Consider the following 72,089-nt stretch of genomic DNA (forward strand, 5'->3'; position numbering starts at 1 on the left):
CCAAACCAACATTACAGTGATTCCATCAATTGAAAGCCATCAACTTTTTAAAAAATTATTACGCTTAAAAAAAATATATAACAGCTTTTAAATTAAGTGAACTTCAAACAATCCCCACATAAACCCATAATAAAAAACATATTTACCTGTGCCCTTCCTGTCTTAACAGGTACAGAAATTGAATAAAGTTATCAAACAGTCTGCGCTGCCTGAATCATAAATTATATATATAATAATCCTTATTAAAGCTACAAAAGTTCTTTACTCAAGATCAGTGAGTAATTTTCTAATTTCCCTTTGTTCTTTTAACTTTACTGAAAGAACGCTTTATTCGCTGCTGGCCCTTTAAGAGCACCCGTTGCCGAGACGCGGATCTCACACGCGCCTCATAGCACAACTCTTTTCATCCATAGACTTTTCTTATGTTATGAAGATACTAGACAAAATCACATTTTGGCATAATTGTGTGTGCTATTGTTCGTTCAAGCTCGAAAGAGAACTGTTTATTCTGGGCTGGCACACGGTCAGTGCATGCGCATTATGCGAGTCTCATCTATTCTAATCTAGGGCACTCACAGGCAGCTTTTCACTTCTTGTCGTGCAAAATGCGAAAAGGCATTTGAACCAATAAGAGGGGGATCTTGTAACACTAGTCAAAGGATGACAAAAAAGAAGAGATGCTGCGCTAATAGCCCTACTTTGTTTATTTCATATAAAATCGCGGCATTTTGCGTTATATAATTGCATAGGTTTGAGATCGCTATTACGACTGCGATATAATTAATCGTGCAGCACTAATGCTTAGTGTATTCTAAAGGGCAATAAACTCCACTCCAGCAAGATAGTCATTTTATGCAAATCATAGACCTTTATGCCTTATCTACAAATAAAGTATAATATTGGAAACATTGATCTTGAAGAGAGTGTCGTCGTGTTACTGTCGCAACCGAACGCGACGCGCTAATGCTGATGCATGGAGAATGTCGGACGTCACTTATAGGCTAAACTGTTTTTATAGATAAAACTATTTACATTCGGCAGTCATGAAAACAAATCTCAGATAACGGTTGACTAGGTAACAATGTGATATTTTGCGCCGGAGTTCTCCTTTAACTTACATTAGCTAGCTAACTACGAACGAGCTAACCAGATAACATTAACAAATTGACAAGCACTTACTGGGCAGAATATGGCTCTTCAAATGACGGACGAAATTGGAGGTTGTCATCTGACTGTCCGCGATCTTAACGTTGCATGTCTTGCAAAGCGCTGTTCTTTTGCCATCTTGTTGTAAGAAATTCTTGAATCCAAAAGCGACGACGACCCTCGTTATCCCTCCGGCTGACATGTTGATGTGATCTGATGTAAGTGGGCGTGGTGTGCGCGTAAGGTATGAGAGGGCATGACTGAAGATCTCTGATCCAGTCATGACAGCGCTATTCTCAGCCTGCGCTCCAGCTGGATCAACTTTATTTTTTTTTACATAATTTATATATTTTATATTCAAACTGAAAACATGATGTGATTAACACTCAAGTCATATTATTACATGCAAGTGTGTTTGATTTATGGACCAAATTTTCAGATCAAGTTTATGGACCAAGTTAATTTAATTAATAAACTAATTATATAAAACTATTAATGCACTACAATTAAACTGGTTATATGCCTTTACTTATAAAAAATAAAAAACTTATTTAAAAAAATACCAGGCTTAAGGCATTTATTTTTTATGCAGGCCATACACACAGGAGTGAAATGGTTAAGACCCCTCCCCCTACAAACACACACACATACACAGACAGGCAAAGACAGAGATGTAGGCTCAGATTAAGCAAGACCACATTCAAACAAACATATCTGACTTTCTGTGGGTCCTAGCTAATGAGTGTCAATTAGAAAGTTGTCCGGCTCGAGGAGTACAATATACATACCGATTTTTGTAACTGTAGATAAAACTAACAACCCTACTTTTGTCAAAAGGTGGCGCTACTGAGCCCTCACCACGCCCGTTTCTGAAACATTGCACGTGTCTACTGGCTAATAAATGTGATGTGTCTGTCGAGTTTCATGCATTTTGAAGCATGCTAAGGGTCTCAAAAGCATCCTAAAAGCATCCTAAAAGAAGGGTAAAGTTTGATGCGTCGCCACGGCAACAGTTTCAAAGATATCAAGAATCCATTCACAGGTCTACATCTGCCGTATGTTTACATTATACATATGAAGTTTGAAGCAAATCGGGTAAAAATAAAAGGGTGATATCAAAGCATTTTGAAAGTGACACACTTCCTGCTGCCAGTTGGTGGCGCTATAACTTTGACTCACAATAGTCACATCCATGTGATCGTCCTCTTACAGCGAACATACTGCTGAAGTTTCATCAAGATCAGTTAATGTATGCTGAAGTTATAACAAACTTCCTGTTTCACGTTTCTCGCCATGATTTCGTTTCCTCGCCACGGCCAAACCGTTCGAGATATCAAAAATCCCCACACAAGCTTTCATCCTCAATGTCTTCACTTTACGCTGACCGAGTATCGTCGAATTTGGATCAAAGCTCTAGGAGGAGTATTTCAAATAACATTGCGAGCGTTTTACAAACAAACCTCAATAGCCGACTTCCTGTTGGGCTGGGGTAAAAAGTAAAAGCGCGAGGTATAGATGAAACGATGAGATCAACATGCGTACCGAGTTTCATATTATTACATGCAAGCGTGTTTGAGTTATGGACCAAGTGTTCGGACCCCATTCCAGGGGGCGCTGACGAGCCCCCCTGCCACGCCCGGGTACCATCTTCAGCCCGGCTCTGATGGCCGCGGGTTCTGACCCGTGTGCAAAGTTTCAAGAGTTTTCGAGCATGTTAAGGGCCCCAAAAGTGCCCGAATAGTCGTAAGAAAAATAATAATAATAATAATAGAAAAGAATAATCCTAAGGAAAACAATAGGGCCTTCGCCCTTTCAGGGCTTGGGCCCTAATAATAATAATAATCCTAAGGAAAACAATAGGGCCTTCGCCCTTTCAGGGCTTGGGCCCTAATAATAAAATATAGCTGCGAGCAGCGATGAAGGGCCCAAGCCGGTGGCACCGCAACCCCGGTTCCTTAGTTACCTAAAAGCACCAGGTTGGCCATGCCACTGGCTTTGGCCCTTCATCGCGGATTACAGCTATATATATATATATATATATATATATATATACTGTATATATACATATATATATGAAGCTGGTGGCACCGCCACCCTGGTGCCTTTAGGTTTACTGTGCACGACATGCAAAATGTAACCCTGCTTTGACTGATGCAAGCTCTACAGCACAATTTATAGTAAGAAAGAATATAGTAAGAAAGAAAAGTAAGCTGTTACTCTGAGATGGTTTGGGAAACAAACATTCATCATGTCGCATTGGTTTTAGTTACTTGTCCTCAAACAGAGCCCTAATCTGTTTATATTTCAGTTACACATTCTACATTGATTAAAAAAGAAAAATCAAATGTGTTTTTAATTCATACAGAAATAAAATATTTATAATTCAGCTGAGAATAAAGTTAGTTCAAATTTTAAGAAAAACAAATATATGATCTGAAATATAGCACATTCATTTTTAAATTCATTCAGGTTCAATTACCAAAAATACAATCTTAAATTAATTTAAAGCAAATAATAAATCTAAAATATATGGGTTATATGCATATTTTGTAAAAAAAAAAGAAAAAAGAAAGAAAGAAAGATATATATCCAAAAACACAAGGCCTTAAACTTTAACAAGGGTGCAACTCTTATCACTACAACAAACATAGTCACACACACAAGTCAAGTCACTAACATTTTAGATGCAATATTGACTTTTTAGATGCAATATTGACTTTTTTCTGTTTCAGCAGAGAAAATAGTTAAACAAAGATCACAGCGACCCATCGCGCATCTCAAAGCAATGTGTTTTCTCATTACTGAATGATTCAGCATTTTGAATCCATGACTCGTTCATTAAGACGGTCATCTGGCGACACCTTATGGTGATTTAGGGTTATGTTTAAAAGTATCGTTCTTTACAGCGATTTTTAATTGACTCCTGTTAAACCAATCTCGTAACATTATTGTGTAACCGATTTAATTTGATCAGCCTTACCTAGGGTAACAGCCCTATAGTGTCTTATTATTCTAAATTATTGAATTTATTGATCAAATTTACTAATGAAAAATGAAGCATACATTTATTAAGACTAGGCTGCCCTGCAGATATTAGGCTACAATATGCAGATTTAAATATAGCCTACCATTTATCAAATAATCTGTTTATTTTTAGGTTACACATTACATTGTTTAAAAAATAAAAATCAAATGTGACCCGCTCTGGCGAAATGAGTCGGAAGTTGCAACCTTCCATTTTAAGATATGAGCCGATTATGTGGAAAAACCATGAAATAACAAAAAAAAAAAAAAAAAAAAATATATATATATATATATATATATATATTTGCTAATTTCAAAGAACAGACATTCAAAAATAATCTCACAGGGTTTCGTAGTCGAGATAATTGAGTAAAGGTATTTAAATAACGATTAAAGTTGTCAAAGCTTTAAATTCGCTGAAATAAACATTGCTCTTCTCAACTCCCCTCGTCACCTCTGAGCATTTCCCGGGTATCCCCTGAAACGTTGAACTCACTGGAGGCTTCTAACCTAAACTGCGTGAGTATATTTATCTGCAAGAAGAATATAGCCTATGTAAGGCTGTAACGATCGCGACACTCAGATCCACGAACCTGTGTCGCGGTGTGAGAAGACAGAATCACGACACCGACACGTCCCTTCAACTCCCGAAGTTATCCTTCACGTCCAGACCCAATGCTAGCTACAAAATCTTTAAATTACTATTAGTATTATTTGAAGTTAACATTATAAAATACGTAGACTTACACCACAAAACTTAAATTATTACTAATTTTTTTTTAAAATTGGGCAATTTCAGCATTATGGAGGAGATCCAATTCCCAGATAATTAAATATTTTAATAAATTGGCCTATGTGAACCACACTGCACAAACCAAAAGTAATACTCACCGGATGAAGAAGGGTTGACTCTCTCCAGAACATAAAATCTTTATTTTATTTTCCGTGTTCGCATTTATGAGGAAAAACAATCCGAACGTGACCGTTCTCTGGAAGCAGCACTAAAACTTTCACATAGCTTAAACATGCAAGCACAAAGCCTTTCTTTAAAGTAAATTTCGTTTTAAAATAATTATCTTAATTTAAATCAATGTTTCATCAACCAATTACTAGGATTTAATAATAAGAAATAAATTGCAGACAATAGGCTAGGCCTAATCACGACGCGGAGACGCGCGGCACGTGAACTGAAGCTTGTCTCATGAACCGAAAGTCAGCGTATAAGGTATCCTCACAGACATATATATTGAAATGTCTACTTTTAAAGACAACCATTCAAAATGAAAGAAAACAGACTGCTCTCTGCTTATGTGGGCTAATCCGTATGAAAACTGAATTTCTCTCTGACTCCTCTTCAATCTTTCTGATTTTAGAACATTTTTGTAAAAGTGACTTTTTAATTATTTATTTCAAAAAAATTAAAAATAAGTTGAGTTTCAGCCTCGTTAAATTGCATTTATATATGTTAATCTATTTGGTCAAATTAAGCTATATAAAATAAATAGTTTATCCCTTAAAATGCTATGGATTTTGAAAGATATCAAAAAAAAAAAAAAAAAAAAAAAACGGGCAAAAAAACTTTAAAAGCGATTTTCTTAGGTTTTCAATTGGAAAAAAAAAGGGCAGACGACCACAATTCAAATCTGTATATCTTTACAACCATTCAAGGTATGACCAAGGTATCATTTGAAAGCTTACAGTGTCCTCTTTCCATTAATATCAAAATCTCAATTTTTAAATTTGGGTCACTGTGACTAATTTTGCTGGATCAGGTCGGTCACAAATGTGTTTTTTATTGTAGTATTATTTTATACAGAAATACATTATAATTATATATAATATACAAAATATAACCGTGGGCGCGATTAAACAGTGTTACAATAAAACTCAACATTGTGTTTTTTAAAAATAAATTCAAATAATACAAATCCCGAAATTGCGCTAATTTTAAAATTAAACTAAAACTCATGGCTGCACAAGCATTCATAACTGTGCGCGCCAAGCCGCCAACAGCGAGGAACCAGCAGAACAGAGTGAACGTTCATTCTGTTTAGTTCAATCCTACTTAATGGGAATTTATTTAAAATGCTTGCTCTACTCCACAACATTAATGTCTTGTGCGGATATCTGTATTTTGACTTTCGGTTTTAAGTAAGCGATTTAAAAGTTCCCGAGTCCCAGCGGAGTCACACGTTGATTAACCGGTGGGAATATACACAATAGGCCTAACTGATATTGAACACAAGAGGGCAGTATAGCACTACGTATGACTCAGATTATTTTTTCTTCTTCTGAATTTTACAACCATTATGGCTGTTTTTGAACGTAAACATAATTCTTAAATGAAAAAAGGGAAAAACTGGTTTAATTATAATATTTGTATAATTTAATTTAGAAACAAATGATGTATAATTACATTTTTAGAAGATATGAGGCTTTTAGTGTTTACTGTTTACTTTTTTGACATTACTTTAATCTTTTGCCAAAGTTGCACATGCCTACTGGCTAATAAATGTGATGTATCTGTCGAGCTATCTGTATCTATCTGTTTCAAGCAATTTCAAGCATGCTAAGAGTCCCAAAAGTATCAAAAAAGAATGTTAAAGTTTGATTTGTTGCCACAGCAACAGTATCAAAGATATCAAGAATCCATTCACAGGTCTACATCTGCTGTATTTTTACATTATACAGATGAAGTTTGAAGCAAATCGGTTAAAAATAAGAGGGTGATATCAAAGCATTTTGAAAGTAACACACTTCCTGCTGCCAGTTGGTGGCGCTATAACTTTGACTCACAATAGTCACATCCATGTAATCAGCCTCTTACAGTGAACACACTGCTGAAGTTTCATCAAGATCAGTTAATGTATGCTGAAGTTCTGACACACTACCTGTTTCACGTTTCTCGCCATAATTTTGTTTCCTTGCCACGGCCAAACCGTTCGAGATATTAAAAATCCCCTCGCAAACTTTCATCCTCAATGCCTTGACTTCATGCTGACCGAGTTTCGTGCCGTGTGTTTGAATTCTCTAGGAGGAGTATTGCACATTCCATTGCGAGCGTTTTACAAACAAACCTCAATAGCCGACTTCCTGTTGGGCTGGGGTAAAAAGTAAGAGCGTGAGGTATAGATGAAACGATGAGATCAACATGTGTACCGAGTTTCATATTATTACATGCAAGCGTGTTTGATTTATGGACCAAGTGTTCGGACCCCGTTCCAGGGGGCGCTGTCTAGCCCCCCTGCCACACCCAGGTACCATCTTCAGCCCGGCTCTGATGGCAGTGGGATCTGACCTGTGTGCAAAGTTTCAAGAGTTTTCAAACCCATTAAGGGCCCCAAAAGCCGCTAAGAGTCTCAAAATCATAAAAAAAAAAGAATTTTAAAGTTTGATGCGTTGCCACGGCAACAGTATCAAAGATATCAAGAATCCATTCACAGGTCTTCATCTGCTATGTATTTACATTATACAGATTAAGTTTGAAGCACATCGGGTAAAAATAAAAGGGTGAGTTCAAAGCATTTTGAAAGTGACACACTTCCTGCTACCAGTTGGTGGCGCTATAACTTTGACTCACAATAGTCACATCCATGTGATCGTCCTCTTACAGCGAACACACTGCTGAAGTTTCATCAAGATCAGTTAATGTATGCTGAAGTTATAACACACTTCCTGTTTCACGTTTCTCGCCATAATTTCGTTTCCTCGCCACGGCCAAACCGTTCGAGATATCAAAAATCCCCTCGCAAACTTTCATCGTCAATGCCTTGACTTCATGCTGACCGAGTTCCGTGCCGTGTGTTTGAATTCTCTAGGAGTAGTACTTCAAATTCCATTGCGAGTGTTTTATGAACAACCCTAAATAACCGACTTCCTGTTGGGCTGGGGTAAAAAGTAATAGTATGAGGTATATATGAACGATGAGATCAACATGTGTACCAAGTTTCATATTATTACATACAAGCGTGTTTGATTTATGGACCAAGTTTTCGGACCCCGTTCCAGGGGGCGCTGTCTAGTCCCCCTGCCACGCCCGGGTACCATCTTCAGCCCGGCCCTGATGGCCGCGGGTTCTGACCCGTGTGCTAAGTTTCAAGAGTTTTTGAGCATGTTAAGGGCCCCAAAAGTGCCCGAATAGTCGTATAAATAATAATAATAATAATAAATATAGCTGCGAGCAGCGATGGCGGGCCCAAGCCGGAGGCACCGCAACCCCGGTTCCTTTAGTTACCTAAAGGCACCCGGGTGGCGGTGCCGAAGGCTTTGGCCCTTTCATGATTAAATGTTAAAACGGCTTGCCATACTCTGTCATTTCGACTAGTCACAATTATGTTACAGATATCTTAAATGATAATACAAACTATCCAAAGTGTAACGACTAGACAGAAAGACTTTGTTGATATCTACAATGTTAATTCCGGACAGGCAAACTTAGCTTTTAAATGTTAAAAGGGCTTGCCATACAGGGACGTAGGCTCAGAGAGAGGCTCACCATATTCAGACCAAAATATCTGACTTCCTCTTGGTCCGAGCTAATGACTATGTATTAGAAAGTTGTACGGCTTGAGGAGTACAATGTATATAGCGATTTTTGTAACTGTAGATAAAACTAACAACCCCACTTTTAAGTATATATATGGTGCCTTTAGTGTTATTCTGCACGACGTGCAAAAACTTAACCCCCGCTTTTTTAAGTATATATATATATATATATATATATATATATATATATATATATAAAGAGGGTTATTCTGCACGACGTGCAAAAACTTAACCTCCGCATTGACTGTCGAAGAGAAGTGTGCAGAAGAGCTTGCATCAGTGAGGGCTTTGCAAAATATATATACATACAAACACACACACACACACACATATAAATGAGGTTAGTGTTTTACAATATTAAGGAAAGCAAATGTATTGAAATATAGCACATTAATTTTAAATTCATTCAGCTTCAATTACCAATTTGTAGTTTACCAATTTATCTTACTTTTATTTAAAGCAAACTATACATTTAAAAGGGGGGGGGGGGGGGGCAAGTCAAGTCAAGTCACAGGCTATGTCAAGTCAAGTCAAGTCTTGTAGTAGGTTAAGTCAAGTGCAAGTCAAGTCACCTTATTATTTTAATTTTACATGCAGAATCTGATCTTAATAAAATGAAAAGACAAGATAAGTATTTGCCAGTAAATTACAATAATTTGCATTGTAAATACTCATGTTCAGTAAAATACACCATGGAATCAAACAAAATTGTAACTTCATAAAATTATTTATTTTTCACTTCTGCCAACAGTGTGTTTGAAATGTTTTAAATTTTCAACATTGAGTCCATAAAACAAATAACAGCTTAACATCCTACAGACTCTCTGAACACCTTCCTCTCTCTCAAACACAGTTTACAAACAATATTAAACTTTGTTACATTTCTCCTCTCTCTCTCTCTCTCTCTCTCTCTCTCTCTCTCTCTCTCTCTCTCTCTCTCTCTCTCTCTCTCTCTCTCTCTCTCACACACACACACACAGTGGCGGTTCTAGACCATTTCAACTGGGGGGGCCAAGCTGGGGCCAGTTGTACTGTTAGAGGGGCCAGTTACATTTAGACCTTATCATTTTCTGCACTGCACTGAATGCATAAATAAGCAAAATACCATGTTTATAATTATCCAACAATTTGCATTTGCATTATATTTTTACATTTGCATTACATATATCAGTCTGTATTTGAATTTCCATTTTATTTTTTTACATTGAATATACAGTATGTATATATATATATATATATATATATATATATATATATATATATAATTTTTACAAATTAATCTACGATTTTTGTGGGTTTTTTTTTTTTTTTTGCAAAAAGATCAGCAAATTATCCTCTAAACTGGCCTTTTTAGGGGGCTTTCCTCTCAGGGTGAATGAGCTTTTTTATAATTGTTTTTTTCCTGACATCTTTGAAAGACAGAAGCAATAATTAATGCATCCTTGGCCAGGATATAATTATAAAATATGACATGATTTTAAAAGTGACCTATAATATCGACTATGCAATACACTTTAATTTATCTAGTGCTAATAAAATTATTAAGCCTATTTGGAGAGAGAGATGTTTATAATGTGACAATATGTCAGTCATCGTGATTCGTGTAATAAGATGACTAGGCCTAGACTACTTGTTCTGAGCAGGTGTTGTCAGTGAACAGGCTGTAAAACTGTTGTCTAAGTTACAGACTGATACTAATTAAATGGGAAACGAATCGATTACCTAACGTAACCTCGGTTCTCTCTAGATGAGGGAACGAGCATTGCGTAAGCTAGCTTACGCTACGGGAAAGATTCATCTTACATCAGTCAAGTTGTCATAGTTTTTGTCAAACAAGTTGTGAATTTGTTGTAACATTAAAACAGGAGATCATGACTTACTCCGTGCTCCAAGTGATGTTCGGAGCTCCAGTGATTAGTTTCATCTGTGGGACGGGTGAAGAAACTTTCGGAAGATGTTGTAACAGAATCATATGAACAATTCCAGGATATGCTTTTTTTCATTGGTTGTTGCGTTAAATTTTACCCAGATACAATAGTGCCCTTTTCTGATTGGCTATTAAGTAGCACTTCTCTTTTTTTGATTGGCTGATGCGTAGCAGGGTCGACTGCTGAACTCCAGGCGAGACGCGCTTGATTCTCACGTGAGAGCGGCGCGGCCAGAGAAATTGCGTATATTAAATATATTATTAATAGTTTTTCCGCATGAGAAATACAATGTGTGACGGGAGTGTGAGACAAAAGACTGAAACGAGTGACTGTCATGCTCAATGCGTGACACACTATAAAAAAAATATTTCACACTGACTCCACATTTAGGGGGGCCACAAGGGGGTCCAAGCTTGTTGTCGCAGGGGCACTGGCCCCCCCAGGCCCCCGCCTAGAACCGCCACTGCTCACACACACGCACACACACACTTTCTCTCTCTCTCAAGAAGCAAAAACATGACTGCTAAAGGTTGTATCAGCGATGGCGGGGTAACATCACTTAACATCACGAGTGATATTCCCTTAGGCCACGCCCCCTTGTCTCCCCAAAGTATTATAAGCAATCATGCGCATCCCGTGTGCAGAATGATGCACTTGAAGCAACACCAAGTCACAGCACGCAACGCTTCACATTGAAAAGAACATAGCGAAGGGATGGTATCTATAATCTATGCTTAGTAGGGCTGCACGATTTGGGAAAATGTTATATTGCCATTATTGAGCCAATATTGCAATTGCGATTTGCGACTCCGATATAATAAAATGGTTTCATGAGTCCAACTTGCTTGGTTCTAAAGTAAAATGCACACACAGATTAATGTTTATTTCTCAACTCAAACTAAAAACAACAACAACAACAATAAATGATTGATAACACCTATAATGATCAATAAACCATCAACCAAACCAACATTACAGTGATTCCATCAATTGAAAGCCATCAACTTTTTAAAAAATTATTAGGCTTAAAAAAAATATATAACAGCTTTTAAATTAAGTGAACTTCAAACAATCCCCACATAAACCCATAATAAAAAACATATTTACCTGTGCCCTTCCTGTCTTAACAGGTACAGAAATTGAATAAAGTTATCAAACAGTCTGCGCTGCCTGAATCATAAATTATATATATAATAATCCTTATTAAAGCTACAAAAGTTCTTTACTCAAGATCAGTGAGTAATTTTCTAATTTCCCTTTGTTCTTTTAACTTTACTGAAAGAACGCTTTATTCGCTGCTGGCCCTTTAAGAGCACCCGTTGCCGAGACGCGGATCTCACACGCGCCTCATAGCACAACTCACAACTCTCACATTTTGGCATAATTGTGTGTGCTATTGTTCGTTCAAGCTCGAAAGAGAACTGTTTATTCTGGGCTGGCACACGGTCAGTGCATGCGCATTATGCGAGTCTCATCTATTCTAATCTAGGGCACTCACAGGCAGCTTTTCACTTCTTGTCGTGCAAAATGCGAAAAGGCATTTGAACCAATAAGAGGGGGATCTTGTAACACTAGTCAAAGGATGACAAAAAAGAAGAGATGCTGCGCTAATAGCCCTACTTTGTTTATTTCATTTAAAATCGCGGCATTTTGCGTTATATAATTGCATAGGTTTGAGATCGCTATTACGACTGCGATATAATTAATCGTGCAGCACTAATGCTTAGTGTATTCTAAAGGGCAATAAACTCCACTCCAGCAAGATAGTCATTTTATGCAAATCATAGACCTTTATGCCTTATCTACAAATAAAGTATAATATTGGGAACATTGATCTTGAAGAGAGTGTCGTCGTGTTACTGTCGCAACCGAACGCGACGCGCTAATGCTGATGCATGGAGAATGACTGAGGCGAGATGACTTTCCGTTAACTTTAACTTAGAGACTAAAATATTAATTTTACCACACATTAAGCTATTGAATGACTTTAGAAGTCTTGGAATATAGTGTGAAAACTTGATTGTGCTTTACAGTTTTTTATGCCTTTAGTGGGGCTTAACAAAATAACACAATATGCAGAATGTCGGACGTCACTTATAGGCTAAACTGTTTTTATAGATAAAACTAGGCTATTTACATTCGGCAGTCATGAAAACAAATCTCAGATAACGGTTGACTAGGTAACAATGTGTAATTTTGCGCCGGAGTTCTCCTTTAACTTACATTAGCTAGCTAACTACGAACGAGCTAACCAGATAACATTAACAAATTGACAAGCACTTACTGGGCAGAATATGGCTCTTCAAATGACGAACGAAATTGGAGGTTGTCATCTGACTGTCCGCGATCTTAACGTTGCATGTCTTGCAAAGCGCTGTTCTTTTGCCATCTTGTTGTAAGAAATTCTTGAATCCAAAAGCGACGACGACCCTCGTTATCCCTCCGGCTGACATGTTGATGTGATCTGATGTAAGTGGGCGTGGTGTGCGCGTAAGGTATGAGAAGGCATGACTGATGATCTCTGATCCAGTCATGACAGCGCTATTCTCAGCCTGCGCTCCAGCTGGATCAACTTTATTTTTTTTTACATAATTTATATATTTTATATTCAAACTGAAAACATGATGTGATTAACACTCAAGTCATATTATTACATGCAAGTGTGTTTGATTTATGGACCAAATTTTTAGATCAAGTTTATGGACCAAGTTAATTTAATTAATAAACTAATTATATAAAACTATTAATGCACTACAATTAAACTGGTTATATGCCTTTACTTATAAAAAAATAAAAAACTTATTTAAAAAAATACCAGGCTTAAGGCATTTATTTTTTATGCAGGCCATACACACAGGAGTGAAATGGTTAATACCCCTCCCCCTACAAACACACACACATTCACAGACAGGCAAAGACAGCAGGCTCAGATTGAGCAAGACCACATTCAAACAAACATATCTGACTTTCTGTGGGTCCTAGCTAATGAGTGTCAATTAGAAAGTTGTCCGGCTCGAGGAGTACAATATACATACCGATTTTTGTAACTGTAGATAAAACTAACAACCCCACTTTTGTCAAAAGGTGGCGCTACTGAGCCCTCACCACGCCCGTTTCTGAAACTTTGCACGTGTCTACTGGCTAATAAATGTGATGTGTCTGTCGAGTTTCATGCAATTTCAAGCATGCTAAGGGTCTCAAAAGCATCCTAAAAGAATGGTAACGTTTGATGCGTCGCCACGGCAACAGTTTCAAAGATATCAAGAATCCATTCACAGGTCTACATCTGCCGTATGTTTACATTATACAGATGACGTTTGAAGCAAATCGGGTAAAAATAAAAGGGTGATATCAAAGCATTTTGAAAGTGACACACTTCCTGCTGCCAGTTGGTGGCGCTATAACTTTGACTCACAATAGTCACATCCATGTGATCGTCCTCTTACAGCGAACACACTGCTGAAGTTTCATCAAGATCAGTTAATGTATGCTGAAGTTATAACACACTTCCTGGTTCACGTTTCTCGCCATGATTTCGTTTCCTCGCCACGGCCAAACCGTTCGAGATATCAAAAATCCCCTCGCAAACTTTCATCCTCAATGTCTTGACTTCATGCTGACCGAGTTTTGTCGAATTTGGATCAAAGCTCTAGGAGGAGTATTTAACATTCCATTGCGAGCGTTTTACAAACAAACCTCAATAGCCGACTTCCTGTTGGGCTGGGGTAAAAAGTAAAAGCGCGAGGTATAGATGAAACTATGAGATCAACATGTGCACAGAGTTTCATATTATTACATACAAACGTGTTTGAGTTATGGACCAAGTGTTCGTACCCCGTTCCAGGGGGCGCTGACGAGCCGCCCTGCCACGCCCGGGTACAAGCTTCAGGCCGGCTCTGATGGCCGCGGGTTCTGACCCATGTGCAAAGTTTCAAGAGTTTTCGAGCACGTTAAGGGCCCCAAAAATGCCCAAAAGGTTACAAAATAATAATAATAAATAATCCTTAGGAAAACAATAGGGCCTTCGCCCTTTCAGGGCTTGGGCCCTAATAATAATAATAATAAATATAGCTGCAAGCAGCCATTACCGGGGCCAAGCGCAAAAAGGGGCAACATATGCCAAAATGGCAAGGAGTGGCAGACCAACTGCAGCAAGGAGCAATTAAGGGCATTTTGAGAAAACTTTGGGCAAATGGCTAAGAAAATCACATAAACATTAACTTATAAGACGATTTAATGGGTTATCACTTTCTAACAATAGGTGGCGCAGTTCCGAAATAGATGTGATGTGGTCAGAGTGAGGTGACAATGACGCATGCAAAGTTTGGTGTCAAAATGTGAAGGCATTGCAGAGATAAAGCCTAAATAGTAATTTTGGCAGCATGCCTAAACTTTGATGCTGTGGTATACGAAAACGGTTTTGTCTATCATCGTGCAATTCATAACTTTTAGTCGGCACGGTCTGGAGATGATACGATTCAATTTTCGTGAAAATCGGACAAACGGTCTAGGAGGAGTTCGAAAAAGAAGGTTTTTCAAAGAAATAAAGATGGCGGACAGGAAGTTTGTCTGATTATGGAAAACCTGATATCTATGTTTTCGGCATAACCCAACGAATCTATTAAGATCAGTTTCATTGCAATAGGCACATTTATTCAAACGTTATTAGCGTTTTCAGAAATTAATTATAACTTTTGACCAACAGGTGGTGCTGTCTCAAAATCTTTTGAGTACCTTCAGGGCATGCTGCTTGTGGCACACACTGAGTTTTGTAATGTTAGACCAAAGCATTTATTTAGTATAGTATTGTATTTCACAAAACTGTATTGAAGTCAATGGGAATTTCACGTTTTGTTCTATTATAGCGCCACCAAGAGGATCAGTCCCCCAAATTTTTTTTATGTGTCCTCAGAGTGACCCCATACATATGTGTGTCAATTTTGGTGTAAATATCTCAATATACTTCCGAGTTATAAACATTTATATGAAAAAACACGTAAAAAATGACTGACACATGACTTTGTTTGAATTTTACTACCCCTTACTATCAATATTTTCGCATTTGGGCATTTGCGTATGGTTAACGAGCTATGTTTCCGTTTTTCTGACGGTGGTTTCGTCTTGATCGGAGCAGTGGTTTCGAAGATATTGCCACATGTTTTTTTCCTACTAAATCACTACGCTACACAAATTGTAAGACGAAACCCGACATATTTGATATCGTTGGACTCGGCAACGATTCAGGAACTCAAAAGGATGACTCCAGTGAAAATAAGTGTACCACACCAAAAGTTATAAGCGTTTGGAAAAAAAAATCACCACTAGGTGGCGCTGTTCCGAAAGTTCTCAGGGTCCTTCAGGGCATCGTACTGATGACCCATACTGAGTTTTGTCACAATTCGTTCATGTGTTCAAAAATACAGCATTTTAGCACATAATTCAAAATGGCTGACAGCCAAAATGGCCGAGCTGGTAAAATTGGATATCGGTCAACTCGGCATGACGCCTTGAATCTAACGAGACCAAGTTTATGATATTTGGAGAAACTGTTCAGAAGTTATGAGCAAAAATAGCCATTTTTCATATCTTCGGACCAGTAGGTGGCGCAGCGCCGCAACGCTGCATGTAGGCTCAGGTCATGCTTATGATGACATGTCGACATGTTATGATTTGTTGTGTAACATTTGTCTCGTGGGTGTGTAAGTTAAAAGTTAACCTGAGAATGTGAATTTAGAGAAGTTTTTAAATAATTGCAAGAGGTTAAAAATGAAACTGTTAGTTAGGTGTGTTAATGTGGCATGTTTTGTACTAGTTTTAAGGAAATGTTCATTTTGTCATGTTTTGTTTATTTGAGTCGTGATGTTTTATGTGTATTTATTTTAACACTAGGGGAGCTGTTCTAAGGTAGCAGCATTGTAGTTGTAGTCTATTTTGTATAAAGCAACGGTAAGAAACAGTTATTTTTGTTGTCCAAAGAATTCGAATAATATTGTTTACCAATTATGTGTTTGTCACTTTTGATTATCAAATTTGTAATAGTATTGGGGTTGGTCGTGTGATTAGCTTATAGATTATTGGGGTTTATGTATTTATTGTGATGTTATTGTAAGTATGATGTGCTGATGGCAAATGCATGCATTGAAATTAAAAGGTAAGACTGAAATGTAACTCTGGGGATAAGGTGAAGTATGCTATTGGTGGTTTGGTGAATAATGTAATTTTGGCTAAGAATTAAAGTAATGTTAACATATGCATTTTTTGAAATGTGGTCGGGGAAAATGCTTTAGACTATTTTTGTGTGTTTGAGACGTTTGATAACTTGTTTATCAAATTGAGTAACATGCATTGTGTGATTTGAGATACTGATATTGTGATGTGCAGGGAGCGATGTGTAGCTAGGTAGATGTAAAATTTGTTTTTTGCACAGGAGGTGCCAGTGTATTTATGGTTTTCTTCATTCTTTATTTGCAGATGTCTTTCAGTTTTATTCATGATTGTCATAAGTGAGGTATTATGGTGGATTTTTTATGCAGTGCTTGGTTTAGTTATGAGTAGTTATATTATTAAATAAGGCATAAAAAAATAGTTTGGTTCCGGTTTCCGACCGACCCTGTCTAATTATGTGCGACTGAAATTTATTTTATGGGCTTGGGGAAGAAATAATAAAAAATGAAATTAATACACGAATAAAACAATTGTGGCGAACTATTTCACACATTGTTGGTCAAACTGAACTATAATGTACAAGTCTTTGTTTTTTTTTTTTTTTTTTTTTTCATTTTAGGACACTTTTATTCATACACATACAAATGCATGCATTAGGCAAGCACACACCACATGATACGTTAAAGTGTAACTTTCATTTGCCTCCCAAGTTTCATTAAAAATCATCCCAAATCCTAATCACCTCTTCTACTGTCTACCAGTTCATTTGCCATGTATTTGTTCGTTTCTTTTATTATTTTATGCAATCCAAAACACTCTAACCTGCGCTTTGTATCTCCAGAGCCTGGTACGCTTGTCCGGGACGAATTTTGAAAGGCAAATAAAAGAGAATTTTACTTGCCCGAAAGGACAAGTAGCCTGATTAGAACATCCATATCAATAATCACTAATCCGAGAGAATGATTCTGATTTTATTAAATTTATTGTAAGTTGCGATTGATTATTAGCCTACTGATGGTTGCGCTGTTGACGCTTGTGCAGTCTCTCGAGGAGATCTACATACAGGTGCGCAGCACAGACACACACACACACACAGACACACACACACAAACTCAGTTAACAACATAGTGCCTATAAAACATCTAAATGTTATATTTTATATTGCTATATTTTAACATATGTATTAAGCAGGCTCAATTGTTTTCCTGAATACGATCACGATTGAAAATGTGACATTGATTTTCTACAACAGTTCAATAAACAATAACATTTTAGTCACTTACATGATTTTAGATGCAATATAGGCTGTTTTTGTTCTGTTTCAGCAGCGAAAATAGCTCCAAACAAAAATCACAGTAGAACCACGGTGAATCTCACAGGAACACCCATTCGTTTTCATTACTGAATAATTCAGCATTTTGAACGAATCGGTTGAGTCAAAGATTCAATGACTCCTTCATTAACATTTGTCTCATTCTTGAATGAATCAACCGTTTAAACGAATCGTTTGAATTTATGAATTACTGACTCACTCATTAATATGGCCGCCTGCCACCACCTATTGGCGGTTTAGTGTTATGTTTATAATAGCCTATCTTTCCAATGTTTCTTACTGCCACTGAGAAAAGAAAAAAAAAAGAAAAAAAATCTCCTACTGACCCATGACCTAAACTGACAAACAATTGGAACCAAACTTTTTTTTATGCCTAATATATGTTTTGTTGTTTCACATTTGTCTTGTGGGTGTGTAAGTTAAAACTTTTGCTGACAGTTAAAGCTTTTGCTGTCAGCTTAACCCTAACCCTGACAGTAACTTTAGAGAAGTTTTTGAATATTTGCGAGAGGTAAAAATTTAACCCTTAGTTTGGTGTGTTAATGTGGCCTCTTTTGTACTAGTTATAAGGAAATTTTCATATTGTCATGTTTAAAGGGATAGTTCTTTGAAATTCATTTTTGATATGTTTTAGCTTATCTTAAGGGCATCGAAGATAGGTGTGTTTGTTTCCACAGTATTTTCAATTTTGATAATTTTCTGTCAAAGTGTTGTTGTTGGTCAGTCATATAATTACTGAATGTTTTCACCCTCGGTTCGAAAAACCTCAAAGAGCATGCACAGAGAAGTCTAAATTAAACATGATTCAATGACTCGTAAATGTAGCCTAAGTACACATTGATGGACTAAGACACGAAACAAGCGTTTTTTTGTGAGAAAATTAACAGTATTTATAGTTTTTTCCTTGTATAATCAGTGACATGTGCAACCTGAAGGTATGCTTCAGTTTGCGCATGTGCCGGAAGTGATTGCTTGAGCGTGTATGTCACTTATTGTTTACAGAGATTTCGGAAGTTTTACCTTTCACTGTGAAGATCTAAACATATTTAGATGTACAGGAAATTGCAATGGAATGGAATCTAAATATGTTTAGTGAAAGGTAAAACTTCTGAAATCTCTGTTTAAACAATGAGTGATGTACACGCGCAAGCGATCACTTCCGGCGCATGCGCTGAACGAAGCGCCCGTGTCTTCAGATCAGTTGGACATGACTGTGGTATAAATACTGTTGTTTTCTCACAAAAATTGTTCCTTTTGGTCTTAGGCCATCAATGTGTAGCTACTTACATTTACGAGTCATTAAATCATGTTTAATTTGGACTTCTCTGTGCATGCTCTTTGAGGTGAACCCAGCGTGACCTCTTAAACCTGCATTATGGCTGAGTGACGACAACGGTTTGACCAAAAAAACATCAAAATTGAAAATACTGTGGAAACAAAGACACCTATCTTGTATGCCCTTGAGGTAAGCTAAAACTTATCAAAAATTAATTTCAAAATGAACTATCCCTTTAATTTATTTGAGTCCTGATGTTTTATGTATTTATTTTACCACTAGGGGAGCTGTTCTTTAGCAGCAGCTATCGTGGTCGTACGCCATTTTGTATAAAGCAACGGTAAGTAACAGTTCTTTGTGTTGTCCAAAGAATCCGAATAATATAGTTTACCAATTAAGCATTTGACAGTTTTGATTACTGTATCAAATTTCTAATAGTATTATGGTCGTGTGAATACATTATTGGATTCATATATTTTATGTTGTTCAGAGTGCGATGTTTTGATGGCAAATGTACGTAAGTAGATGAGGTAGGCTATGACTTATCTCTGGGGATACGGTGAATAAGCTAAAGTTTCAAAAAGTCGGTGTGTTTATTTAAAAACGTCGAATATTCGATGGTTGTGGGACAAAACCAGACATACGATTATGTGTTAAAGTTTTATTATTTAATCTGAGGGATAGGCCTATGTGTCCACGTGCTAAACATGAGATTTGAAGTATGTTTTGGGACAAGAAGTTTATGATGTGGATAATGGTTGGCAAAATGCAAACTAGGTGTTTTTGTTTAACTAAAGTTTGACTGAATGTCAAATTTACTTTTGAAAATAGTTTATCTTAACCGTTGCCAGAGCGTCGGCGCAGTGAAGCGTTTTTTTAGGCCTAGTTTACAGTTACTATATCATAATTATTTAATATTATCTCCACAATTTTTACATCGTTAAAAAGATGACTCAAGTTTCAGTATTTGTCCACTATTGTATTCTGAGAAACTTGTAGTAACTGTTTAATCTTATTTTGTGTGAGGAGTTATGTAATTAAAAAAATAAGCTGGTATGAATTATGACCGTCAGACCCTCCCATTCAGGAAAAAAAAAAAACTCCTGTGGTGTCGTCATGACAGCGCTTGAGAAAACGACGTCCGTCTGGGCTTTTAGCTCAACAATGTGCAGATTTTGGGGAATATTGATAGATTCGCATAGGTTTACCTCATATTTCTATAGACAAGAATAATATTTATTGAATTTATACCCAAATGCGTCGATGTAATCTTTATGAGCGCTTGCTGTTCTTAAGTACTGTGTTTTCAATACATACTGGCCGCCTGAAGGCGCTCTCTGCACAGAAATTTCTTTATATAGGCCACACGAAGAATAATCATAACCATGTGAAATTCCAGGTAGGTCTTGACAGAAACAGAGAAGTTTGTCGTAACATGTAGATAAAGATGTTTGAAGATAATAAACATGATTGCAATGTTATTTGATTTACCTGTCTTTTTCGAGCTTTGTGAGGTATTTTCATAATAATAGCTATAATATTCATAAACGAATGCTAATCGAGACTATCATTGTGCAGAATGGGCTATATGCACGCATAAGTTCCGCATTTGACGTAAGGATGCTCGTCCATTTCCGGTTGTGTAGATTAAAGCGGAGGAAAACCGGAGAAAACGGGATTATGGCAGAGTCTTCAATATTTACTCTCCTCCCGTCTTTGAAACGAAACGTACATACGTTTAGATGTAATTTTATATATAGTTATGTTTATTTAATATAATTTTAAAAAGAAGCATAAACACAACGAGGGGTGTCTGTTTTATCTGTTTTTGTGACTAACGTTTCATTAGTATAACCATGGAGTATAAAATTCAATATAAATTCTCGGTATTGCATTGGACTCTATGATCGGCGGAAGTTATCGAGCATCCCTAATGCTTCACCGGAAATAACGCCGTGCATAGAGCCCATACTATAAAACGATATATATTCTGGTTTTTTTATTTATTTTTTTTTTTACTTGAAGCCAAATTAGATCACAAAAGATTATTTAAAACACTCAAGTCTCGTTATAAAGTAAATTTGGAGCAGAAACATGGTTTTAATCTAGTAAATTGTCGTGGATTGATGGTGTTCTAAGTTAACAAGCTAGCTTGCGCACCGCTAACCATCTGTAATTTTTATCATTTTTTCTAAATATAAATGCTTACTAAAATGTTTCTTTTTTCAAAAAGGACAGTTGATACGGTTTTAAATGTGAAGTGAGACTGATTGATACAATGCCATTTTTTCATTTAGACGTTTAATAAAAATACATTTCTAATAAGTTAATTAAACTTTGAAGCCATTTATAATTATGGTTTTTTTTTTCAATATGACTAATTTAATGTACATTTACAATAAACTGAGAGGTGTCGGCTTTCAAATGAGATCATGCTAGTGCTTTTAGTACAAAGGATTCATGAACTGTATCTGTTTTAGTTTGGGTATGCTATTTCTTTGGATTTTTCAAAATTGGGGTTTAACAGGTGGGGCCACAGCCCTACAGAGTTTAGTTCCAACCCTGGGCAACACACACATACTTACAGTTTTCAAATGAGCCTGAAGGACTTGAATAGTTGATCAGATGTGCTTAATTAGGGTTCAAGCTAATTTCTGCATGGTTGTGGCCCTCCATGAACTGAGGTTGACACCCCTGGGTTAATGCAATGTCACAGGAGGAGATTAAAGATAAAAATGTCCTAAAGGTTGATTCATATTATGTCAACAAAATGTTGATGGATGTAAAATTTCAAAAGTTTCCTTTTAGTAAACTTAAAGACAAATTATGTTCTCAATGCTTGATTACATGTGTAGAGTTCCTGATGATAGTCTGAGCAAAGTTTCATGTTGTGTGGAGCTTTAGTGTTTTAAAAGTGGCTATTTTTTTATGCCATCGTAGTCGTGCTCCTAGCTGTCATGTTCAAAAGTCTTTGACTGAATAAAATTAGGTAAAAAAATTAAATGTGGGGTTTCCATTCTGCTTTTAAAGAAAAGTTTGCCAAGGGTAGATTATCAAAAACTTTGTAGGTTGCATTTTGGTGACAGTTCTGCTTACTAAGAGAAAAATAGAGGATGTGTAGATTATGTTACAATGACAAATCATATTATGTCTTTGTTTTCACAGGATTAAGTTAATATTATTGCAAGACAATTGGTGTACCACTTTTTTGAAAGTGTGTGAAAGAAGGTAAGGATTTGTTTATGGAAAATTCAGGTTGAAAGTGTTTTATTGCTGAAAACAATTATGTGCCAGTGGTGTTAGTTGTAATCACCATTAGATGTAGTTCAGTCTTAAATGAAAAATATTCCTTTATTTACTGATGCCCTTAAAGGGATAATTCACTTTGAAATTAATTTTTGATGTTTTAGGTCAATGTCAAGTAGGGCTCTCAATCTTACTCTATAATACTATTTGAATTCCATTCCATATTTATGTAATATTCGAATATTAAATGCTCAAATTCATCCTATTATTAATATTTACAACATTACTAGGGCTGGGTAATAAATATCGATTTCTCGATATTAATCGATTTTCATTTTTACGAACTGAACGATTATTGAATTGATTAGTCATCCTGTTTCATTTGAATGAATGGATCATTGTATCGCGTTGTGCGCATCCAAAGAATCGCAATAATCTTTGTCCTTTGTTACTATTGATATGAAACAAAGTCTCAATTTTCAAATTATGTCCATTTTGTTTAGAAATTCAAAAAACATAAATAACGCTTTGGCACTGTGGCGTGAGATTGCTCTGGCGCAGCTCAAGAGAAGCAGCAGTGCTGATTTTTCTTCTGGCTTAATAATACCAGTCACAGCACGAAATAAACATGAATGAGCATCTGAAAGTGTCTTAAAAGATGGAGTACAACTTATCCAAATCTGTATCATGTCACATTGATTTGCTCAATTAGCGTTTCAACTGTGGATAGACGTCAGTTAAGCAGCTTGTAATCAATGTCATGTATTGTCATATTTACCTCAGAAAATCTACATAAACTGGTTAGTCAGCTAAAAAAAAAATAACTCTTGAGAGGAGCAATTTGCTAAATATATACACCATATTACATATGCATTATAATCTTAATGTTCTTGAATATTTAATGCAAATTTGAATAAATCCGGGAAGTTTTTATGACAGCCACCATTTTAATGTTTATATATATATATATATATATATATATATATATATATATATAATGAAGCCTAGTAGGCTACAACTAGACTCTCATAGTTTACAGCATTAGTTAAGAGACTTGATTTCCTTGAGAAAATTTGCCATTTATTGTAACTGATATCCAAAATAATCAATATTGAATTGAATGGAAATCGAATTGCAAGCTTGTGAATCGAAATTGAATCGAATTGTGAAACTTGTGTCAATACCCAGCCCTAGACATTACACATTCTTATGGATCGCCAATGTCACCATAGCCTGTGGTTGTTGTTGCAGGTTATGTCCACTAGAGGGACATTTAATATTACTAATACACATTTAGATTGCATCCATAAACCAACTATACAGCGTGGTAACCTTGAAAATCCACCAGTATTCTAATAATAACTTAGCTCACCTTATTAGATAGGGTCCTTACATGCTGGCTAATAACTTTTTTTAAAGCTGGTTCTCAGACATTGACAGCGCTGTGTTGGACTGATTTGTGCAGCGGTGTTCCAAAGGGCAACATGACATTATGACTTTTGCGTCAACATACACGCCACTTTCAATTCAAGTGGTGTGTTATTTATACGTATTTTTGAGCCATTTCATGAGATCAGTCTGTAAAGGGAGAGAGTGTGCGTGGTACTGGCTAGCTTTCGCACGGCATTCGCAAGGTCTCTCTCTTGCTCTCTCCCTCTCTGCCGTTGTGCGCAATGTATGTTATGCGCGCAGTATGTTCTATCTTGCTCTAGATTCGAGGAGATTTTAACTAATTTGTGGACATTAGGGAGACGCTATCAACATGCGGGAGACTCCCGCAATTTCCGGGAGGCTTAGGATGTCTGTATGGGAAACCCATAGGGGAAACCCAGATGATAGCCTACAGCTTGGATAACTTGTAAGTACACATTGATGGGCTAAGATAAAAACGAGCGGTTTGTATTAAAAAACGAACAGTATTTATATTGTTTTTACCTCATGTAACCACAGGCACAAAGTGCTTGCACCCTCAGATCACTTGGATGTGACTGATTACAAGAGGTAAAATCTATAAATATTGTTCGTTTTTTCACATAAATTGCTGGTTTTGTGTCTTAGGCCATCAATGTGTACTAACATTTACAAGTCATTAAATCATGTTTAATTTGGACTTCGTTGTGCATGCCTTGAGGGGAACCCCATAGACCTCCATTATATGACTAACGGACACAAATGATTTGACCTAAAAATATCAAAATTTAAAATACTGTGGAAACAAAGACACCTACATCTTGGATGCCTTGAGGTAAGCTAAAACTTATCACAAATTAATTTCAAAGTGAACTATCACTTCAAGTCATCTTATGGGCGTGTATTTTTTGGCTGCTCCAGGAAATTGATGAAAATTGATTATCAAAATAGTTTGCAATTAATTTCTTTGAGTTGTTGAGTTGGGCTATTATTACGCCAGTCAATAAAAAGTAGAGATGTTTGAGTACAAGTAAAAAAAAAAAGGTTTGTTGAGTGGGGAGTGAAGTAGATCTATGGGGCACTGAATTGGACAAAAGTGAAGCAAACTTTGTGCGAAAAGTGATATGTATAAAGTTATGCCTTTTTTCATTTGTCTATAAAAATAATAATTGTTGTCATATGTTGTTTAATTGGTAGAAAAATGTCCACATTGTCACATACATGTTCAAGTTGTTGCTGTTGTTTTTTTGTCTCGCCCCCCAGAAATTCAAAATGGAGAACAAACGAACAAAACATGAAGTTGAAGGATATCTTCATGACGTTTCAGATATTACAGAGGGGGCAAATCGCCGTAAATATTTTACTGCCGTTTTGCAGGAGGCAGGAAGAAACAGCCGGGTAGTTGTTTTTGATGTACAGAGGCATCATGTTTTTGTAAATGCCCAGAAAGACAGGTAATTGTAAATAGTGTGATATGTTAAAGTAGAATGTGAGTAATTATTAGTTGTATATTTGTTAGAGATGCACTGATTACTGTTTTCTAGGTTTATCACGATTTTTCCTTGAGGTTGACCTATTTATACCAATTTTAGATTAATTTTTTCAAATTGCTTTACAGCATACACAAATGTGTTTTCTATCTTCTCTTTAATAGAATAGTTTACATAGAACATTTTGAACAGGTAATTACTATAAAAAAGAACTATATAAATTACTGTGGGAAATTCACCCATCTAAGTGCAGTGTTATTTTCACATCCAATATCCAACAATTTTTTTATATATATATTTAGCATTTAAAGTAAAGTATAAAAGCATTTTATTTAAAATTAACTTAGCCTTGCAGTATATAGATATTTCTCACACACCAGCCTATTGTAATTACTTCTGCATCAATGGCAAGTTATTTCTCAAATAGTTCTTCTGTCATCTGACACCTCTGCAGCTAGGCTAAACAGGATAAGTGGAGCATGTGCAGGGAAACTATTGGAAAATAATAAAAACAGGTTTAAATGAGTACATTTTCTATAAAAATGTTTAATCTCCATTTTCTTTTTGTCATAGCCTAGCCTACTTCAGTTCTTGTTAAATCAAATTACACATGCACATTTTTGGATGAAATCATATTTATTTTGTCCATCAAAAGTGTGCTTTCACTTTAATTGAGCGCAGCAAAAATAGACTGGGTGTTGAAAGTAGCGCTTCACTGCTGCTCACGCACCACTCCTGCTCATGGTGTCAATGCACTGACTGGTTAACATGCACGCCAAAGAAAAATAAAATATGTGCTTGTGGTGTGAAATGGTTTTAATGTTAGAGATTTACTACATGTGCGTTCCGTGTGCAGTCTCTGCACGTGTGATACTGATGCGCGACGTTAATTAAGCGGCACTTGAGTACATTTGACGGGCATAAAATCGTCATATGTCAGACTGATTGGCCGGTTGCCGATCATGGCCGATCATGTGAAAATTGGCCGATTTTGATCACCAGGTGATCAATTGGTGCATCTCTAATATTTGTCTATTTAGGATTATATTAATGACAGTGTTTCTTATTTTTGTAGGAGTCCAGTAAGGCTGTGTGAGGTGGCATTGTCTCCATCACGACAAAAAAAAGGAGAGGTTGACATCATTGTGAACAACTCATCTTTGTTGACTTGTGTGCGCAGGCTGGAGTTTGCCTTTGATAATTCTACAGGTGATGTTGTTGAAGACTGGACATGTCAACAAATACTTGAAAATCCTAGAGAATATCAAAGGGTAGGTTGATGTTAGTGTAATGTACACATGAATGCTACATATCAAATTTCATGTGGGTTTTTACAGTAGTGTTTGATTAATATGTTTGTTGTGTGTGTATGTAACTTGGAAAAAGTTTACCTGTAGTACCTGAGATGTAGTATAGACCCATTGTTTTGTTTGACTTTTTGGTGTGTGGTGTAACTTATGGCTTGTTTCCACTGAGTGGTACGCAATGGTACAGTTTGGTATGCAATTATTTGTGTTTGCACTGTCAAAAGTTATGAATGGTACCGAACTGCTGAACTGTACTGTACCACTTTTTGGTATCCTTCTGTTGGGGTATGTAGCACAGTGGTGAGGTACTAAAATGAAGAGCTAGATGTACTAGAACTGTAGAACTTTGTTTGGTTGACAGTAGGGATGGGCGTGATTAATAGATGATCGATTATTGATCATTAAGAATTTTGTTCATCACGTTAATTTGTTATTGATTATCATTAAACTAATGCTGCTGCGTTGCGTAGTGTGAGTGGAAAGTGAACGTGTTCTCCGGGCTGGTCATGTTAGTGCGGAGGTACCTGTGCATCCCGGTAACGTCAGTCCCCCTCATCAGAGCAGTATTTTCAGCGGCTGGACTGAAGCATTTGTTTACACTCGGTGCGTCCGCACGAGTGTGAAGAAGGTGCACGCAGGAAAAATTATGTCTTTGCGGTATTCGGTGTTTCACAATCAGGCGAGTGCGTGAAGTATAAACACCTCGTCCGTTTAGGGAGGTGAGTGGCACGCGCAGTGTTCAGAGACTCGCGCTGATCGAGCCAGGTGAAAGTGTAAACATAAGGCTTGACGGTCAACATGCAGGTTGCGGTCGCGACTGACCCCAGATCATGTCATCAACATGCTTATCTTTCTCAACAAAATCAGTAGAGTGGAGCAGAAGTTGTATGTGAGTTATTTTTTATGAGGCTTTAAGTAGCCTAGCCTAATTTATTGTTAGGTAGGATAATCTCTCTCACCCTATTCAACTTTGTGCCTTGGATAGTTGAGTTAACGTGACATTTTGACAACCGATATAAATATTATTATGTTTTTGGTTTAAGTTATTTATTTATTATTTTGGAACAAACGAGTGTCTCATGAGGGCCAACTTGCAGCTGCAGGTTCAGTTGCGTTAGAGAACCGTCGCGCATATCTTCAAATTTAGCCTAATTGAACGCCCAGTTTAATTCAGACAGGTTTAACTGATAGTTAACTGCCACAAGTTTATTATCTTGTAAAAAAGATGTAATCGAGGAAAAACACGCTGTATTTTTGTGTTTTCATTGCATTTTATATTTATAAAAAGTTAAATAAATAATAAATTTGAATATAAAAATATTAATGATCAATCAATAGTCGATAGTTAATTCTTCTGATGATCAACTAAGAAAATTTAATCGAATGCTACTAGTTCAGTTCATTGGTCATACTTCAAAAAATAAACTAGTTCATTTATAGTTATTTTTTTCCATATGTTGCGAGCTTTTTGTATTATTATTATTGCCACAGCCCATATACAACCACAGACAACAATTATTTTATCGATAGGCCAAGTTTTCACAGAAATGTAAGATTTTTTTCTATTGTCATCCACCTTGTCATAAAATTTGTTTAAATGATCATACGATGCCTCATTGTTCTGATTTGTCTACAGTTGCCACGGTGGTGGTTGGTGTTGCCAAATTGGGTGTTTTTTTGCTACATATTATATTAGGGTACTGTTGGTGGTGGAAATGGAAGTTAGATAATGGTTTATCAATTTGACACGTACTGTACTGTACCTTTCCAAATTGTACCGCTTAGTGGAAATGAGTTATTAATGTTTTTGTTGCCAAGAAAAGAGACTGTTTGTTAGTGTAATCATTTTTTATATTTTTGTTGTTCTAGGTGAACGTTACAATTAAAGTAGTCCAGTTGACTGAGGAGACCCAGTCAATGACTCGTAGCAACCAAAGATTGCTAAGAAGATCGTATGATGTGGCAGATCAAAGCAGTGCTTTATTGTTGACTGTCTGGGGAGGAGATACCCTTGTGCCCGGGAAGTGGTACAAAATAAAAAATGTGTCAATTCGTCAATTTGATGGTTGCACTTGTTTATCAACCACGAAGCAGTCTGTTGTGACAGTTGTGCCTGATGTATCAAGTGATGTTGCACAAGTAGTTGACCAATTTAAGGTCCAAGATGGAGAGGTTGTGACGGCAGAAGTTCAAGCTGAGTATCAGTGTCCAAGGTTGCATCCTTTGCCTGCAGTCAATTTCCAGACCCTGATGACGAGGTGTCCAAAATGTGCCGCATACTGCAAAACATCCAAAGTAACGTCAGTACTTCGTGCAACTGTTACTATACAGGACAAGTGTGATCAAATGAACACTTTTGAAATGGATAATGTTGTGCTTCGTGAGTTGTTGGATGTTCCAACACACAGTCAGGTGGAACCAGATGACTTGGCAGCGAAGTTGCTAAATGATGATGAGGTCAATTTGCACATAAAATACAGAGGAAAACGTGTTGTCTCTGCATCATTCATCTCCAAGGCAGCAAATCAGTCTTCTGAATCACAAAGCAGAGACGTTGCGGTTACATCAAGAATGCAAGAATCTGAAGGACTGTCTGAAGATTTCATGCTGGAAGAAATGTTTATGGAAGAAACAGCTGAATGTTCAGAAGTTGTTGTAAGTAGTGAAAGCATATAACAATTTGCAAAATTACTGTCTGTAAAATTTAATGTTTAACACTTGTTTACACATGAAACTTCTGAATGTTCATAGAGCCAGGGTTTGATGGAGAAGGGTAAAGAAGGTGTTTCTGAGACTGCAAAACAGTGTTTTGAAACTCGCAAGAAAGATGCTGTAAGTAGTGTAAACATAGAATAAGTTACAGAAGTATTGTGTGACTGCAATGTTTAACATGTTTACGCATGAAATTTCTGAATGTTCATAGAGCCAGGGTTTGATGGAGAAGGGTAAAGAAGGTGTTTCTGAGTCTGCAAAACAGTGTTTTGAAACTCGCAAGAAAGATGGCGTAAGTAGTGTAAACATAGAATAAGTTACAGAAGTATTGTGTGACTGCAATGTTTAACATGTGTTTACTAATGAAATTTCTGAATTTTCACAGAGCCATGGTTTGATGGAGAAGGGTAAAGAAGGTGTTTCTGAGTCTGCAAAACAGTGTTTTGAAACTCACAAGAAAGATGTTGTAAGTAGTGTAAACATAGAATAAGTTACAGAAGTATCGTGTGACTGCAATGTTTAACATGTGTTTACGCATGAAATTTCTGAATGTTCATAGAGCCAGGGTTTGATGGAGAAGGGTAAAGAAGGTGTTTCTGAGACTGCAAAACAGTGTTTTGAAACTGACGGGAAAGATGTGGTAAGTACTGCAAACAGAACAATTTACAGAAGTATTGTCTGAAAATGTGATGCTTAAACAGATGCTTAAACAGTTGCTGATGTCAAATAGAATAAACACAATGTTTTTTTTGTACATCTTAATGCAGTCTTAGCAAATTTCACACAAGGATCCTCACTAGCCCCCTTTCCACCAAAGCATTTTGAAAGCCGGTTCGGAGCGGGTGCCTGCGCACGAACCAGTTCTTTGTGTTTTAACAGCCAAAGAACCGTTTCTCGGCCGGGAAAACTGGTTCCAAAGTGGCACCAACTCGTTGCTGGACTAGAACTGTTCTTTTACCCTATCATGCTTACGTTGGTTGCTGGGGTGGGTTTAGATGTGTTATAAACATCTTTTCTGACCATAATATAGGATCGCAAAGCCAAGAGAAACATTTGCAGAAATACGATGGAGTCCGCCTTTGTAATTGTTTTGCTTGAAGTTGCCGCAAGCATTCGTATTTTTTTTTTTTATTGAAAACATTATAAGCAAAGAAGAAAATAGTCACAATATACAAATATATGGAAAGAAAAAGGACAGGACAGGGGTACAAAACTAATCAGAAAAGATTACATATCAAACGAAAAGGTTAAAAGACTTACATATTTCAATTGCTTTTAAAGTAATGTTGTACTTGCAAGTGTTTCTATCTAAGATGTATGGTGATGTACAGTGACGTAATGACGTCATTCCCTGGGCGCTATAGTCAGTGGAAAAACAAACAGGTTCTGAACGGGTTTGCAAGTTTAACCAACTTGGAACCAACTTTGAACCAGCACCAGTTCCGAATCAGTTCTTTTTTGGTGGAAAAGGGGTAAATGTCAAATTTTTAGACATTTAGACATAAATGTAGTGCTCATGTGCTTATTTTCAACACATTGTATTGTACTTGCACTGTAACTGTATAAAAGCCTTTTGTTTAATAATGAACATTTGTATAGTGGAAATAACATGTTAACAGTTTAGACGTTGAACTTGTGATTTATTTTAGGGTCTGGCTTTGCAGGAAAAGGACCTGTTTGACAACAGCAAGGCTGGAGTTTGTTTTGAAGGTGCATGTAAAGCCACTGTTAAATCAAGTGGAAAAGGTTCTAAGAAATGCCACAAAAAGTAAAGAAGTTCAGTTCAATACTTTGAACTAGTTTTTTCTCTTTTTCTTTTGCACAAAATAAAGTGAATTTTTGTTTTATATTATAGTGTTACAATACATGATCACATGTAAAGCCACTGTTAAATCAAGTGGAAAAGGTTTTAAGAGAGGCCACAAAAAGTAAAGGTGTTCAGTTCAATAGTTTGAACTAATTTTTTCTCTCTTTCTTTTGCACAAAATAAAGTGAATTTTTGTTTTACATTATAGTGTTACAATACATGATCACATGTAAAGCCACTGTTAAATCAAGTGGAAAAGGTGTTAAGAGAGGCCACAAAAAGTAAAGATGTTCAGTTCAATACTTTGAACAAATTTTTTCTCTCTTTTGCACAAAATAAAGTGAATTTTTGTTTTATATTGTAGTGTTACAATACATCATCACATGTAAAGCCCCTGTTAAATCAAGTGGAAAAGGTTTTAAGAGAGGCCACAAAAAGTAAAGATGTTCAATACTTTGAACTAATTTTTTCTCTCTTTCTTTTGCATAAAGTAAAGTGAAATTTTGTATCATTTTATAGTGTTACATCACGTAAAAGAGATGTAAATGTAAGCATTTTTCATGTTTAATTATTGCGGAAACTGTTTGTTCACATTTTGGACAAGTTTTTACTTATTTATAATGTCCATATGTTATTGTTATTTGTGTATTTTTTGTGTTTTTATACATTTTGAATGTAAGAAAGCAGTAAAAAATTGACGCATGTTAAAGTTTTGAAAGGTTAGTTCACCCAAAAATTGAATTATCATCATTACTTATACTCATGTTGTTTTACACCTGTAAGACCTTTGTTCATCTTTGTAAAACAATTTAAGGTTATCTTTCATGAAATCCAAAGGCATGTAAGATACATATAGATAGCAACATCATTGTATTGTTTGAAATTCAGAAAGGTTGCCAAATCATGCTTTAAGTAGTCAACCTTACTATAACTTTAATATTATGGCGATTTTTGTGTATAAAAAATAGACTTTAATAATTTGATTCTTTGTCATTATAGTTTATCGTGAATTTTGTGCAGTTTTTCTTGTTTACATCAAAACTTCAAACATTTCCGTCCTTTCTGGATTTCAAGAGGTAAAATTATGTAACTGTAATGTTTGGGTTTAGATGATAATTGAAAATATCTTTTTCATTGTTTTATGGTAAATATCTTAATTTGTTTTACAAAGATGAAGAAATGTCTTTAAGGTGTGGAAAAACATGATGTTGAGTAATTAATGATAAAAATTGTATATTTGGGTGAAATTGTTTTAAGTAGAGGTGAATGTGAAGTGATGCATATTAAAAGTAGGTTTGCAAGGTTCGTTTTGTTTTCATAAGCAAAAAAATGTGTTTATATTGAGGATTGTTTAATAAAGTTTTTTTTTTTTTGCTAAAAGTAAGTGTAGTTTTTAATTTTATATTGTGTTTTGGCGTTTCCTGGTTGTGTTTGTGCAATTCACATGAACATATTTACAACAATAGTGGAAAATAAAATGGCAGGTTAACGTGGCTGAAGTGTTTCTGTAGAACCTAAAAATTGTTTAAGTGGGTTATTTTAAAAAGTCTTTAAAAACGTAGATATTAAAATTTGATTAATTGTTGCTTATATGTAGGATTTATGTTTGAAAACTTTCGAAAACAATTGATTGTCTTGTTTATAAATTGAGTACAATAATGTGCATGACATTTTTTTGTTTTACCTTTTAATAATTAAAAAAATCTACATTATGTATATTTAAATTTAAAAAAAGTTTTTTTTCCTATTATAACACCTTTTTACACAATGTTTTGTATTGTAGTTTTTAGTTATTGTTAAAAGAAAATGAAAAAATAAATTGTGTAATGATGACAATATGGCAACCAAGATTGTATCAAATATATTAACTGATTAATTAAACCATTTTAGTTGTAATTATTATCCACAATATTTTTTAGACAATGCAGATGTAACATTTGAAATTTTTTAAATAGGGAGAAACACAAGGTAATGCCATATTAACTTAATATGGTAATTGCATTATATTATATATTTCAACAATTTAGAGGTAAACATTTTCAGCTTGTTACATTTTTTCAAAATTAAAAAGTAAGCATATGTTTTAATGCAGTATTTCTTTTGTAGTATGTAAAACAGCTTTAATCTATACAATAGTTTGATTGCAATTAATAGCAGTGTCTGCTAAACGACTAAATGCAATGAGCTACGTTTTGATTGGCTTTCAATTGAAAAATAAAAATTGTTAGAAATGTTTGAGAAAAAAATGCATCTTGTGTGTTATGTAGAAATGATTTTTACTTTAAAAAGTATAGCCTGTATTTTTTATTAATTTAGAGTAGTAAAATTGACAATATGTATACATTTGTTGTTGCAAAAATAGTGTATATCTAGTGTCCTTAATAAATTATGAGTTATGATAATGTTATATAATAGTAATGCTGAATGTGAAAGGCAAGGTAAATATTTATAAATTCCCAACCACTAGGGGAGATGAGAATGTTGTCAGATAACATATTTCCTTTCTGGTAGACAGGAAGCCTTTTTATGCTCATCTCTGAAACGGTAAAATGTGCTATACAGACAGAGACAGGTTGATGCTGGGAGGATGGTGGGCTGGAAAAGGTTGGAAAAGAGTTTAATAACTTGTCTGAGAAGGTGAATCGTCATACAGGTCTAAACTTTTTATTTTATAAAATAGATAAGCACCCAACTGGGAAATGTACTTATTGTAATGAACCAGAAACAGTGGAACATGTTCTTTTTTAGTGTAGAAAATACAATATTAAAAGGAAGCACCTCTTTTAGTCACTACGGAACGCAAAATATCATGAGGTGTTATTGTCAGGTCTCTTGGGGAAAACAGCAGGACAGATATATTGTTATATAATTAGGTTTCTTAAAGAAACTGAATTAATTAAAAGAATCTAATAGGTATTATATATATATATATATATATATATATATATATATATATATATATATATATATATATATATATATATATATATAATACCTATTAGATTCTTTTAATTAATTCAGTATATATATATATATATATATATATAATTCTTTTTTTTTTCTTTTTTCTTTTTTTTTCTGCTTAATCTTTCGTTTCACAATCCAGTCCAGTTGGTGGCGGTAATGCACCGTTAAATGGTTTGCCAACCGCCATTAAACCCAAGAAGAAGAAGAAGAAGAAGAAGAAGGTAAAATGTGCTTTTTTTTGCTTTCACTTTATAATCGTATTAATTTGTAATTAGATACTGCTCATCCATAATATTTTTAATATAGTTCAAGTATTTTTATGTTACTTGATATGGTTTGTGTATTTGTGAAAAATACGCGATAGATGGTGTTTTAATTGAGTGAGGCCTGTTCACCGTGGCGTCGATCGTTGTAAAGTATTTTATTTAAGTAACTTATAATATATATATATATATATATATATATATATTAGTTGTTGTTATGAATGTATATGATACGTTTTGTGAAAAATATTTTATGATTTATCGAAATTATGATCAAATGTTGGAATCCTGTGCTAAAATAAGTTTGAAAATCACCAAACTTGCAACATTTTGAGATTAGGATTTATATAAATAAAACAAGAAATATGACAGACTGAAGTGCATATTTTTCTGTGAGGTAAAAATATTCCAGTTGTCATTTGTCGTGTTATGCTGTTTGATCACATACGCTCTGCGTTTATCTAAATTACATTCAGATTCGTCAATTAGAATGCATTCATGTCGATTGCGACATAAATTGCATGTTAGCTGCAGAGTTGTAGTGGTAATTAAGTTTGAGTGTAGTGTGTACAGGTACTGAAAGGTGAATGTGTGTAGCTACTGGAATGGATTGTGTAATAATTCACCTAGCTGTATGTAATACATGTTTAACTTATATTTGTATTGTATTGCGTGTGGTAGACTTAATAGACATTTTGCCATTATGATTATGCACGGCAATAAAATGTTTTAATGTTGGTTCAATTACAAGATTTTTTTTTATTGTGGAACAGTAAAATGTCTGCACAATCAACTTTTGAAAATATTGTAATATTGTGCTATAGCAAACACTTTATCAGTTAAGTTTGCGTCTTTATCTCAACATGTTGTACAATGTGACGTATATTTATATCAAATGTTAAAGCAGAGGTATAGTTTCAGTCATGAGACACTAAAATTAACTTAAATTCATTGTTCACATTTTCATGCTTAAACATGTTATACGCTTGAGAATGCACTGTTCAAATAGGCGGTTTTTTTTAACACATAAACCCGAAGCTCACATGCACTGCAGTCCTGTCAAACAGGATCTGGTTAATGAAGCAAATATCTTTGAGTGTTATTTTGCTAATATTGTCAACAAAAGATTTACCACAGTTGGGTTTGGACTAAAGTGTAGGGGAGTGTGGGGCACAAGGCAACGTGGTGCTAGTTGTAAACACAGTTTTAAATGCTGTAACTTGGTGTATTTACTAGGGCTGCAACTAACAACTATTTTAATAGTCACCGACTATTGAAACGATTAGTCGACTAATCGGATAATTATTACATTTTTCTAAAATTTAGCATGAGATTGCTTTAATTCTGTGGAAAATTATATTAAACACAAGAAAGAAGGGGGTAGTTCAATAAAAACTGCATATTTTATTGAACTTTGCTGCTGATAGGCCAATTCATACTAAAAGTAAATAAAAATGCCCTGTCTAAAACCAATTTGGCACAGTGCTTGGTCAGTATAGACATAAATATATAAATAGAGAACCTCTATAATTTTTATAAAGGACAGGCACATTTGTTTTACAAGAAAAAAACAATCAAGTAAACATTTTTTTTCCTGTAAACCAGGGGCAGGCACATTAGCAGCAATAAAACAGTAAACAAAAATATTAAGTGCATTTATTGAAATACATTCAGTGGTCAATCTGTTTTGCAAAAGAACTTTACTACTCGTGATCCAAAACAAAACGTATTGACTTCTATGTTATTTATTGTATTTTCTGCACTTTAAGGTGCACCTTCAATGAATGACCTATTTTAGATCATTTTTCATAGGGCGCACTGGATTATAAGGCGCATAAGATACTGACTTGTTGCGTTATACATCCACTAGATGTGCTGGGAATGTAGCGAGTGCGCGGCGCTGGAGGTGAGGCATTTATTAGTGTGAGCGCACTGGGGCGTGCATGTAACTTACATTCGCAGCCTGACTCATATGAGTATTCAATTCAATGTGCAGTGGCTTGCTGATAGCAACAGCTGGCTGATTTGAAGGAGACAACCCGTTACTGTGAATGGGGAGCGCTTTATGAACATTCTGTGACGCGCGAGCAGCACTGGGGACAGAGTGTGTCTGTTTGTGTGTCTGTTAAGAGTGATCGCAAGACACACATAACCTGATTTATACGAGGTTGAACTGGCTGTGTGACAAATCAGGCATAAGATGGACACAAGCGTGAGTTTGTGGGTAAATTTAATAATGGGGGCGTTGTTAACTAATGTTAATTGATCCATATATGCTCTGGATTATAAGGCGCACTGTCGTTTTTTGAGAAGATTAAAGGCTTTTAAAATATGGTAAATCTTACTGAGGCGAGGCTAACTCCGTTTCATTCAACTTCAAATTTTATTCAACTGTTCGACGTGCTTTCTCTTTAAATGTTCGTGCATCACCGACGTGCTGCTGTGATACGCAAGGACTGCTTTGCATGATACAGGTAATCTTTTTATTCACTGTATTCAGGCTAAAATGCTCTCAAACTTTAGATGTTTTGGTATGTGCAGCTGATGCGTTGGACACCACCATTTCTGTATGTTACCGCTCAGCAGAGAATGCCCATGTGCGACTCAGCAGACATTGTAATGAAGAGACATGCCTCAGTCGAAAAAAACATGTGTGGCGACAAAATCGACAATGAAATTCATTGTCGACTATTTCTATTATCGATTTTTGTCGACAACGTCGACGAATCATTGCTGCCCTGGTATTTTCTAGTTGCCATTTCAACAGTATAGAGAAAAAAATGCGTCAAAATTCCGAAATCTTTGTAAGATGTCACTGAACATTTATTTAACCTTAGCATATGTACATTTTTTACTTAAATAAAATGTTCATCTCTATTTTTGTGTTTATTTAAAATTAGACAAATCTGTTATTATTATTATTATTATCCTGATGTGTTGTTTAACAGTTGATATAGTTTGTTAATGTTTCGCTAATTAGCAGAAGACACTAGTAGGGTTTTAAACCCCAGTTGTACAAGAGGGGCATGTTGTAACAATGCGTTACAATGTGCCCCTGTAGAAATATGCTATTATATTGGCCCTTTTTGAGTACTTTTATATTTTTTTAATTTTGCGACATAAACAAAAATTTACCATACCAATGTTTGGTATCATTTTTTTCATCACAACATCACCTATATGACCAGATAATTAGTTTATCACTTTGATGTACTGTATCAACATACTGGACCCAAAATCACACAAAAAACATAAAATCCGAATAGAAATATTATAGCTTTTCTACTACAAAAAATACAAACATGCCCAATGAAGCATTTTAAAAGGTTTAATATGTAAACCCAAGTTGTAAATGTCAAAATATACAGGTAAAATTCAGATATAATCAAGCTATACAAAAAAAAATATGATTTACAAAAAAGCGAGTGTAGCCATGGGCTTTTTTTATTCATTTTAGCTTTGCCACTTTTAAAAAAAAAATTTGCACAAAAATATACAGAGAGCTATATTTAAGGCCTTGAAAATGAGGGTTCTCAAATAGTGCACATTACAACATACAACATAAAAAATGTCAAATTGGGATAAAATGAAACTATACAGCAAAATGCAGGTGTGGCAATAGGCGTTTTTTCTTTTCTTTTTTGCTTAGAAAGTACAAAACATTTCATGTTCAATTACACAGCTAGCTACATTACAGGGCTTTCATTCCTTGAGTAAGAGGGGTTCCTCAATAGTACAAATATACCACACAAAAGGTAAAATTAACACAAAATTAAACCATACACTCAACTATTTACGACAAATATCAGGTGTGTTTATTTGTGGTTGTTTTTTATATCTGTGCCAATTCTCAAAACAGTTAATCTCATCTACTCCTAAACTACCCAAACTACTCTTAAACTATCTACACTACTCCTAAACTACCTAAACTACTCCTAAACTATCTACAACACTCCTAAATTACTCTCAAAATCTACTCAAACTAGCAATAATTTCTCTCTCAATATATATAACGTCTATGTTTCTCTCTTTGTCTACTCCGTAAATCTCCTGCATTTCACATTCGCGTCTTTGGCTCAGTAGGCTCCTCCTTCATTCTGTAAAATGTGCAGCCTGAAGAGCAGAATCAGCAGATTCACACATTTTTTCTTCGTTTTGTTTTATGACAAAAACTGACAAAGTTATTAGAATAAATGTAACATCTGTCACATCACATCTTGCATTCTTTTACAAACGTGTACATTTTTTTATATAAAGTTTAAATGATCATATCTCCGTTTTTACTTGGTCTATCAACACAAAACAAAAAGTAAAATAGAGTTTCAAGTCAGCACTTTCGAAAGAAGTGGACGGCTGCACTCAATGTGACTTTGTTTTTATGCTTCGACGTCTTAAACAAAACATGTAACTTGATCACATTGGCGTGATTGGCGACCCCGAAGGGTTAAGAACACAAGAGAAACATGTAAATAAAGACTGAGAGTCAATGTTCAGAAATTATTAAGTATTACTTTGCTTTGAACCATGCTGTATAGCTGTTTTCCAGTGTGTTTGTTGTCAAGCTCATAATTAGTATATTTTTAATTATTAAAAAATGCCATTATTTTATATGAAAAAGTTAATAATTGTATTTTATGAAGAAAATATTTTGGTTTTGTCATTTTTTTCTTTTTTTTATTAGATCAGATAGCAATTTAAGCTGTTATATGGTTATGTTACAATGTGCTTGTCACATGTTACAATGTATCCCACCTATGGGGCATGTTGTCACATTTTACTCCCATTCTTTCAGGGTAAATCAAGAAAAAAAGTATACACTGTATTAATATAACAAAATTAGACATAATTGTGTGGTAAATTAATGGGGGGGGGGGGGGATCTCTAAACCCTAAGTAGTTTTACTGAAATTGACAAAGTCAAAAAGTGTTAAGTTGTGTCCTGCTTTCCCCTAATCAAACATTTGAGAAAAAATTGGATGCATTGCGTACAGGTCTTAAAGGAAGACTCCAAGCTAATGTCGGCACTGCCAAACTAAGACAACGCATGCACTAATAAAAAAATGCTTTTAAACATTTATCATAATGTAGAGGAGACGTTGAATAAGCCCTATGTCATAAAATGGTGTAGTGTTCCAGTTTGTCCTTAAAGGGGTAGTTCACCCAAAAGAGATAATTCTGTGATTGTTTACTGACTCTAAAGTTGTTTCAAAATTGTACTTATTTCTTTTTTTGTGCTCAACACAAAATAAAATATTTTGAATAACCTATTATATTGCATAATGGGGAAAAATACTTATATAAAAATATGTAGAGCTTAAATAAATTGATCAATAAAATCCGAATAAGGTCAATAAATTTATTGTAGAAAGAAGGTGTAACTAGTCAGTTTAATAGAAGAGTTATTTTTTGTGTAAAAATTTTCAGTTGAAATTGTGATTGTTCTATTTTAATAAAACAAATACTGACAATAAATAATAGAATTTTATTATTATTATTATTATTATTGATGTCTGTAATTGCTTATTAAAGTTATGTGATAAATAAAAAATAAAAATATATGTAATACAAGGCATTGTGTAAGTTAAATGCATTATTTTACAGTTTAAAAATTAATTGAAAGTATATTAATTGGTTTTGGTAATTTAGGGCACTTTCACACCTGAAAAAAATTTAAAGTTCACGTTTTGATTAGGACTGTCAAACGATTAATGGTATTTAGAATGAAAGTTGTGTTTACATAATACATGTGGGTGCATTGTGTATAATTATTTTGTAATATAAATTAGGGGTATGCACAAATACTCGAATTTTCAATCTGTAATTATTATTTGAAAAATAAAATACTATTCAAATTTTACTACGTTGCTTTGCTGTCCATGATAAATCCTAAGCTCTGACTTGGAGTTATAATTAAATGCACTGGATGGCGCTGTGGAGTGTGTTAACAAGTCTGTATTTGATCACATAATGTTGTCGTCTGCCTCGCGAACTTTGGAATTACTTGAAAATGATCTTAATAAATGGAATTACTTTTGATCAAATTAATTAATTAATTTATTAAAATATTTTCACCACAATGAGAAATCACATGAAATCCAAACAGTTGAATGAGGAAAGACAGTTGTCCATCACTGCATCACGACTGCAGATAAACTCAGCTGGACCCCATGTGATCAGATATGATAACTTATATAATAGCAAAATGATTTTGATACATATACTTCCTTTAAGTTTTGTTGAGGGAATCCGGTTTAAGAACAGAAAACGTAAAGTGCTGTTAAAAACGCTGTTATCTTTGTATCTCTGAAGCATCTGTCAGTGCAGCCTACTGTTATCTTTTCAGCTAAAAGAAAACTTTAACATATATTGTAAGCTTGTTGTGCATATTGCCTAATTGTAAGCTTGTTCAGAAATGGTGACAAAAACTTAAAAAAAAAAATGTAAATAACGTCTTTTTCGTTAAATGTCATTTAAATAAACTAATATTCGAATATTTGATTTTTATGAACCCTAATATTCGAATGCAATATTTTTTTAAAAATGCCCATCCCTAATATAAATACATACACATGCATGTAGCCTATATTTAGAAAAAAATTATTTATATATAAAATATTTATATTTATATATAATATAAATTATATATAAATTTATATACAGTATATACATGAAAATATTTTTTAATATAAATACAAGCATGTGTGTGTATTTATATATAGAAAATAATTATACACAGTGCCCCCACATGTATTATATAAACACAAACTTTTATTTTGGATGCGATTGTTTGACAGCCCTAGTTTTGTTACATTTTATACTTTCAGAAAGTTTTGGTTTGGGTTCACACTGCAATAATGCGACTGCACTAAAAAAACTTTGTGACATACTTGCATCCTGTGGTCAACATTTATGGTTATATCTAGTTCTATTTTAATCAAATACTGATAATCCTTAAAATTAATTTTTATTGGTGACTAATTGACTAGCAATGTTGTGTGAAGTTTTGTTCTGTGAACTTTTTGGAATATTTTCAGAACTCATCAGAAAATAAGTCGTTGTAAAGTATTGCTGATCTACGTGAAAATATTTTGGTATCAGTGTATTTTTGTGTTTGTAAACACATTTGTAATATGTTCAGGAGAACATTTTTTACAAAAAGGGAGGTAGAAATTAAGAACAAATGCTGATTTATTAGCTTATGACCTAATGATAAATGTTACTTATAAGACGTTTTAGGCTACTTTATAAAATTCAGTAAGTACTTTACTAAACTTGTTTGTCTATGTTTGTTATGTAATTGCAGATGCCACGTGGAAAGGGCTTTCGTCGATCCCGGGCGGCCAAGAGGAGGAATGCTGAACGCCTACTGCTCAGTTTTTCCATGGATTCTGCTGAGGTTATGCCTCCTCTTGAAAAAAAGGCAGTGTCCTTCGGCTCTACTATCGAGAGCATGGATTTCCCAATTTTACCAAATATTCCGGCAATTGCCAAACTTCCAATGACTTCCAAAAACTTCCCGGCATTTGCCAACCTTCCAATGACTTCCAAAAATCTTCCAATGTCTTCCAAAAACGTTCCAATGTGTTCATCTTTAGATGTCATTAACTCTGATAATTTTACACAGAGAATCATACAGGGTTCCTTTCATCAAGGTGATTCCAGTTTTGGTTTCAACAGTGGCAGACAGTGTGCAGCAAACAGCCTCACAGCAGTCTTGATGAGTAAGCTGAAGGATATGTTGACCTGGACAACAGAGGACCTGGATACAGTTCTGTTGCATGGAGATGAGCTGTACACCTCTATGAGACGGCAGGGGAAGATCAATGATAGACGTGGTTATGTTGCTGTTCCAGAATTGCCAACTGTGCACACACTCTTCAACACAAAATTTTCAATAAAGATGTCAGATTCTCTGAGTGGGTTTTTTGGTGTTGATGTTTATGAGGAAACATTGCGAGATGTGAGCATGTCTATAGAAGACGCACTTCAGAGGGCCCTGTTTCAGTCTGATGCATGTCTGTTGAACATTTATGGCTACATTTGTGCAGTTATTAAGGTTGGTTCCATGTTTGCCCTAGTTGATTCACATTCTCGTGATGGTAAAGGTATGGTATCCAATGCAGGCACAAGTGTAGTAGTTTATTTAGACAACATTTACATGTTGTTTAATCATGTTGTTAACCTCGCCGTGTCACTGAAAGGTCAGGGAAAACCATTTGAAGTTACGGGTGTGACAGCAACAACTGAGACAAGTTTATGTAAGTCTGGTCAACAAGGCAGTGTCTCACAAGTTTCAGCTACGCGTACAGTACAGCAAAGTAAGTGCATCGGTAACCGTAGTCAACAAACAAGTGCAGACAAATCAATGAAGACGTGTCCAGATTCAAGTAAGAAAGATGCACGTGTGCTGACCAAGTCAAAAGTTGTGCATGCAAGCAAGTCACATGATCATTTGTTAATGGAAGATGTCATTAGTGGACCTCCAGTATATGCAGAGTTCAGTTTCAAACCTTTGACCACTGAGACAACTTTATGCAAGTCTGATAAAAAAAGCGGCGTCACACATGTTTCACAAACGAGAGCAGCAAAGCAGAGTAAGTGTGTCGGAAACCCTGGTTGCAGAGAAAAAACATGTGCAGAGAAACCAGCAACTATCTGCAAATTGGTTGAGACCAATGTGGATTCAAGTAAGAAAAATAGACGTGTACAGACTAAGTCAAAACTCCCACATGTGAAGAAAGTACATGATGATATATTTATGGATGATGTAATTATTGGACCTACAGTAAATACTGACTTCAGTTTTAAACCTTTAACATCTGCAGATAAGGACGCTTTGTGTACGCGATTAAAACTGACTAATGAAAGTGTTGCTGTTCAAGACACAAATGTGTGCTCTTTAGGAGTACCGTGCCAAACGAAAAGCATTAAAGGAGATGGTAATTGCTTGTTTCGATCAATAGCACATGCAGTTTGTGGTAATCAAGAGAAACACCTGAAAATCAGACGTGCAGTTGTGAAACATCTTGAAGCTAACAGTTCTAAATTTGCGAGATATTTAAATGTAGAGATTACATCAATGAAAGATTATTTGACAAAGTCTAAAATGAATTTTTCAGGAACTTGGGGAAGTCATGTTGAAATATTTGGTCTAGCTGACTTTTTGAAAATCAATGTAATGACATTTAACGATGACAGATGGAATGCACATGTTCCTACCGAACAGTCATTTACAGATAATGCAATCTATCTGAAGCACTGCAATGGAAATCACTATGAAGTTGTTACATGTGTTAAAAATAGAAATCAAGAAAATGTTTGTGCACAGTCATGTAGAATTGAAGAAGATGATCTGAGCATAAATCGCAATTTGCGAAAAAGAAAATTAAATGACACAACTGAGAACTCTAAATGCAAAAGAGCACGTGAGGTTTACCACAGCAACGCTGATTTCAGGCAGAAAAAAATTGAGAACTCTAAAACAAAATACCGTGAAGACAGTGATTATAAAGACAAAAAACTTGAAAATCTTCAAAGTAAATATAAAAACAATATTAATGTAAGGCAGTCAAAACGTGAAAATTCAAAGATTAAGTATTCCACAAATATTCATTTTCAAAAACTTGTTCGCCACTATTCTAAGATTAAGTATAAAAGCAATAAAGCCTTTAGAAGAAGTGTATGTGAATATTCAAGAAATAAGTATCGCAAAAACTCTGCATTTAAGGCGAGTGTACGTCAATATTCAAAGAATAAATATCACAGAAACCTCTCATTTAAAGCTAGCGTGTGTCAATACTCAAAGATTAAGTATCACAGAAACCCAGCCTTTAAAGCTATTGTTTGTGAAAATTCTAAAAGGAAATACAACAATGATGAAAACTTTCGTATAAGTAAATTACAAAAAAAATCAGAAATTTCTGCAAAACTGAAGGAGAGACAGAAAGACATTGATTTCACTATTAATCAGTTTCATCGAGAAGTCAGTACAGGTCCAGAATTTGTTTGCTGTGTTTGCCATCGTTTATTGTTCAGAAAACAGGTTGTTGAATGTAGAAAAGATTGCTATAAAATCAGAGGTCAACAAATTAATGATCTGGCAGAAAGATGCATCACATTAAAGCATTTACATAATTGTAATACTGAATGTGAGAACAGATGCTTATCAGGTAATCCGGCTTGTAAATTGTGGATTTGCTATACATGCCATCGTAAAATCCTTGGTGGAAAATTGCCTGAAGAGAGTGTTGCCAACAACATGCATTTGGTGGATGTTCCAGAAGAACTAAAAGGTCTGAACTCTTTGGAAGAGCATCTTATTGCACGCAATATTCCTTTTATGAAGTTGCTTTGTCTTCCCCGTGGAAAACAAAAAGGATGTCATGGTCCTGTAGTGTGTGTTCCTGTTAATACCAAAGATGTATCAAATATTCTCCCACGTAATGAATGTGATGACCACATGATAAGAATAAAACTGAAACGGAAACTAACATACAAAGGCCATTATGAATATAAATATGTCAGCACTGATCGTGTCAGACATGCGCTGTCTTATTTGGTCAGACATAATAAGTGGTATAATGATGTGGAGTTTAATGAGCAGTGGGTAAACTCTTTGAATGCAACTGATGAATTAGACAACAATGATGATGATTTTGAAATGGAAGAACAAGATGTAACTGATCAAAATGAAGATGATAAAGCTGGAGCTGGAGATGACCCAGAGGAAGACATAACATATATTAAAGAACAAAGTGGTCTTTTGTCAGACACATCACTACAACCTGTTGATTTGGGTTCAGAAATAATTGATCAACATTTTCATGATGTACTAAATGTTGCTCCAGGTGAAGGTAACAGTCCTGTCAGGCTGCTAACTGATAAAGACAATGAGGCAAAGTGTTTCCCTGTTCTCTATCCTACTGGTGGTCCAACATTTCATGATGAAAGACAGGAAAAAATCACATTGTCACGATACCTAAATGCAAGATTACTAAATGCAGATGGACGTTTTGCACACAGCACAGACTTCATTTTCTATGCCCAATATATATCAGAGGTTGATCAAATTGTTTCTAATGTATCAATTGCACTAAGGAAAGGTTGTGAAAAAAATTGCTTAAAGGTAACACAAGATATGCTAACAAACTCTGATTCCTTGCAAAGAATACTAAATTATGATGAAGGTTATAAGTTCTTAAGACCAGTAAGGGGAACTCCTCCATATTGGATGTCTACACAAAAAGATCTGTTTGCCCTGATAAGACAACTAGGTATACCAACATTCTTTGCATCTTTTAGTTCTGCTGATATGAGATGGCCTGAAATGATGAACAGTATTCTTAAGCAAGAGGGGAAACAAAAAAACGTTGATGAGCTTGACTGGTCTGAAAAGTGTGGACTCATAAGGAGAAATCCTGTCACTGCAGCAAGAATGTTTGATCATAGATGGCATTGTTTTCTAAAAAATGTCATAATGTCACCAGCAAAGCCTATTGGGAAGATAAAAGACTACTTTTACCGTGTTGAATTTCAACAGCGTGGTTCTCCTCATGTGCACTGTCTGTTCTGGGTGGAAGATGCTCCGAAGCTCAATGATAATGATGCAGACAACGATCCTGCGGTTGCTGAGTTCATTGACACTTACATCACATGTGAGACACCACCAGAAAATGATACTGTACTTTACGAAACAGTTAACAGTGTTCAGAAACACAGTACAAGACATTCAAAAACATGTCGGAAGAAAAATACAGTTTGTAGATTTAATTTCCCACGACCACCATCCAGTCGTACATTTATTACAAGACCAAGTCATGTAGATGAGTTGAAAGGCAAAGATGGTGATGACACAGCAAGTGCAATTATAAAGAAAGTCAAAACTGCTTTAAATTCTGATGTCAATTTTGATTCAGTCGATGCCTTTTTTTCATCTATTGGGATTAATCAAACTATCTTTGAAAAAGCATACAACAGGTGTACCAAAAAGAAAAGTATTGTCTTGAAAAGAAATCCAGAAGATGTTTGGGTAAACCAGTATAACAGAGATTTACTGCGTGCTTGGCAGGGGAATATGGACATTCAGTATGTCACAGATGCCTTTTCTGTAGTGGTCTATATAATCAGTTACATCACAAAAGCAGAACAAGAAATGGGTCTCTTGCTTCAGCGTACTCAAAGCGAAGCTATGAATGGAAATGTTGATGCTAAAGCATCATTAAAACAGTTGGGAAGTGTCTATCTGCACAACAGAGAAATCTCAGCTCAAGAGGCAGTGTACAGACTGACAGGCATGCATTTGAAGGAATGCTCTCGTAAAGTACAATTTATTCCGATAGGACAAAATCCTGTAAAGATGAGTTTGCCTTTGAATATGATCCGAAACAAAGTGGAAAATGACCAATCTGATGATGACAGCAGTTTTTGGATGACAAGTCTCATTGACAGGTACAAAAACAGACCAAAGAAAGAGCCAGTAGAAAATCTATGTCTTGCCAGTTTTTGTTCTGAGTACAGAGTTCTGACAAAATCAGAGGTTTCCTCACATAACAAGACATCCGAAAATAAAATAATTAAACTCAATAATAACAATGGCCATGTCAAACGAAGGACACAAACTGAACCTGCAGTAGTGAGGTATCCAAGGTTTTCACCCACTAAAGATCCAGAAAAATATTATCATTCATTGCTGCAGCTTTTCTTACCATATTATGATGACTGTGATCTTAAGCCAAGTAACTATAAGACATATGAGGAATTCTACAAAAGTGGTGTCATAAAAACTGGTTGTGAAGTGAAACAAGTGAAATCCATTGTTGATGGCAACAGAGAATTGTTTGAAAAGGAAACTGACAAAATAGACCAAGCTAAACAGCTTTTAGAGCAAGTTGTGGATTTAGAAGATGCTTGGGCCCAGATATGTCCTGAAACAGAAAAACAGCGCGATGAATGCATAGACCTGATGAAGGATAAACTATTACCTGATGAAGAGGACACTCAAGAACTTATTCCAGATCTGACAGGAAATCCTCAGACTGTGTGTACTATTGAGACAAACCACACTACAATGCCAAGAGAAGATGCACTGCATTTACTGAGGTCACTAAATGAAGAACAATCTGCTGTGTTCTATAAAGTGCAAAAGTGGTGTCTACAGAAAATACTTGGAGAAAACCCTGAACCATTTCGGTTATTTCTTACTGGTGGAGCAGGCACAGGAAAAAGTCATCTAATTAAGGCAATACAGTATGAATCTTCCAGACTGTTGTCTCAGTTGTCTGAGAATCCTGATGATATTACTGTACTTTTGACCGCGTCAACCGGAGTGGCTTCCTTCAACATTGGAGCTTCAACCATACATAACAAATTTTTAATTGGTGCAAACGTCAGACTGCCATATCAGCCTCTCAGTGATGACAAAATGAATTCTTTACGTACAAAATTGGGTAATTTGCAAATTTTGATTATTGATGAAGTGTCTATGGTTGACCATCGTCTTTTGTCATATATTCATGGAAGGTTGCGGCAAATAAAACAAACTGGTGACTACTCTCTTTTTGGAAAAGTGAACATTCTTGCAGTGGGAGATTTTTATCAGCTTCCGCCTGTTAAAGGAACTGCTCTCTACGCTAATGCCAAAGGAGTAAACCTATGGGAGAATAACTTTGAACTTGCTGAATTAACTAAAGTTGTTCGACAACAAGATCCAAGTTTTGCTGAAATGTTAAATCGCCTCAGAGTACGCAAGAAAGATGAACCTCTTACCACTTCTGATATTGCTATGTTGAAAAACTGTGAAACAGGGGAGAATTGTAATGATCTTCACATATTTGCTACAAATGCTGAAGTTGATAAATACAACATTGAAAGGCTACATGAATGTTGTCCGGAGGCAATCAGCATACATGCTCAGGATTATGTGAAAAATTCAAAAACTGGACAAATGGAACGTAAAGTTGGATTTCATAGGAACATTTTCAATTCATCTTTGTCTGCATGCGTTTCTCTGGGTATTGGAGCAAGGGTTATGTTAAAGAAAAACATTGACGTTGCAGACGGCCTCGTTAACGGAGCATTTGCGACTGTGGTTTTCATCAGTAAAAGTCAAAACAAGGATGATGATTTCCCGTCAGCTATTCATGTGGAGTTTGATAATCCAAATGTCGGTAAAATTCAGAGATCTAAAATGCACCAGAGATTCTCCCAAAACTCAACAGTCATTGAAGTACAAGAAGACCAAGTCACAAATGATGGTGGTATAAGGCGTCAGTTTCCTCTACGATTAGCATGGGCATGTACAGTTCACAAAGTGCAAGGACTCACAGTAGATAAAGCTGTTGTATCACTGAAGAAAATCTTTACAGCAGGGCAAGCTTATGTTGCATTGAGCCGTGTAAGATCTCTAAGTGGGTTGATAATTGAGGACTTTAAAGAGTCGGCTATATTTTGTAATGACAAAATTGAGTTGGCCTTGAAAGATATGCCAAAATTCCCTTTGGAAGAGTACAGTTCTACTAAATCATTTGGTACATTCAAAATAATGCTGGTTAATGTACAAAGTCTGAAAGCTCACTTTCAGGATGTTCTTGCACATAAAGCTCTAATGAATGCTGATTGTATTTGTTTGACAGAAACATGGCTAAATGTTGAGGACAAAGGAGAAGAACCACAAATACCAGAATTTGTGTTCAAGCACAACCCAAGAGCTAAGTGTTATGATAACAGTAATGCTGTTTTTACTGATCTAAAACATCAGAGAGGCGGTGGAGTTGGCATATATTGTTCTGAGAAAATTGAGTGTAACATCTTTACTCCTGAGAACTGGAACTTAGAATGGTTATACTTTACAGTTCCACATGTCAATTTGACTGCTGCACTTTTGTACAAGCCCAATTCATATAAAACTGACATGTTTCGACAACAGCTATTACAGGTTATTGAAGAGGTGGAAAAGCATCCAGGACAGAAAGTAATTATGGGAGACTTTAACGAAGACATCTTTACTTCATCTTCAGTTGTAAAGTTAATGGAAAGTCATGGATACAGTCAACAGGTACAAAATCCTACAACGGAAAAAGGTACATTAATAGATCATGTTTATACTAAAGCTATGGAAGGTATAAGTGTTGACGTTGTGCAAACGTACTATAGCTTTCACCAGGCGATAGTCATTTCACTGCTGTGATAAAGATTTGTGCTAAAGATTCCGCCTGCCATTGGGGGAGGGGTGGGTAGGGAGGAAAGACAGAGAAGGCGGCTCCCTAGGGGTGGGAAGGTACTGAAGACTGGGTTGGCTGGCACAAGGGGTTGATTGGCACAAGGTTTATTTTTAAATCTTTTTAAGTTTTCATCAAACTACTGGATGTCTTTTTAATTGATGGTTAAATTACACTTTTTCCCTTTTTTATCACTTTTAACCTTTTTACTGTGTATCTCCGGCTCCCTCTCCTAAATAGGAACTCTGATTTACCCTTACCATGGTCACCATGGTGTGTAAATTACCACTAAATGTTTATAGAGCAGATATTTGAATAAGCCATTGCCACTGTTGTTAAGATGATCATCCCAAGTTTATTTATATTCACCAACACATTTGGGCAAGAAGTCAAGCCACATGGCAATTACAAATTAGTTGAACTTGTTTTATTTTTTGTTTTATGGTTTAAAACTGTGCCAATCAACCCCATAATACATAGCTAGTGGATTTTGATTAGTGTATGTTGAAGGAATTGGAACATAACATCATGGAAGTAATAGCAAAACTTGTTTATTTATAGATATAAATAAGGACTTCTGAAATTACTCAGCAGCTGTTTAAAAATGCCAAATATTTTGTTGTAACGTTTGTTGTGAAATCAGTTAAATCGGCAATTTGTATATTTAATATGTATATATATATATATATATATATATATATATATATATATATAGTATATTTTTATATAATATTTATATTGTATATTGATTTTTGTTTGCTTTTGTTTTTGGCAAGGTTATTTAAAAGTTTTATTTAGAATTATGTCAGCCAACCCAGGTTACTTTTAGTTTTAGGTTAGGTTACCAGGTTTTTTTTTTTTTTACTTATCACTAAAGGTTTAATAAATGCATTAAGCTTGAATCAGCAAGTTTTTTGGTATTATGCAAAACCACACCCAGTAGTGTTATGACTTTATAGAATGGTTGTAGCTTGAGATTTTGACTATGGGGCCAGACCATCATACACTGTAAAAAAATAATAATAATAATTTCATGATTTGTGATCACAACATTTTTTCTTTTGTCAAATCAACTTAAATAATTTATGTAGTTCACATAACATAATGTTTTGACTTTCTGATGATTAAATCAATATCAATCATTGTATTAACTCAATTTTCCATTTCAATGAACTTTAAAAATGAAGTAACCTGGTTGCCTTAAAATTTTAAGTTAAACCAACAATATTTCTTTACAGTGTATTAAGTATTCAGGTTTGTAGAATTCAAATTATTTACTTTTAGTAGTACTACATTTTTAATGAACATCCTTTTTTTGAATCAATTCTGAACAATTTTGAGATTCAGAATGGCTTTCTCACAAGCTATGTCCATGCTGTAAAGTTGCACTTGGTGATTCATTTATTATTTCTTTAGTTTGTAAGTAGAACCACCTCTTGTAGTAGTCATTTTTTTTCTAAAATGTTGTAAAATAAATGCGTATGTCAGATAAATTGACATAAAATTCAAATATGTTTCCTGATCTAGCTAAAGTGTTTGTCTTCAATATCGCCATTATGTTATGCTAAGAACTTTTAAGTTGTGTAGTTCTACTTACAACACTGTTTTTCTTCCCTATTATTTAATACCATAAAACATTTTTTGTACAGCTAATTTTATTTATTAATTTCAAGTAAATTACAATTAAAAAAATGTAAGATGCCAAAAACTGAAGTGTTACTTTCACGTTTTGAGGCAGAAACCTTTCTCAAGCCACAATGTGAAGCTTAAGGACAATTTATCTTCTGGATTTCCATTCAAAAATTGGACCATTTTCATCCTCCATCTTAAGTGACCTACTTCCTGTTAAAAGAACAGGAAGAACATTTCATCTCTTACTGTGACAATGGAGTGCCCGCTTGAACATCTGGGGGGGGGCAGTCCTTCCTAGTTTATTGTTTCCTTCATGTTTTACCCTGGACTAATTATGGTTCATTTGTTGGTCCTGTTGAGGGTCCCTGATTTAAGTCTGAGTTTTACCTTTCGTGGCTCAGTATTATAAGTGTCTTACTGCATCGAGCATTTTCCTGGTTTCTTAGTGTTTCTTGGTTTCACAGTTACTGGACTCCCTGCCTGTATCTCGTCTTCCTGTTTGCCTTATCCCTGCATTGTATTATTGCTGATCTGGACTGCTTACCTCGTTTTGACCCATGCATGCTTCCCTGTACCTGTCTCTGGATTCTCCTCTTAATAAAGCCTGCGTTTGGATCACCTCTGTCCATGTTCCATGTGCAGTTTCATGACACTTACCATCAGTAATCAGAACAAAGAATCATCTTCATAGAGACCTGATGTGAGTATATTTATTAAATGCTGTTTTGAATTTGCTTTTCATAACAATATTATTCATAAATGTTCTTAATATTGCATCAAACAACTAAATTTTGTTTTATTGTTTCGTAGGATTATGATGAGGACACTACCATCATCTTCTGGTTTAGAACAACTGACCATCTGATCATCTATTTGAGAAAAAAAACTACTTTATTTGATGCACAGCAGACAACAAAAAGACTGCACGTCGCTAAATCTATGCTTCTAAATACAGACTTTATGTGAGTGTACATAGTTTTTTCATATTCAGATTTTTTTTAAATTACAACATAATGGAAAAATATTTTTTGTTATGTTTGTAGGAATATATGAGAACATTTCAAGATTATACAGGATGATACGCAGATGTGGTATAGTCATGACACCATGCATACTTTCATTCACAGAAACTGTTCACAACAGGACAGTAGTAGCAGAAAGAACTAATTTTCATTACACTTTGTATTGCAATGTGAATACAACGTATATTTAATGTCTTAAGGTGGAAAAGTAGGACTTAAAACTTGCTTGTTCAAGCTTAATAAGGTCAACAAAGGCACTAAACTTCAACATTCTAGATGTCTTATTCTGATTTTGGACTCCTATTTTAATGTTAATTTTGTTAATTTTCTTCTGTTGACATACTGTTTTCTGAATTACCTGTTTGTTGTGTTCTTATTAGTTTCCTTGGTTAAACATTATGCTTGGTTGTGTTTATTTTTTTTTTCTTTCATCATCTCTATTCAAACTCTTGTATTTGTTCCGTTTATTGCTATTGATTATTTTAGTTTAGTTTTGATTGTTGTCGCCTTGGCTCCATCTTTGTTGCTCAGTCCATTGGTTGTAGTATATGGCCTGTCATCCCTCTGGTTCAATGGCTCCCTCATCATTCAGACTTCGCTCTGGTCTGACAACCCTGGTTCCACAACATCATCTGGTTCAGTGGTATCACACTGGTTCTCCAACCCTCTGGCTCCATCAAGGTAACCTACTCTATCATTCTAACTGAAAAACATATTTAAAATGACTTGATCTGAGCATATTTAGTATTTATAATTGCTGTTCTATGTGTTCTAGGACTATGAATACACTACACATCGTCTGTCACCTTCTAGTTAAAACAACAGACTCTACCTGCACCCTCCAATCATTTGGCTCCACTGTAGTCCATCCCTCCAGCTTCACCATGTTTGTCACTCCCACCAGCTTGATCTCAATCTGCAGATTTTCTACGTCCACCTTGGCCCTCCAGTAAAGTGGTATCACCTTGGTTCTCCAGCCTTCCTGACTTCACCTTGGTCTTCCATATGTTCTGAACTGGTCTGTACCACCTCTACCATGAGCCTCTATTCCTGCGCCTCCTCCACTATGCCATTTTCTTTCCTCCACTGCACACCCATGGGCTCCTCCACCAGTTGTGTGGTGTCTTTCTCGGTGTTCTCCACCTTAGTCTCTTCTCCCCACCACCATACTGCTGTTGTGATGTTGTATTTAGGCATGAAGAGCTGCTTTTTAGAACTGCATGTAATTTTAATGTTCTGTTTCAATATTTATATTTAATATTTATATTTAAACAATATGAATGTAAGCCAGAGGAGAACTGGCCCCCGACTGAGCCTGGATTCTCCCAAGGTTTTTTCTCCATCCAATCTGATGGAGTTTTGGTTCCTTGCCACTGTCGCCTTGCTTTTGGCTTGCTTTGGGCTTGCTCAGTTGGGGTTATTTAGTGTTTAGCAATGTTGTTGATCTGTGTTGTGCTACTTACATGTTATCACTCTGAAGCTGCTTTGATACAATCTGTATTGTGAAAAGCGCTATATAAATAAATGTGACTTGACTTGACTTGACTTGTTTCTGTTCTAGGACTCGTAAGTAGATTTAAAATATAGATATCAATAGTTTCTCAGTCCATACTTATGTTTAAGGTGCCTATGTTTCTAGTGTGTTCTCATTTGTTATATTGGTTGGCCATTATGCCTACTTGTGTTTAGTGAATTTGTTATTATTTCTATGCATTTTTACTCATTTGGATAATACAAATGTATGGCTTTTCAGTTTTAAATTGATTTACTTAATTAAATACAGAAATGCTACTTATTGTCGATACATACTAAGAATTCTGTCATTTTTATTATAATTTATGAAAACGTTAGTTTTGCCTGTGAACTTTTTTTGTAGTCTTGAATATTTTGTTTAATGTATACAGTGACTGTATAATGTGTGTTATAATGTGTGTGTGCCTGTACTTCAATTAAAGCTCATATTAATTTATAATATCAATTAAAGTGAGGGTATACATTAAACTGTTTAAAGCATGCATTGTTATTTGCATCAATCATTATCATCTTATGCAAATATAATCTATATTGTTTTTTGCCATTTATTTACAGTATATCTACTAAACCTTATAACAATAAAACCAAATATGTATTTCAAATGGGCAAAATGCTAAATTTATGATTTTCAATCAAATTACATTTAAATGGGCTTCCCTTGTGAAATAAAGCATTCCACTGTTTTAAATAATAGTTTAATAGTTTATCACAAAGGAAGCACAGACAGACAGACAGACAGACAAACAGACAGACAGACAGACAGACAGACAGACAGACAGATAGATAGATAGATAGATAGATAGATAGATAGATAGATAGATAGATAGATAGATAGATAGATAGATAGATAGATAGACAGACAAACATTTAATGCAAAAACCAGTGTGAATAACAACATCTCAAAATTAACTAGAGAGTGTGGATACATAGATATGGCATATTTATAAATGTAATCCATGCATTTATTTGTCATTTAAACGGATGCAAACAGGGAAAAAGAGTAGAAAACACTTATTATCCTGTCGCCCCCTCTAGTAGACAGCAATACGTATTACGGCCTTCATTAAGATTAAACAAGTCAAAGGATTTTGTTGGGAAAGTAAGTCTGGCCAGTTAAAAAAAATATAAGTGTGTCACACCAGTCTGTAGGTCTGAGCTGAGTTTGGTGAAGCATAAAGCATACTTTATTAAGCCAACATAATAAATTAACTCAGAGAAACATTGACTAATTCAGTGTGTAATAAAATTGTATTAGTTTTATAATAAAACCACATTTTAAACATATGCCATGTTATACCAACATTAATCTTTTTGAATCTTAATTAAACATTAAGATTTTAATTAATCCCATATTTGGTAATTTTGTCAGGATTAATGTACATTCACTGATTCTAGCTTCTCTCTTTTCTGTCTCTTTATTTTCGTGTTAACTCATATACACATGCTTACATTCATAAATATAAACATTATTTCTATTCAATTTTCTAAATTATTTATAGCCTACATATGTCACAAACGGCCTTTTGCTGTAAATAAAAGACGAGAGTGGTAAATGTTACGGAGATATTATCATGGTACAGTTCAGTATTGATTTTTATTTCCACTTCCCTTTCATCTAAGAGATTGAACTATTTGCACTGTATTTATTCATGGGAAATACAACATGCCAAAATAATCTGTCATAGAGCCTACTGTGGTTCACATTATTAGGGTCGCTTGCAAGTCACAACAGCACAAATTACGTGACCAGCAAAATATTTCAATATTTCGTCAAATATTGTGTGTAGTTAAGAGTGAGTGGTAGTTTCAGACATTATTTTATTAAAGTGCATTTGGCAGTGCCACACTCGAATTGACTCTTATTTTGCCTGACAGAAATAAAATCTCGTCGCTTACTGAAATCGGTGCGTTTTGACCAAATTAGATGAAAGGGGCGTTTCAGCGACGCCCATGTGTGCAATGAAATATCGAACCCATAAACCAATGTTTAAACCTTCACCGTCATAACTTTCACCTTCTTTTTGATTATATTCTATTTGTAACGTAGACATAACAGCCTTTATATGAACAATCAATAGACCATTTCACAAGATGTAAACAACACTGGTCCAGAAACACTTTCAGTTTGTAACTGTTTTCTTTATTTCACATGTAAAGAAAACATCTTAAAGATGTTTGTTTAACTTTTTGATTCAGTTTTAAATGTTCTGTTGGTTGTATTTTATCCCAGCTTTTATGTAGTGTTAAAAAACTGAAACAGGAAGTGCTTCTGGACCAGTGTTGTTTACATCTTGTGAAATGGTCTATAGGCAAGTAAACAGCAGGGATGTGGTTAAAAATATGTATCCTGTATAAAATACAAATGTAAGTATATATTATTCAATATTTATAATGTCTCATATGCCAATATTTTATATTAATATTATGTTAATTATGTGTTTTCTGTTGATAGAACATGTCTTGGTGCCATAAGTAATATAATGAGGGTTCAAAGCACTAAAGGTTAAGTCCCTAATGTAAGCCTATATCAGCCATTTCAACTGAAATACAAAGGCTGTGATATTAATGTTGGCCACTAGAGGGAGCTTATTGATCTTTGAGAATTTGTATAACTATTGTGACAACATCGCTTTACATAGAATCTGTAATATGCTGAGAATGTTAAAACTTTTTAAATAAAATAAAACGCATAATTTCAAGTTGACACAATTAAAGATATTGCTGTCCATTAATAAAAATTTAAATTAATATGACATTTTATTCTTCTTTTCAATATAATATACATTTTCTATAAAATACTTATTTTCTTTTGGCCAAATATATAGATTTATGTGTGCAAAAATGCCCCAATAATGACTTACTGATTTTTATAGATACAGTTAAGCATTATCACATGAACAAGAATGGTGGTTTTATTGAATATAACCTATTTGATTGAATGATTCAATGACTCGCTCGTTAAAATAAAAATATACAATAATGAATAAAATAATTAATCAATGGGCTCCACTTAAAGACAAATCTGCAAGGTAGGCACTACAGTAAGCACTAGTTTATATTTGTTCATTATTGTCTATTTATTGTCATGCATATATGCTACACAGTATAACTGTTTCATTAGATTCAGCTACATAATAAGGAGCTTAAATAATTGTTACTATTATTAAATGTCATCTTGTTGTGTTGTTTGGTGAAACAATTGATGAAAAATGAATATGCTGTATCTAGAACTTTTATTTATAGAAAATATTCACATCATTAAAATCACACTGTAATTTCACTCTTTACATTGTCGTCGTCTCGGCGCTGGCTCTGCAGAACTGCGGATCGTACACACAAGTCTTGTACAGGACCATATAGGCATCTAAAGATTCATATGCCCTCAGTTTCTCTTTACGATCGGTTTCTCTATACGGTTGGTGTAGAAGTCAGGCCACTCAACCGAGGTAACGTACGTTAATCCTGTCAGATCGTCCATGCATTATGTGAGCGTGTAGGCGGCTACAAGTCGGCCAATCTGGTTCTGTCCGTTAAAAATAACTTTTGGAAATAACAATAGCGGTCCTGGACACTGAGTGATCTTACACATTAAGATAATATCGGATTTTCTCCAGTCATTGTTAATAAACAAGCTAACAATCCTTGCTGCTAGCGTTAGAGAAGCGGCCAGATGGATCTTTCTGCCTCCACCTAAGCTCCACCCACAAAAAACGTCACCATGTTTACCAACTATAAAAGGGTCTATAACTGCTGAAATGTAACTGACATATAGCAACCCTTCTCAAAGTACATGCAATTTAATTGCAATACAGACAAAGACACTGCATGCCAATTTTGAAATCAATCAGACCAACATTTCTAAAGTTACATCAAAATTCACAGCAGTGGCAAAATTAAGAGTTAAACAAACATTGTAAGTAGAATCAGACTAACTAAAACACCCAAAGTCATAAGATGATTTTAGGCAAAATGGCAGAACATTATCAATAGTCAATAATAATAATGATTTATGATGGTACACTTTTGACCAATAGGTGGAGCAGTTACAAAATTGATGTGATGTGGTCAGAGTGAAGTGACAATGACACGTATAAAGTTTGGTGTCAATTTGTCAAGGCATTGCAGAGATAAAGCCTAAATAGTCATTTTGTGCAGCATGCCTCAACTTTGATGCTGTAATATACAAAAACAATTTTGTCTATCGTCACACAATCCATAACTTTTAGTCGGCACGGTCTGGAGATGATTTGATTCAATTTTGGTGAAAATCGGAGCAACGGTCTAGGAGAAGTTCGAAAAAGAAGGTTTTTCAAAGAAATAAAGATGGCGGACAAGAATTTTGGCTGATTATGGCAAACCTGATATCTATGTTTTCAGCATAACCCAAGGAATCTATTAAAGTCAGTTTCATTGCAATAGGCAAATTTATTCAAAAGTTATTATCATTTTTAAAAAATATTTATAACTTTTGACCAACAGGTGGCGCTGTCCCAAAATCTTTTGAGTACCTTCAGGGCATGCTGCTTATGGCACACACTGAGTTTCGTAATGTTAGACCAAAGCATTTGTTTAGTACAGCATTTTATTTCACAAAACTGTATTGAAGTCAATGGGAATTTCACGTTTTGTTCTATTATAGCGCCACCAAGAGGCTCAGTCCCACAATTTTTTTTATGTGTCCTCAGATTGACCCCATACATATGTGTGTCAATTTTGGTGCAAATATCTCAATTCGCTTCAGAGTTATATACATTTATGTGAAAAAACACGTAAAAAATGACTGACACATGACTTTGTTTGAATTTTACTACCCCTTACTATCAATATTTTCGCATTTGGGCATTAGCGTATAGTTAACAAGCTATGATTCCGTGTTTCTGACGATGGTTTCGTCTCGATCGGAACAGCGGTTTTGAAGATATCGCCAAGTGTTTTTTTCGCGCTAAATCGCTACGCTACACCAACCGTAACACGAAACCCAGCATGTTTAGTATCGTTGGACTCGGCAACGATTCAGGAACTCAAAAAGATGACTCCCGTGAAAATAAGTGTACCACACCCAAAGTTATAAGCGTTTGAAAAAAACAATTCACCACTAGGTGGCGCTGTTTCGAAACTTCTCAGGCTTCTTCAGGGCATCGTACTGATGACCCATACCGAGTTTCGTAACAATTCGTTCATGCGTTCAAAAAATACAGCATTTTAGCACATAATTCAAAATGGCCGACAGCCAAAATGGCCGTTCTGGGAAAACTGGATATCGGTGGACTCGGCATGACGCCCTGAATCTAACGAGACCAAATTTATGATTTTTGGACAAACCGTTCAGAAGTTACGAGCAAAAATAGCCATTTTTCATATCTCCGGACCACTAGGTGGCGCTGCGCCGAAACGCAGCACGTAGCCTCAGGTCATGCTTGTGATAACACGTACCAAGTTTGGTGTGAAAACGAGTAAGCGTTGCGGAGATAAAGCCTTACGTCTGTTTTCGCAAGCGTTACGTAAAATTTGTTTGTGCGTTTATCAAAAACGGTTATTCGAATTATCTTGAATTCCATAACTTTTTGTCAGCACTGCCTGGAGATGATCCGGTGCGATTTTGGTGAAAATCGGACAAACGGTCTAGGACGAGTTCGCAAAAGTACGTTTTTTAGAAAATTCAAAATGGCGGCCATGTTTTTATGACGGAAAATGACGTCATAGGGTGGGATCGAATCGGCATGAGCTCAGGAATAAGAGGAAAAAAGAATTTTGTTGATAGGTCTTACGGTTCAAAAGTTATTAGCATAATAAAAGTGAAACTTTGGACAGTTGGTGGCGCTAGAGGGAATGAGTTAGAGACACCAAAATTGGTGTATTTAAAGTTGGGACTGTCCTCTATCAGAATGTCAAACCAAAACAACTTTCCCGCAAACCGGTCTATGGGCTGCCATAGACGCCCAGTCGGAAGAAGAATAATAATAAATATAGCTGCAAGCAGCCATTACCGGGGCCAAGCGCAAGAAGCGGCAACATATGCCAAAATGGCTAGGAGTGGAAGACCAACTGCAGCAAGGAGCAATTAAGGGCATTTTGAGAGAACTTTGGGCAAATGGCTAAAAAAATCACATAAACATTAACTTATAAGATGATTTAATGGGTTATCACTTTCGAACAATAGGTGGCGCAGTTATGAAATAGATGTGATGTGGTCAGAGGGAGGTGACAATGACACATGCAAAGTTTGGTGTCAAAATGTGAAGGCATTGCAGAGATAAAGCCTAAATAGTAATTTTGGCAGCATGCCTAAACTTTGATGCTGTGGTATACCAAAACGGTTTTGTCTATCATCGTGCAATTCATAACTTTTAGTCGGCACAGTCTGGAGATGATGCGATTAAATTTTCGTGAAAATCGGACAAACGGTCTAGGAGGAGTTCGAAAAAGAAGGCTTTTCAAAGAAATAAAGATGGCGGACAGGAAGTTTGTCTGATTATGCAAAACCTGATATCTATGTTTTCGGCATAACCCAAGGAATCTATTAAGATCAGTTTCATTGCAATAGGCAAATTTATTCAAAAGTTATTAGCGTTCTCAGAAATTAATTATAACTTTTGACCAACAGGTTGCGCTGTCTCAAAATCTTTTGAGTACCTTCAGGGCATGCTGCTTATGGCACACACTGAGTTTCGTAATGTTAGACCAAAGCATTTGTTTAGTATAGCATTGTATTTCACAAAACTGTATTGAAGTCAATGGGAATTTCACATTTTGTTCTATTATAGCGCCACCAAGAGGCTCAGTCCCACAATTTTTTTTATGTGTCCTCAGAGTGACCCCATACATATGTGTGTCAATTTTGGTGCAAATATCTCAATTTACTTCCGAGTTATAAACATTTATATGAAAAAACACGTAAAAAATGACTGACACATGACTTTGTTTGAATTTTACTACCCCTTACTATCAATATTTACGCATTTGGGCATTAGCGTATAGTTAACAAGCTATGATTCCGTGTTTCTGGCGGTGGTTTCGTCTCGATCGGAACAGCGGTTTTGAAGATATCGCCAAGTGTTTTTTTCGTGCTAAATCGCTACGCTACGCCATCCGTGAGACGAAACCCGACATATTTGGTATCGTTGGACTCGGCAACGATTCAGGACCTCAAAAATATGACTCCCGTGAAAATAAGTGTACCACACCCAAAGTTATAAGCGTTTGAATAAAACAATTCACCACTAGGTGGCGCTGTTTCGAAACTTCTCAGGCTCCTTCAGGGCATCGTACTGATGACCCATAACGAGTTTCGTAACAATTCGTTTATGCGTTCAAAAAATACAGCATTTTAGCACATAATTCAAAATGGCCGACAGCCAAAATGGCCGATCTGGGAAAATTGGATATCGGTCGACTCGGCATGACGCCCTGAATCTAACGAGACCAAGTTTTTGATTTTTTGAGAAACCGTTCAGAAGTTACGAGCAAAAATAGCCATTTTTCATATCTCCGGACCACTAGGTGGCGCTGCGCCGAAACGCAGCACGTAGCCTCAGGTCATGCTTGTGATAACACGTACCAAGTTTGGTGTGAAAACGAGTAAGCGTTGCGGAGATACAACCTCACGTCTGTTTTCGCAAGCGCTACGTAAATTTTGTTTACGCGTTTATCGAAAACGGTTATTCGAATCATCTTGAATTCCATAACTTTTTGTTAGCACTGCCTGGAGATGATCCGGTGCGATTTTGGTGAAAATCGGACAAACCGTCTAGGACGAGTTCGCAAAAGTAGGTTTTTTGGAAAATTCAAAATGGCGGCCGTTTTTTTATGACGGAAAATGACGTCATAGGGTGCGATCGAATCGGCATGAGCTCAGAAACAAGAGGAAAAAAGAATTTTGTTGATAGGCCTTACGGTTCAAAAGTTATTAGCATAATAAAAGTGAAACTTTGGACAGTTGGTGGCGCTAGAGGGAATGAGTTAGAGACACCAAAATTGGTGTATTTAAAGTTGGGACTGTCCTCTATCAGAATGTCGAACCAAAACAACTTTCCCGCAAACCGGTCTATGGGCTGCCATAGACGCCCAGTCGGAAGAAGAATAATAATAATAAATATAGCTGCAGGCAGCCATTACCGGGGCCAAGCGCAAGAAGCGGCAACATATGCCAAAATGGCAAGGAGTGGCAGACCAACTGCAGCAAGGAGCAATTAAGGGCATTTTGAGAGAACTTTGGGCAAATGGCTAAGAAAATCACATAAACATTACCTTATAAGATGATTTAATGGGTTATCACTTTCGAACAATAGGTGGCGCAGTTACGAAATAGATGTGTGGTCAGAGTGAGGTGACAATGACACATGCAAAGTTTGGTGTCAAAATGTGAAGGCATTGCAGAGATAAAGCCTAAATAGTAATTTTGGCAGCATGCCTAAATTTTGATGCTGTGGTATACAAAAACGGTTTTGTCTATCATCGTGCAATTCATAACTTTTAGTCGGCACGGTCTGGAGATGATACGATTCAATTTTCGTGAAAATCGGACAAACGGTCTAGGAGGAGTTCGAAAAAGAAGGTTTTTCAAAGAAATAAAGATGGCGAACAGGACGTTTGTCTGATTATGGAAAACCTGATATCTATGTTTTCAGCATAACCCAAGGAATCTATTAAGATCAGTTTCATTGCAATAGGCAAATTTATTCAAAAGTTATTAGCGTTCTCAGAAATAATTATAACTTTTGACCAACAGGTGGCGCTGTCTTAAAATCTTTTAAGTACCTTCAGGGCATGCTGCTTATGGCACACACTGAGTTTTGTAATATTACATCAATGCATTTGTTTAGTATAGCATTTTATTTCACAAAACTCTATTGAAGTCAATGGGAATTTCACGTTTTGTTCTATTATAGCGCCACCAAGAGGCTCAGTCCCACAATTTTTTTTATGTGTCCTCAGAGTGACCCCATACATGTGTGTGTCAATTTTGGTGAAAATATCTCAATTCACTTCCGAGTTATAAACATTTATATGAAAAAACACGTAAAAAATGACTGACACATGACTTTGTTTGAATTTTATTACCCCTTACTATCAATATTTTCGCATTTGGGCATTAGCGTATAGTTAACAAGCTATGATTCCGTGTTTCTGGCGGTGGTTTCGTCTCGATCGGAACAGCGGTTTTGAAGATATCGCCAAGTGTTTTTTTCGCGCTAAATCGCTACGCTACACCAACCGTAACACGAAACCCAGCATGTTTAGTATCGTTGGACTCGGCAACGATTCAGGAACTCAAAAACATGACTCCCGTGAAAATAAGTGTACCACACCCAAAGCTATAAGCGTTTGAAAAAAAAAATTCACCACTAGGTGGCGCTGTTTCGAAACTTCTCAGGCTCCTTCAGGGCATCGTACTGATGACCCATACCGAGTTTCGTAACAATTCGTTCATGCGTTCAAAAAATAAAGCATTTTAGCACATAATTCAAAATGGCCGACCGCCAAAATGGCCGTTCTGGGAAAATTGGATATCGGTGGACTCGGCATGACGCCCTGAATCTAACGAGACCAAATTTATGATTTTTGGACAAACCGTTCAGAAGTTACGAGCAAAAATAGCCATTTTTCATATCTCCGGACCACTAGGTGGCGCTGCGCCGAAACGCAGCACGTAGCCTCAAGTCATGCTTGTGATAACACGTACCAAGTTTGGTGTGAAAACGAGTAAGCGTTGCGGAGATACAACCTCACGTCTGTTTTCGCAAGCGCTACGTAAATTTTGTTTACGCGTTTATCGAAAACGGTTATTCGAATCATCTTGAATTCCATAACTTTTTGTCAGCACTGCCTGGAGATGATCCGGTGCGATTTTGGTGAAAATCGGACAAACCGTCTAGGACGAGTTCGCAAAAGTAGGTTTTTTGGAAAATTCAAAATGGCTGCCGTTTTTTTATGACGGAAAATGACGTCATAGGGTGCGATCGAATCGGCTTGAGCTCAGGAACAAGAGGAAAAAAGAATTTTGTTGATAGGCCTTACGGTTCAAAAGTTATTAGCATAATAAAAGTGAAACTTTGGACAGTTGGTGGCGCTAGAGGGAATGAGTTAGAGACACCAAAATTGGTGTATTTAAAGTTGGGACTGTCCTCTATCAGAATGTCAAACCAAAACAACTTTCCCGCAAACCGGTCTATGGGCTGCCATAGACGCCCAGTCGGAAGAAGAATAATAATAATAATAATAATAATAAGAACCGGCACAGATACAATAGGTGCCTCCGCACCTTCGGTGCTTGGCCCCTAAATATAGCTGCAAGCAGCCATTACCGGGGCCAAGCGCAAGAAGCGGCAACATATGCCAAAATGGCAAGGAGTGGCAGACCAACTGCAGCAAGGAGCAATTAAGGGCATTTTGAGAGAACTTTGGGCAAATGGCTAAGAAAATCACATAAACATTAACTTATAAGATGATTTAATGGGTTATCACTTTCAAACAATAGGTGGCGCAGTTACGAAATAGATGTGATGTGGTCAGAGTGAGGTGACAATGACACATGCAAAGTTTGGTGTCAAAATGTGAAGGCATTGCAGAGATAAAGCCTAAATAGTAATTTTGGCAGCATGCCTAAACTTTGATGCTGTGGTATACGAAAACGGTTTTGTCTATCATCGTGCAATTCATAACTTTTAGTCGGCACGGTCTGGAGATGATACGATTCAATTTTCGTGAAAATCGGACAAACGGTCTAGGAGGAGTTCGAAAAAAAAGGCTTTTCAAAGAAATAAAGATGGCGAACAGGAAGTTTGTCTGATTATGGAAAACCTGATATCTATGTTTTCAGCATAACCCAACGAATCTATTAAGATCAGTTTCATTGCAATAGGCAAATTTATTCAAAAGTTATTAGCGTTCTCAGAAATGAATTATAACTTTTGACCAACAGGTGGCGCTGTCTCAAAATCTTTTGAGTACCTTCAGGGCATGCTGCTTATGGCACACACTGAGTTTCGTAATGTTAGACCAAAGCATTTGTTTAGTATAGCATTGTATTTCACAAAACTGTATTGAAGTCAATGGGAATTTCACGTTTTGTTCTATTATAGCGCCACCAAGAGGCTCAGTCCCACAATTTTTTGTGTGTGCCCTCAGAGTGACCCCATACATATGTGTGTCAATTTTGGTGAAAATATCTCAATTCGCTTCCGAGTTATAAACATTTATATGAAAAAACACGTAAAAAATGACTGACATGACTTTGTTTGAATTTTACTACCCCTTACTATCAATATTTTTGCATTTGGGCATTAGCGTTTAGTTAACAAGCTATGATTTCGTGTTTCTGACGGTGGTTTCGTCTCGATCGGAACAGCGGTTTTGAAGATATCGCCAAGTGTTTTTTTCGCGCTAAATCGCTACGCTACGCCATCCGTGAGACGAAACCCGACATATTTGATATCGTTGGACTCGGCAACGATTCAGGACCTCAAAAATATGACTCCCGTGAAAATAAGTGTACCACACCCAAAGTTATAAGCATTTGAATAAAACAATTCACCACTAGGTGGTGCTGTTTCGAAACTTCTCAGGCTCCTTCAGGGCATCGTACTGATGACCCATACCGAGTTTCGTAACAATTCGTTCATGCGTTCAAAAAATACAGCATTTTAGCACATAATTCAAAATGGCCGACAGCCAAAATGGCCGATCTGGGAAAATTGGATATCGGTCGACTCGGCATGACGCCCTGAATCTAACGAGACCAAGTTTTTGATTTTTGGAGAAACCGTTCAGAAGTTACGAGCAAAAATAGCCATTTTTCATATCTCCGGACCACTAGGTGGCGCTGCGCCGAAACGCTGCATGTAGCCTCAGGTCATGCTTGTGATTACATGTACCAAGTTTGGTCTGAATAGGATGAAGCATTGCGGAGATACAGCCTTACGTCTGTTTTCGCAAGCGTTACGTAAAATTAGTTTGTGCGTTTCTCAAAAACCGTTTAGCGAATCATCTTGAATTCCATAACTTTTTGTCAGCACTGCCTGGAGATGATCCGGTGCGATTTTGGTGAAAATCGGACAAACCGTCTAGGACGAGTTTGCAAAAGTAAGTTTTTTAGAAAATTCAAAATGGCGGCCATGTTTTTATGACGGAAAATGACGTCATAGGGTGCGATCGAATCGGCATGAGCTCAGGAACAAGAGGAAAAAAGAATTTTGTTGATAGGCCTTACGGTTCAAAAGTTATTAGCATAATAAAAGTGAAACTTTGGACAGTTGGTGGCGCTAGAGAGAATGAGTTAGAGACACCAAAATTGGTGTATTTAAAGTTGGGACTGTCCTCTATCAGAATGTCAAACCAAAACAACTTTCCCGCAAACCGGTCTATGGGCTGCCATAGACGCCCAGTCGGAAGAAGAATAATAATAATAATAAATATAGCTGCAAGCAGCCATTACCGGGGCCAAGCGCAAGAAGCGGCAACATATGCCAAAATGGCAAGGAGTGGCAGACCAACTGCAGCAAGGAGCAATTAAGGGCATTTTGAGAGAACTTTGGGCAAATAGCTAAAAAAATCACATAAACATTAACTTATAAGATGATTTAATGGGTTATCACTTTCGAACAATAGGTGGCGCAGTTACGAAATAGATGTGATGTGGTCAGAGGGAGGTGACAATGACACATGCAAAGTTTGGTGTCAAAATGTGAAGGCATTGCAGAGATAAAGCCTAAATAGTAATTTTGGCAGCATGCCTAAACTTTGATGCTGTGGTATACGAAAACGGTTTTGTCTATCATCGTGCAATTCATAACTTTTAGTCGGCATGGTCTGGAGATGATACGATTCAATTTTCGTGAAAATCGGACAAACGGTCTAGGAGGAGTTCGAAAAAGAAGGCTTTTCAAAGAAATAAAGATGGCGGACAGGAAGTTTGGCTGATTATGCAAAACCTGATATCTATGTTTTCGGCATAACCCAAGGAATCTATTAAGATCAGTTTCATTGCAATAGGCAAATTTATTCAAAAGTTATTAGCGTTCTCAGAAATTAATTATAACTTTTGACCAACAGGTGGCGCTGTCTCAAAATCTTTTGAGTACCTTCAGGGCATGCTGCTTATGGCACACACTGAGTTTCGTAATGTTAGACCAAAGCATTTGTTTAGTATAGCATTGTATTTCACAAAACTGTATTGAAGTCAATGGGAATTTCACGTTTTGTTCTATTATAGCGCCACCAAGAGGCTCAGTCCCACAATTTTTTTTATGTGTCCTCAGAGTGACCCCATACATATGTGTGTCAATTTTGGTGCAAATATCTCAATTTACTTCCGAGTTATAAACATTTATATGAAAAAACACGTAAAAAATGACTGACACATGACTTTGTTTGAATTTTACTACCCCTTACTATCAATATTTACGCATTTGGGCATTAGCGTATAGTTAACAAGCTATGATTCCGTGTTTCTGGCGGTGGTTTCGTCTCGATCGGAACAGCGGTTTTGAAGATATCGCCAAGTGTTTTTTTCGCGCTAAATCGCTACGCTACGCCATCCGTGAGACGAAACCCGACATATTTGGTATCGTTGGACTCGGCAACGATTCAGGACCTCAAAAATATGACTCCCGTGAAAATAAGTGTACCACACCCAAAGTTATAAGCGTTTGAATAAAACAATTCACCACTAGGTGGCGCTGTTTCTAAACTTCTCAGGCTCCTTCAGGGCATCGTACTGATGACCCATAACGAGTTTCGTAACAATTCGTTCATGCGTTCAAAAAATACAGCATTTTAGCACATAATTCAAAATGGCCGACAGCCAAAATGGCCGATCTGGGAAAATTGGATATCGGTCGACTCGGCATGACGCCCTGAATCTAACGAGACCAAGTTTTTGATTTTTGGAGAAACCGTTCAGAAGTTACGAGCAAAAATAGCCATTTTTCATATCTCCGGACCACTAGGTGGCGCTGCGCCGAAACGCAGCACGTAGCCTCAGGTCATGCTTGTGATAACACGTACCAAGTTTGGTGTGAAAACGAGTAAGCGTTGCGGAGATACAACCTCACGTCTGTTTTCGCAAGCGCTACGTAAATTTTGTTTACGCGTTTTTCGAAAACGGTTATTCGAATCATCTTGAATTCCATAACTTTTTGTCAGCACTGAGTTCGCAAAAGTAGGTTTTTTGGAAAATTCAAAATGGCGGCCGTTTTTTTATGACGGAAAATGACGTCATAGGGTGCGATCGAATCGGCATGAGCTCAGGAACAAGAGGAAAAAAGAATTTTGTTGATAGGCCTTACGGTTCAAAAGTTATTAGCATAATAAAAGTGAAACTTTGGACAGTTGGTGGCGCTAGAGGGAATGAGTTAGAGACACCAAAATTGGTGTATTTAAAGTTGGGACTGTCCTCTATCAGAATGTCAAACCAAAACAACTTTCCCGCAAACCGGTCTATGGGCTGCCATAGACGCCCAGTCGGAAGAAGAATAATAATAAATATAGCTGCAAGCAGCCATTACCGGGGCCAAGCGCAAGAAGCGGCAACATATGCCAAAATGGCAAGGAGTGGCAGACCAACTGCAGCAAGGAGCAATTAAGGGCATTTTGAGAGAACTTTGGGCAAATGGCTAAAAAAATCACATAAACATTAACTTATAAGATGATTTAATGGGTTATCACTTTCGAACAATAGGTGGCGCAGTTACGAAATAGATGTGATGTGGTCAGAGGGAGGTGACAATGACACATGCAAAGTTTGGTGTCAAAATGTGAAGGCATTGCAGAGATAAAGCCTAAATAGTAATTTTGGCAGCATGCCTAAACTTTGATGCTGTGGTATACGAAAACGGTTTTGTCTATCATCGTGCAATTCATAACTTTTAGTCGGCACGGTCTGGAGATGATGCGATTAAATTTTCGTGAAAATCGGACAAACGGTCTAGGAGGAGTTCGAAAAAGAAGGTTTTTCAAAGAAATAAAGATGGCGGACAGAAAGTTTGGCTGATTATGCAAAACCTGATATCTATGTTTTCGGCATAACCCAAGGAATCTATTAAGATCAGTTTCATTGCAATAGGCAAATTTATTCAAAAGTTATTAGCGTTCTCAGAAATTAATTATAACTTTTGACCAACAGGTGGCGCTGTCTCAAAATCTTTTGAGTACATTCAGGGCATGCTGCTTATGGCACACACTGAGTTTCGTAATGTTAGACCAAAGCATTTGTTTAGTATAGCATTGTATTTCACAAAACTGTATTGAAGTCAATGGGAATTTCACGTTTTGTTCTATTATAGCGCCACCAAGAGGCTCAGTCCCACAATTTTTTTTATGTGTCCTCAGAGTGACCCCATACATATGTGTGTCAATTTTGGTGCAAATATCTCAATTTACTTCCGAGTTATAAACATTTATATGAAAAAACACGTAAAAAATGACTGACACATGACTTTGTTTGAATTTTACTACCCCTTACTATCAATATTTACGCATTTGGGCATTGGCGTATAGTTAACAAGCTATGATTCCGTGTTTCTGGCGGTGGTTTCGTCTCGATCGGAACAGCGGTTTTGAAGATATCGCCAAGTGTTTTTTTCGCGCTAAATCGCTACGCTACGCCATCCGTGAGACGAAACCCGACATATTTGGTATCGTTGGACTCGGCAACGATTCAGGACCTCAAAAATATGACTCCCGTGAAAATAAGTGTACCACACCCAAAGTTATAAGCGTTTGAATAAAACAATTCACCACTAGGTGGCGCTGTTTCGAAACTTCTCAGGCTCCTTCAGGGCATCGTACTGATGACCCATAACGAGTTTCGTAACAATTCGTTCATGCGTTCAAAAAATACAGCATTTTAGCACATAATTCAAAATGGCCGACAGCCAAAATGGCCGATCTGGGAAAATTGGATATCGGTCGACTCGGCATGACGCCCTGAATCTAACGAGACCAAGTTTTTGATTTTTGGAGAAACCGTTCAGAAGTTACGAGCAAAAATAGCCATTTTTCATATCTCCGGACCACTAGGTGGCGCTGCGCCGAAACGCAGCACGTAGCCTCAGCTCATGCTTGTGATAACACGTACCAAGTTTGGTGTGAAAACGAGTAAGCGTTGCGGAGATACAACCTCACGTCTGTTTTCGCAAGCGCTACATAAATTTTGTTTACGCGTTTATCGAAAACGGTTATTCGAATCATCTTGAATTCCATAACTTTTTGTTAGCACTGCCTGGAGATGATCCGGTGCGATTTTGGTGAAAATCGGACAAACCGTCTAGGACGAGTTCGCAAAAGTAGGTTTTTTGGAAAATTCAAAATGGCGGCCGTTTTTTTATGACGGAAAATGACGTCATAGGGTGCGATCGAATCGGCATGAGCTCAGGAACAAGAGGAAAAAAGAATTTTGTTGATAGGCCTTACGGTTCAAAAGTTATTAGCATAATAAAAGTGAAACTTTGGACAGTTGGTGGCGCTAGAGGGAATGAGTTAGAGACACCAAAATTGGTGTATTTAAAGTTGGGACTGTCCTCTATCAGAATGTCAAACCAAAACAACTTTCCCGCAAACCGGTCTATGGGCTGCCATAGACGCCCAGTCGGAAGAAGAATAATAATAATAATAATAATAATAGGAACCGGCACAGATACAATAGGTGCCTCCGCACCTTCGGTGCTTGGCCCCTAATAATAATAAGAACCGGAACAGATACAATAGGTGCCTCCGCACCTTCGGTGCTTGGCCCCTAATAATAAGAACCGGCACAGATACAATAGGTGCCTCCGCACCTTCGGTGCTTGGCCCCTAATAATAGGAACCGGCACAGATACAATAGGTGCCTCCGCACCTTCGGTGCTTGGCCCCTAATAATAATCCTAAGGAAAACAATAGGGCCTTCGCCCTTTCAGGGCTTGGGCCCTAAATATAGCTGCGAGCAGCGATTGCGGGCCCAAGCCGGTGGCACCGCAACCCCGATGCCTTTAGTTACCTAAAGGCACCGGGATGGTGGTACCGCCGGCTTTGGCCCTTTATCGCTGCTCACAGCTATATTTATATTTAATATAAAGCCGGTGGCACCGCCACCTTGGTGCCTTTAGGGTTATTCTGTATGACGTGCAAAAACGTAACCCCCACTTTGACTGTCGAAAAGAAGTGTATTGTAGAGCTTGCATCAATGCGGACTCGATGCGCTGTGCGCTGTAACTCCATGTGGCTTTAAGCGCATCATTCTCCACTCGGGATGCGCATAAGCGTTTTGTGCCACACTGTACTGAGCCTTTCATATCATAATGCAATGACAAATTATTAATTGCCTTTCTTGTTCTGTTCTATCTATTATATGTAGATAATAGATAGGACAGAGCACTAAAAACCAAGCACTAAAAACTTAAGCTGTTTGCTGTGTAGTCTGAGAATGAGCTGTTTGATTTGCACCCTCTTCCTATTCACTGTCCTCCATAAAAACCAGCTATTCAGGTCCATGTTGTTCTAGAAAGTTTGTATGTTGCTGCCTCATTTAACATCTCTGCTATACATAAAATAATTATCTAAAATAATTTATCTTTTTGATTTTTGTTATCTTGTTTTTCATGAATGTATTTTACAACAATACAAAGAGCAATGTGTATTTACCACTAATATTGTCACAGTCCTCCGTCTGCACCAGTCTGTCTTGTCTTCAGCACTACACTTCCCAGGATCCTCTCGTCACCCTATCCCGTGTTCACTCCCTCATCAGCCACCTGTTCCTCGTCATCGTCATCTGTTTCACCTGTCTTCACCTCATTATGTTTGATTCTTCTGTGTATTTAGTTCCTTCTGTTTTAGTCAGTCCTTGTCGGTCGATGTTGTATGTACCCGGAGATTCCCTGTCCTCCTACCTGTATTATTGATTAAAATAAGTATCTTCATGTTAATCCGGACTCCTCCTATTCCTCCTGCCTGCACCCCAGTACTCCACCACCTCACACCGTGACAGATCGACCGACCTCCAAACATGGATTTACCAGCTGTACAGCTTCTCCTCCTGAAGCAGGAAGATCAATCCCTCGAGGCCCACACACAGAGGTATTTGGATTTGGT

The 72,089-nt window shown here is 36.2% G+C and overlaps 2 protein-coding genes across 7 annotated transcripts; both read left to right on the forward strand.

Moving 5' to 3' along the window:
* Positions 1–19,611: 19,611 nt before the first annotated feature.
* Positions 19,612–32,883, forward strand: LOC120464152 (uncharacterized). 6 transcript variants are annotated; one of them, XM_039653503.2, is made up of 10 exons: positions 19,612–19,757; positions 22,583–22,645; positions 25,337–25,527; positions 26,639–26,834; positions 28,740–29,525; positions 29,622–29,702; positions 29,794–29,874; positions 29,968–30,048; positions 30,142–30,222; positions 31,232–32,883. In XM_039653503.2, exons 3-10 carry the CDS (start codon positions 25,346–25,348, stop codon positions 31,352–31,354), a joined length of 1,611 nt encoding a protein of 536 aa, XP_039509437.2. In that variant the 5' UTR covers positions 19,612–19,757; positions 22,583–22,645; positions 25,337–25,345; the 3' UTR covers positions 31,355–32,883. The 6 variants fall into 6 exon arrangements, with proteins under 6 accessions (XP_039509437.2, XP_088986105.1, XP_088986104.1 ...); XM_089129979.1 differs by lacking the exon at positions 19,612–19,757 and adding an exon at positions 20,543–20,816 and having other exon boundaries at positions 29,388–29,525; XM_039653502.2 differs by lacking the exon at positions 19,612–19,757 and adding an exon at positions 20,546–20,816.
* A 1,660-nt stretch (positions 32,884–34,543) lies between these two features.
* Positions 34,544–53,440, forward strand: LOC120464209 (uncharacterized). The gene is made up of 5 exons (XM_089129773.1): positions 34,544–34,577; positions 41,922–42,674; positions 43,947–49,120; positions 53,019–53,168; positions 53,263–53,440. Exons 2-5 carry the CDS (start codon positions 41,922–41,924, stop codon positions 53,438–53,440), a joined length of 6,255 nt encoding a protein of 2,084 aa, XP_088985899.1. The 5' UTR covers positions 34,544–34,577.
* The last annotated feature ends 18,649 nt before the right edge of the window (positions 53,441–72,089 follow it).

This window comes from Pimephales promelas, chromosome 4, assembly GCF_988280905.1.
Source record: "Pimephales promelas chromosome 4, fPimPro1.hap1.1, whole genome shotgun sequence".
NCBI lineage: Eukaryota > Metazoa > Chordata > Actinopteri > Cypriniformes > Leuciscidae > Pimephales > Pimephales promelas.

Bases quoted from the DNA above. Each gene is read 5' to 3' on its own strand.
- LOC120464152 (XM_039653503.2), top strand. From the start codon at position 25,346: ATGGAGAACAAACGAACAAAACATGAAGTTGAAGGATATCTTCATGAC. The intron at 29,526-29,621 runs GTAAGTAGTGAA...GAATGTTCATAG, and splicing joins CTGAATGTTCAGAAGTTGTT to AGCCAGGGTTTGATGGAGAA. The intron at 30,049-30,141 runs GTAAGTAGTGTA...GAATGTTCATAG, and splicing joins AAACTCACAAGAAAGATGTT to AGCCAGGGTTTGATGGAGAA.
- LOC120464209 (XM_089129773.1), top strand. From the start codon at position 41,922: ATGCCACGTGGAAAGGGCTTTCGTCGATCCCGGGCGGCCAAGAGGAGG. The intron at 49,121-53,018 runs GTACAGTTCTAC...TTTGTTGCTCAG, and splicing joins CCAAAATTCCCTTTGGAAGA to TCCATTGGTTGTAGTATATG. The intron at 53,169-53,262 runs GTAACCTACTCT...TATGTGTTCTAG, and splicing joins AACCCTCTGGCTCCATCAAG to GACTATGAATACACTACACA.